The following is a 71,537-nucleotide window of genomic DNA, read 5'->3' as shown; positions in this document are numbered from 1 at the left end:
TGAGCGTTCCTAGTTCCCATCCCCAAGAATCTTGTGATGGATCATTCATCCTTCCGGAGATTTTGACAATGTATATAAAATCAATGTAAATGAATACAAAGTATATTGTTTTCTGGGGCAGGTGTTTGGCCTAGCACTTAAGGATGCTTACAGAATGCCTGGGTTCCACCTCTGGGTCTGCTCCTAATCCTAGCATCCTGCGAATGTGCCCCCTGGGCAGCAGCAGGTGCCGAAGATGTTGGGTCCCTGCCACCCATTTGGGAGACCCAGGTTGAGGTACAAGCTCCTGGTTGCAGCCTGGTCCAGCCCTGACTGTTGCAGGCAACTGCGGAGTGAACCAGCAGATGGAAGATCTTTGTCTCTCAAGTAAAGTAAATTTTTAAAAATGTAACAAAATATATTGTTTTCTCTCTTTCATAATCTAAATGCCATAATCTATTTTTTATCATTCTGTACTTGCATTTTTCACTTAATACATCTTCAGGTTTCCATATCAATTGGTAAAGAGCTTCCTTGTTTATTTTAACAGTTACAATACACTCCTTGGATTTCACAATCCCTTATCGACAAGTATCCAAGTTCTTTCCAGTCGCTCACTGTTGGTTGCACTGCTGCACTAAATGTATGGTGCATAGACCATGTTGCAAATAGATCTATTTATAGTATGCAAATAGATTTATAGTATGCAAATAGATCTCTGGGGTTAACTCCCCAAGGGGAGTGGCTGAACCTGTGAGCACACGCATTGGTGGTGTTGATGGCTATCGCTAAACTGCTCTCCATGTGAGTGTCCGATTTACACTTCCACTGCCAAGGTAGGGGAGTGCCTGTTGCCCACATCCTTGGCAGCAGGACACACTCCCAAATTTGGACTTTTGCCAATTTTATGATGAAAAATGGTATTGTAAGATAGCTTTAATTTGTATGCTTCCTATGAGTGAGTGAGAACATTTGGTAATATAAGGATATTGTTCAGAGCCTTTGAACTGTCCTTATATAATATCTGTCCATTTTTCTAATGGATTTTTGGTCTTTTTCTTATTGAGTTCTACAGCTTTTTGTATATTAGGAAGATTTTTCTTTTCTATTTATTTATTTATTTATTTATATTTTTTTGACAGGCAGAGTTAGACAGTAAGAGAGAGAGAGACAGAGAGAAAGGTCTTCCTTCCATTGGTTCCCCCCCAAATGGCCACTACGGCTGGCGTGCTGTGTTGATCTGAAGCCAGAAGCCAGGTGCTTCCTCCTGGTCTCCCATGCGGGTACAGGGCCCAAGCACTTGGGCCATCCTCCACTGCCTTCCCAGGCCACAGCAGAGAGCTGGACTGGAAGAGGAGCAACCGGGACAGAATCCAGTGCCCCAGCTGGGGCTAGAACCCAGGGTGCCGGTGCCACAGACGGAGGATTAGCCTAGTGAGCCACGGCACTGGCCAGGAAGATTTTTCTATGTCTTTGATAAGCTATAATTATGTCTCCCAGTTTGCCACTGCTCACACTCTCTCTCTTTGTCTCTCTCTCTCCCTCTGGTGAGGCTCACTTTTCACACAGAAGTTTAAAAACATTTTATTTTATACATAGTTTAATTATTTTTCATGGCTTCTGGATTTTTCAGTAGTTAAAAGGCCTGCCACACTCTGAGTTTTTGAAAAAAAAAAAAAAAACTCATTTGTTCCCTCTCTACATTTATTGATTTAATGTTTACATTGATTATTTGATCCATTTGAGTTCTATCATGGAACAAGGTGTGAGACGGAGGCCAATGTTACTAGTCCCCAGATAGCTCCCTGATTGCCTTACATTGCTCAGTAGCGTATTCTCCCCATTGGCTTGGTATTTGTAGCCTTTTCTGCACGTTGCATCCCACTGCTTCACTGGTCATGAACTAGGACTGTGTTGTTTGAATCTCTGACCTTTGTGGATGTGGAACGTTTCCACACCTGGTGATCTCCTTTCTTTGATCTTCTCAGAGCTTCCCTTACAAAGCTTGTTTGCTTATTTTTCAACATGAACTTTAGAATTCTTTTGTCTAGCTTAAAGAGAACCATCTACAGGTTTGTTGAAATTATGTTAAATTTAAAAATCCAATTAGGAAGATCAGTATGCTCTTGTTATAAAAAGGAAAACAACATTGAGACATCTTGTCAAAAATGTGGCATGTCTTCCCATTTGCTTATGTGTTCTGTTGTGTCCATCTGGAATAATTTATTTATTTTTAAAAGATTTATTTACTTACTTGAGAGGCAGAGTCACAGACAGAGGGAGAGACAGAGAGAGATCATCCATCTGCTGGTTCACTCCCCCAGTGGCCTCAATGGCCAGAGCTGAGCTGATCCAAAGCCAGGAGCCAGGAGCTTCTTCCAGGTCTCCCACACAGGTGCAGGGGCCCAAGCACTTGGGCCATCTTCTACTGCTTTCCCAGGCCATAGCAGAGAGCAGGATCAGAAGTGAAGGAGCAGCCTGGACTCGAGTCAGTGCCCATATGGGATGCCGGTGACACAGGCAGATGCTTAACCTACTACATCACTGTGCCGGCTCCTATCTGGAATAATTTTAATTTTGGTATATACATGGTCTATATTTTTAAAAGTTCATGGAACTTTTAAATTCCATGAAAAAGCTGTGCATGGATTTTAAAAAATTTTTGCACCAAAATAACATTATCTTTTAATTACATTTTCCATGAACTTTCTGAGGTACCCTTCACATCACTACATTTATTGTTAAATTTATTTCTAAGAAATTTATCTTTTCTGTTGTACTTCTTGCTAATGTAAATCAAGTCTTTTCTGTAATTCTAGCCTCTACCTATTGACTTTATGTTAACTTTCTCTCCCACAATATTCCTTTTGCTATTTTAGTAGTCTTTCAAAAATTGATTTTCTTGTTTTCTTGTAAATAGTGCCATCAGCTGCAAAAATGATTAGTTCTGTGTCTATATCTTCATTTTTAAACCTTAAATTTCTTCGCTCGTGTGTGTTTTATTAGTGTGCCAGTGAAAATTGAGAACAATAGAGAGCTGGATAATAATAATAATTCATAATCGTAGTGGGCTTTTCCACTCCCCTACCTTGGCAGTGGAAGTGTAAATCCACTGCTGGATCAAGCACACAAACAAATTAGTAGGCAGCCTGATCGGCAGACTTGACCTAATTCACGTGTGTAGAACCTGGCCCTCGACACTTCTAGAATGCACTTCTTTTCAATTGCACATTAAACATTTACCAAAATTGATGACATGCTGGGCAATAAATCAGATCTCAATAAACTGCAAAGCCCTGAAGTGATATGGAATATGTTCCCTGACCGGAGTGATACTCAGGTGGAAATAAGTAACAACAAAGTAACTGGAAAACCTCTAAATGTTTGGCAATAAATTGATACATTTCAAAGAACCCTTGGTTAAAGAAGAAATTAGCAATGGAAATAAGAAACTGTTTTTACCTTAGTGATGATTAAAGTATGACCTATTGAAACGTGAAGGAAGTAAAGCCATGTTTAGGGAGAAATTTATGGAATGAAATGTAAATATTTGGAAAGAAGAATGGCTGAGAGACTGATCATTTCTATCCACCGTAATAAGTAGGAGAGTAATGGCAAATTAAACCCAAAAATCCAAAAGGAAAGATAAAGTTAAGGGCAGAAATTAATGAGATAGGAAGCAATGCAGGTAAAGAGTATCAATAAAGCAGAAAGTTGGTTCTTTACAAAGACATAAAATGGATAAGCCTGCGGTAAGATCAATATCAAAGAGAAAAGGTACAATGTCGCAATATCGGGAATGCAAATGAGGACAAAACACATGGGTCATTAATGATGTTGTTAATCAGACAAAACATATGCACAAAAACTTGCAGCCAAGATGCACTTAGCAGCAAATACCGATGATGTTTCCTTTATGGACTGGAGATGAGGCAAATGTGCTGCTACTGCCACTCCTGCTAACCTTCCCTGACGGTTCTGGGTGAGACAATAATACATTTTTATAAATGGATTGAAACTACCGTTATTTAGAGGGAATGCAATTGTGTGTGCAGAAAACAGAAAAGTGTACAGATAAACTATTGGCACTCATAAATGAATTTAAAAAGATCAGTGACTCAAAGGTCAATTTGATAAAATAGCTTTCTTTTCCAGGGCCAAGGAATTAGAAAATTAATTAAAAATATTATTTATAATAGCATCAAAACATATTAGATATCTGGTACTCTAATAAAAGATGTGTTCAGACTTCCACAATGAAAACAAGAAAACATTGTTGAGAGAAATTAATTAAAACCTAAAAAAAATGGAGGCATAGATTACGTTTATGGACTGAAATAACTCAATTTAATAAAGGTGTCCATTCTCTGTAAATTGAGCTATAAATTCAATACAGTCACTTTCGGAATCCTAGCAGCTGGTCTGGTGGAAACTGACAAGACAGATCTAGAATTTATATGGAATTGCAAAGGGCTAAGAATAACCAATATAATCTTGAAGATGAAGAACGTTGGAGCACTTATTTTAATGGACATAAAGACTTACTGTAGTTTCAGCAGCTAAAAAAGCAATGCATTGGTGCAAGGACAATTACTCCCTATCCTCACCTCCCAGAAAGCAAACAGAATGCCATAGGAATTGGAAATAGACCTGCATGTATAGGGACACCTGATTTATGACGAAAGTGGGATTTTAGAGCAACAGAGAAAGAATGGTGTTTTGAACAATTGGTGCTGTGCTGATCAGATATCCAATTGGGAAAGAGACCTTGAACCCCTGCTTCACACTATAAATAAACCTCCAGGTGGATGGTACATTGAATGTGGAAAGTGAAACAGTCTTCTGGAAGATTACATTTGAGAGAATTCCTATGGCCTTGTACAGACCAAGATGAGCAGAACATGCGCTGACCATCAAAGACAGATGAATCAATTGGACTGTTCTTCAGAAGACTCCAGTAAGGGAAGGAAAGGCGAACCTGAGGGGGAGATGTTTGTAGCACACGTTTTCAGAATAAAGGAAGGTATCCTCCCCATCAATACAGAGAAGGCAGACGATCCGATTTCCTAGTGAATGGGAAGGACCTGAGCAGGGACTCCGCAGAAGGGGCTACGCAATGTCCACCGCACCAAGCCAGGCAGTGGTCAGGGATGTTTGAACTAAAGCCATAGTGAAACGCCACCACACGCCTGCCAGACAGACTGACACTGGAAACGCTGACAGCTCCCAGTGTGGCTGGGGAGGGCCAATGCCTGGACTTTCCTACACTACTGTTGGGAATGCAAATGGATGCTTTGGGAAAGCTTGTCAGTTTCTAGTAGAGTTACCTTGACCTGTGCCCTAAGACCTACCAGTTCCTTCCTAGTTACACATACACCCAACGGAAATGCATACAGATGCCCACCACAGCATGCAAGGGAAAGCTCATTGCTACATTGCTTATCAAAGCTGGAAAAACCCAAGTGTAAAGGCATCTCTCATGGATTAGCTCACAAACATACATATTGCACACTTCCATTTAAAGAAAGCTCACAACCAGGCACATCTAAATTTGGGTGTGAGAATAAACATTTATTGTCTCCCATGTGGGAGGCACCCTGGCTATAAAACTGAGCTCTCTCATTTTAGAAATCAGTGCAGTGTTAACTGCTGGCGGGAGGGTGGGGGCTCCAGGGAGGTTTCTGGATGCCTGATCATGTTCATTTCTGGATCCCTTTCTTATGGCTACTGGGAACTCTTTTTTTTTTTTTTTTTTTTGACAGGCAGAGTGGACAGTGAGAGAGAGAGACAGAGAGAAAGGTCTTCCTTTGCCGTTGGTTCACCCTCCAATGGCCACCAGGGCCGGCGCGCTGCGGCCGGCGCACTGCGCTGATCTGATGACAGGAGCCAGGTACTTCTCCTGGTCTCCCATGGGGTGCAGGGCCCAAGCACTTGGGCCATCCTCCACTGCACTCCCGGGCCACAGCAGAGAGTTGGCCTGGAAGAGGGGCAACTGGGACAGAATCCGGCGCCGTGACAGGGACTAGCACCCGGTGTGCCGGTGCCGCAAGGCGGAGGATTAGCCTAGTGAGCCACGGCGCTGGCCGAGAACTCTTTACTTTGCCAGAATTTACTGAGTTTGCTAAAGATGTATTTTTCTGAAAGTAGACCAAGCCGCAATGTTTCATTAAGCTCCAAATGTGTGCATGTGAGGTTGTACCTGGCACCGTGGTCTCTCTCCTTTTCTCCCCTTGGTTAACATCACTGGTGCTGGAGGGGGCTCCTTGTCACTAACTGTCTCAATGGGAAAGGACCTGAAGTCCACTCTCAGAGGGCTGAGGAGGGCCCAGCTGGGTCAGGCCAGATGTTTTTTATTTTAAATATTTATTTATTTATTTAAAAGAGTTACATAGAGAGAGGAGAGACAGAGAGAGAGAGAAAGAAAGAGAGGGGTCTCCATCCAGTGGTTCACTCCCCAATTGGCAGCAACCGCTGGAGCTGTGCAGATCCAAAGCCAGGAGCCAGGAGCCTCCTCTGGGTCTCCCATGTGGGTGCAGGGTCCCAAGCACTTGGGCCATTTTCTGCTGCTTTCCCAAGCCATAGCAGAAAGCTGGATCAGAAGCGGAGCAGCTGGGTCTCGAACCTGCGCCCATATGGGATGCTGACACCCCAGGCCAAGGCTTTAACCCGCTGCACCACAGCGCTGGCCCCAAGGCCAGATGTTTTTTGACTTTGCGTGGCATGGTCTGCTGTATCACCTCCCAGTTCATGGCAGCTTTCTGTGCCATGTTTAAACTTCCAAAGATAACTGTGCCGCTAACAGCAGGAGGCGCCTGCTGCGGAGTTTGAATGGCTCTCTGTGACGCAGGTGTTGGACCCCCTGTCACCTGGGGCACCAGCTAGGAGAGGAGGAGCTTTCTGGGATCCTGGTCTCCCGGGGTGGGGGGGGGGGAGGCAGGGGTCAAGTCCAAGCTTGTGAAGAGCCAGGCTGTGGCTGCACACAAGCAACTGCATCACTTACTTTCTCAACTGCAAGGTGGGAAGAACGGTTTCTATTTGAGGAGGCTGTGTGTGCAAAATGCAATTGTTAATGACAGTCACCTTGCCTGTTTCCAGATGGCCATTGCTGATAAATTGCTTTGATTTATAGAGATGGTGAAATCGGGAGAAAGTTTTTCTATTCTTTGAATATAGTGATTTTTAATTACATAATAATAAGAATAAAATGAAAAGCTCCTTTTATCCCAGAAAATAGAAGAATGATTTCCATTGTTTGAATATTAGGAAAAAAGGGAAAAAATCACTAAGCCATTGTTTTATACAAATTACAAGGAGGCTTTTTAAAAAAAATTATTTACTTATTTGAGAGGCAGGGAGACAAGACAGAAAGGGAGATACACAAGAAGGAGAGAGAGGGGAGGGAGAGAGAGAGAGAGAGAGAGAGAGAGGTCTTCCATCTGCTGGTTCTTTCTCCTAATGACTGCAATAGCCGAGCTGGGCCAGGCTGAAGACAGGAGCTGGAATTCCATTCTGGTCTCCCATAAGGGAGGCAGGGATCCAAGGACGTGGCCATCTTCTCCTGCCTTCCCAAGCACACGAGCAGGAAGCTGGACTGGAAGCCGAGCAGTCAGGACTTGAACCGGCACCAGCTGCGCCACAGTGCTGGCCCCATAAGGGAACATTTCTTTTTTTTTTAATATTTATGTTATTTATTTGAGAAGTAGAGTTACAGACAGTGAGGAGGAGAGACAGAGAGAAAGGTCTTCCTTCCGTTGGTTCACTCCCCAAATGGCCGAAACGGCCAGAGCTGCACTGATCCGAAGCCAGGAGCCAGGAGCTTCCTCCCAGTCTCCCACACAGGTGCAGGGGCCCAAGGACTTGGGCCATCTGCTACTGCTTTCCCAGGCCACAGCAGAGAGCTGGATCGGAAGAGGAGCAGCCAGGACTAGAACCGGCGCCCATATGGGATGCTGGCTCCGCAGGTGGAGGATTAACCTGCTGCACCACAGCGCCGGCCCCATGGAAACATTTCTTAACGAACTTGAAAATGTAACAAGGGAATTCAGTCAAATTTGAATGTGATATCTGCATATTTTCAAGTGTCAGTAACAGAAAAATAACTTCCATTTATAAATATGAAACTGAATTTAGACCAAGCTTCAGAACTCATCATCTTGACAGCCTTAGATGTGAAAAGCTGGCATTTGCTGTTGAAAATATTTCTGCAAGTTTATTTAACATATGGCCTCCAGCTAGGGAGAAGATTTTCATTGTTGTCCTAACAAAGGTGGCTTCTGAGTTGACGGGTGGATGTTTTAATCAGTCTGCACTAAACCTGGCCACTATACATACCAGAAGGTACTTGGCCCATTTCTTAATTATATATATATATGTGTATATATATATATATAACTTCATAAATATATACATACATATATATGTAATTTATTTGAAAGGCGGAGTTACAGAGGCAGAGAAAAACAGAGAGAAGTCTTCCATCCATTGGTTCACTCCCCAAATGGCTGTGATGGCTGGAGCTGGACCGATCTGAAACCGGGAACCAGGATCTTCTTCTGGGTCTCCCACATGGGTGCAGGGGCCCAAGGACTTAGGTCGTTTTCTACTGCTTTCCCAGGCCATAGCAGAGAGCTGGATCGGAAGTGGAGCAGCCGAGGCTCGAACTGGCGCCCATGTGGGATGCCAGCACTGCAGGTGGTGGCTTTTACTTGTTATGCCACAGTGCTGACCCCAAAATAATATATATCTATTTTTAAAATGCATTGTATTTATTTGAAAGGCTGAGTAACAGAGAAAGAGAGAGAGAGAGAGAGAGAGAGAGAGAGATCTTCCATTCGCTAATTCATTCCCCACACAGCTATAATAGCCAGGGTTAGGCCAGGCTAAACCTGGGAGCTGGGAGCTTCTTCCAGGTCTCCCACGTGGGTACAAGGGCCCAAACACTTGGGCCATCTTCCACTGATCTCCTAGGTACATTAGCAGGGAGCTGGACCAGAAGTGGAGCAGCTGGGGCTCAAACAAGCACCTATAAGGGATGCTGGCACCATAGGTGATGGTTTTACCCACTATGACACAGTGCCAGCCCCCATCAAATAATATATTTACATCCAAAAACTTCAGCATGTTTAAAAAAATTCCAATAAACTGATAATATTTATTGAGCTTTTGAATGGGCATTAGATACCCAAGGTATATATACAGGGAGTTACAGCTAGGTATATAGTGGGATGGAGTTGGGAACCCACTCCATTTATTTTTATTATTTTTAAAGATTCATTTATTCCTTTGAAAGTCAGAGTTCCAGAGAGGAGGAGAGACACACACAGAGAGAGGGATCTTCCATCACTCCCAGCACTTGAGCCATCTTCCACTGCTCTCCCTGGCACGTTAGCAGGGAGCTGGATCGGAAGTGGAGCAGTTGAGACTTAAATCAGTGCTCATATGGGATGCCGGCAGTGCAGGTAGCAATTTTACCTGCTATGCCATGATGCCGGCTCTACTCCCTCTTTTTTTCTTTTTTAAGATTTATTTATTTATTTGAAAGGCAGAGTTCCAGAGAGAGGGAGAGACAGAGAGAGAAAAAGGTTTTCCATCTGCTGGTTCACTCCCCAAATGGCTGAAATGGCCAGAGCTGGGCCAGCCCTAAGCCAGGAGGCCTGAACTCCATCAGAGTCTCCCAAGTGGGTGCAGGGGCCCAAGCACTTCGGCTATCCTCCACTCCCAGGTGCATTAGCAGGGAACTGGATCACAAGAGGAGCAGCCGGCACTCGAACTGGCACCCATATGGGATGCCGGCAGTGTGGGCAGCTTAGCTCTCTGCACTTCTTAGCCCTGGGAACCCATACACAATGGGAGATTTTCAGGAGAGTCCAGAAAAAGAAACTGGACTGGCTGCATACTGGGGTGTGTTCTGCTCCAAACACCAGCCCGACTCCTTGGCAATGGCAGCGGGGGCCTCCGCTAAGCAGAGGCAGGAGAGGCGAAAGAGAGGAAGAGGTGCGATAAAGGAGGAAAGATGAGAGATGGGGGACGAAACGACAGGGAAGCAGGAGCTGGGGCGGGAGGAGGAGAGAGAGCAAGAGGGTGAGACAGAAGAAAGAAGTCTCATTTTCCTTGCTCCAGTGGGGCTGTGTGCAGCCATATTTCCCAGCAGCCTCTGCTGCATTTCTGCCCCTTCCACTTCTTGAATCCAAGTCAGGCTTCCTGGTTTAAGCTCCCCATGGAAGTGCCGCAGACACACACACTCGCCCCCAGGGGGCGCTTCACAGTCCTAACTTCCCAGATCTCTTGCGTTCATCAAAGGGCAAAAACCAGGAGCTCAGGCTCTAAGCTGTGAGTGACTGATGGTCTTGCATTTTTAGATGTTTGAATTTTGAAGAGAGCAGCAGATAATAGGTAATTGCTAGAAGCAGGAGGACCATCAATACAGTGAATTGGGGCAGTGTGACTTTGGAATTAGATCTTGGGTCAGGACAGAACCCTCGAGATGAGGCCAGCCTTGCCTGTGACACTGCTTCCAATCTGCACGATCAGCTCCTGACACTGTCCTCACTCCTCAGCCCGCCCCCCCCTTTTTTTTAATCTGTGAACGCACTCGCTCTGCAAGCTCATTGGAAGAAGTGGGTGCCTGGGCACATCTGTCTTTGTGAGTGGGCTGTTGGGGGCTGGATAACGACCTGTATGTGTGTGCTACATTTCTGACCTCACCTTAACGAGGAGGAGACTGAGGCACGCTGTGGAGTGAATGTGTGCCCCCCGAAATTCACACGTTGATACCTAGTCCCCGAGGTGGTGGCACTGGGCGGTGGGGAGGCAGTTAGGTCCCGAGGTCTCTGCCCTCATCAATAGGGTTAGTGCCCTTTAAAAAGAGGCTGAGGTAGTCACCTGCCCCTTCCACCCTGTGAGGGCAGAGCCCAAGGTGCCATCCACGAGGAGCAGGCTCTGAGCAGACAGCCTCCAGAGCTGTGCGCTGTAAATTTCTGTTAATAAGTTACCACCTCTTGGGGTACAGCAGTGAGGCTGGCTGCTTGCAACACCCGCGTCCCATGTTGCAGTAACTGGGTTTGAGTCCTGCTTCTGCTTTTTCATCCCAGTTTCTTGCTAAAGAGCGTCCTGGGACACAGCAGCTGATGGCTCCAGTAACTGGGACCTTGTCACTCACGTGGGGAAGCAGATGGGGTTCCTGGCTTCCGCTTGACCCATCCTGGCTCTTTCAGGTACTTGGGGAGTGAACAATAGGATGGGAGATCTCTCCCTCTCCGCCTTTCAAATACAATACAATGCAATACAATAAATTACCAAAAAGAAATATTTATAAAAAGACTGACTCTAACGTATTTTCGCTGTCGTATTGGAATGGACACAGACCTGGCACTTAGGGACGAAAGCTACCTCCTTGCTAGCACAGGAGACAAGCATGCTGTTTTACTTAGTAAAAGCCTGTGTTGTCCAATCAGCTGCCACTTGCTGCCTGTGGCTGATGAGCATTTGAAACGGGGCTTGTGTGACTGAGGAATGGAACTTTTGATCGAATTCAATTTAAAATTATTAGTATACAACTCAGCTATTGGAACACTGTACAACAAAGATTTATTTGAAAGGCAGAGTGACAGGAGAGAGAGGTATATATGGGATGCCGGCATCACAGGTGGTAGCTCAAACTGCTGTGTCACAACGCAGGCTCCAAAACTTCCTGTTAAAAATATTTATTTATTTATTTGAAAGGCAGCGTTATAGTGAGACAGTGGGAGACAGAGGGATCTTCCGCCTGGTGATTCATTCCCCAAATGATATTGGGCTAGGGTGAAGCCAGAGCCAGGAGCTTCTTCCAGGTCTTCCATGTGGGTACAAGGGCCCAAGCACTTGGGCCATTTTCTACTGCTTTCCCAGGCCAACGGCAGGGAGCTGGATCAGAAGAGGAGCAGCTATACCACAACACCAGCCCCATGGCCCCAGCACTTTTAAATACGTTTGGAACAACATAAGTGTCTGAATCAAGGTTCCATAAAATCTAAATATACATCAGATACTTACAGTGAAAATTCGGGGTTTGAAGGCCCAGCGCCCTAGGACAGCGCTGAGAAAGCAGCTCAGCCAGGCCCTTCCAGCCCTCCCAGCGGGGCAGTGGGGTGGCTGCAGTCCTGGCTGATCCCTGCAGGGCGGCCCTCCTTCTTCTTCAGCCCACACCTGTGCCTTTCCCTTCCCTTCCCAAAGCTTTGCTTCTAAGCATTTGCCCTAATAAACCTCTCCCTACTGACAGCCATCCCAGAACAGCTTTCTTGGAAAACCCAGTCTGGTACAGTGTATTTATTTTTAAATAATACAGCACCTACCTGGGCTTCTGGGACCTCTACCCTCTAGCGTCTCAAATACCCACCTTTTCAGGACATCCTGGTCAGCCAATTGGTGACGTCATGGGTACCCGCGATGAGGGTGCTCCTAAGGGTTTGTGGGAAATGGAATTAAAAGGTAAGTCTGTTTTGGTGCACAGATGTTTTTGAAATCTGTGCATGATATGCATCTCATAATATGCATTTCCCATGAACTTACTGAAGAGTTCTCAGATGAGTGACACTTAACGGGGGGCTGTGAGTGGACTCAAAGGCAAGCATTGTGCTGGAATGGCTGGACCAGATGAACTGCAAGGTCTCTCCTTGAGCCTCCTCAAGTATGTCTGTATCTATACAAGGGCACCTGTCCTGGGTGCTCTGGGACTGGACCTGTGGCTAAAAAATGGTAGATGCCATCCTCTGGGGCTGGAGAGTGGGGAAAGACTTGGAAAAACTGGCCGAAGATCCAACAGGGTATAATTCTCTGTTATTACAAGTAGACTGGTGCAGAACCTTTAGCTGATAGGCCCTGAAGTGGGGAAGTGGCCTGGTGGGCAGACATCTGGAGAAGGCACCTATTCTGTTGGCACGGAACGAGAGTAACCTGAAGCCAGAATGTTCACCTCTTCCGGCTTGGCTCATTGGTAGGCATCAGAGTGGAGCCCAATCAGAGGACCAGAGAGCGGGAGATTGGGCAAAGTCATATGCATCGGGTCCTCGGAATGAACAGTGTGACAACACTAGAGCACGCCGAAAGTTCACGGAAATGTACATGTTGGAAAAGCTATACATTATTTAAATTATTTAATTACATTTTCCAAGAATTTTTTGAAGTATTTATATCTTTATATTCCATGAGATTGCTCACCAAAGACCCTTCGCTGCAAAGCGGGGGGGGTGTGTCTTAATAATCCCCAAAACAGACACTTCCATGCCTGCCACTTCTCAAAGCCCACTGGGAAGTGCAACCCTGGACTCCCAGCACGGCACCCACAAAGGGTGAACTGGGCACCGTGCAGCAGGTGGATTACCTCGGATCTTTTTTGTCATACAGAAGGTAGTGATTGGTCCTCACCAAAATGGATTCTTATTTCAGGATTAGATTTCTTTCCTCCCTGCGGTAGAAGTGTGTCTACTACTCTTACTAGCGGGGCGGGGGAGGGAGTTCACATGGTCTTTTGATCAGTTGCAGGAATGAAGACTGTAATATCTACCCACATTTCCTGCTTCATGGTACACAAGAGTACTGCAAAGAAGTTCATGGGAAATAGAATTAAATAAGTTTATTTTCAGTGCAAGTTTTTGAAATCCATGCATGCTTTTTCATAATATGCATTTCCATGAACTTTTGAAATATATATAGTATGTAGACAATTAATTTTTTCTTCTTTACTCTGGTTCACTTTTTATAGGCATGTCAGTCTAGAAGTTGCAAAAATCAGCGTTGGGTTGTGTTAGAACTAGAGGAAAAATGGGCATAACCTAGAAATTATTTTTTTAAAGATTTGTTTTTATTTATTTTAAAGACAGAGTTACAGAGAGGCAGAGAGGGAGAGAGAGAGAGAGAGAAAGAGAGAGAGAGAGAGGTCTTCCATCTGCTGGTTCACTACCCAGATGGCTGCAACCGCCGGAGCTGCGCCGATCCGAAGCCAGGAGCCAGGAGCTTCCTCCAGGTCTCCCACGAGAGTGCAGGGGCCCAAGGACTTGGGCTATCTTCTACTGCTTTCCCAGGCCACAGCAGAGAGCTGGACTGGAAAAGGAGCAGCTGGGTCTTGAACTGGGGCCCATATGGGATGCTAGTGCTTCAGGCCAGGGCTTTAACCCACTGCACCACAGCGCCAGCCCCAGAAATTCTTGAATTACTGCTGGATGCCCCAACCCGTGAGAGTTTGGTTTTACTAGCGGGTGAGTGTGAACGCGGGTGCGTTGGGTAGGTAAGCACATTCGAGTGCACGCTTGGGAACTCTAAGTACCTGGAGAGGGATGTATAAAGATGAGGAAGGGTCAGAGAGGCAGACTGTATTGGACGACTGTTATTTTGGTGTTGCTGACTGTTTGACATCTGGACTTCTTTGGGAACTTGAAGGCTCCACCTTGGTGTGAGTCAGTAAAAGGCAGGGCTCTCACTTCCCGGTGAAAGGCCGGAGAGTGTCTTCTACACACCAGGGCGCTGACACATGCCCCTGCTCAGACGCTCCCATCCGGGACTTTGAATCTGCAACGAGAGGTGCAAACGTGTCTTTTGCTGAGGGTGGCTGAGCGGGAAGTATTCAGGGTTCAGTGGTAGCAGAGGGGGGTGCAGGGCCCCGTCTCCGACAGCTCGGCAGGTGCCAGGTGTGCCCGGGGCGTGCCCTTCACTCCGTTCTTGTTTCTTGGCCTTGCCTTGTTTGTGCCTGTTTTCTGAGCCTCTGTCGACGGCGATTCCATCGATAGGTGGTTACTCCGTATCCTGCCAGTGCATTTCTGGTCTGTGTAAGTTGGCCATATTGAGGTGGCGGAGTTTATTTTTGCTCTCTGTGTTCTAAAATGTCACAATGATGCAATTAAACAGAAACCATTTTTAGTACTGACCCTGGAGTGAGACCTTCGTGCTGGAACACGGGAGTCCTTCCTCAGCTCTGGGTTCTCAGTTCCTTCCGTCGGGAATTCTGAGTTGACCTGCTTTATTTTTTTTTTCTTTTCTCTTTTTTTCCTCGTTTCTCTTTGTGTGTGTGTGTTGTTGTTGTCTTCATTTTCTATATTCTGGCATGTTTTCAGGAATCCAACCTTTCAACTTTTGATTTACTTTAAAAGTTCTGGTGGTCATTGTCTTCCTAAAACTCCTCCTTTACCTCTTCCAGGTCGTGTTTTGGGCTTTCCTCTAGCGCCTGCTGATCTTGGTTGTCTAAGAGTGCGCTCAGCCTGGAAGGACACATCTGGCTTCTGAGTCCTTTGCAAGCAGTGGCGGTGCAGGGGAAGGCTGGGGCATTCTTCTCCACACAGACTTTCCCACCCAGACCCTGATTCCAGCCTCAGCTCTCAGCACCGCCGGCCACCGTCTCCACCTTCTCGGCAGCTGATGCTGCTCAGTTCCTGCTGTGTGCGGTCCTGGAAGGTCCTGAAACCTTAGGCACTCGTTGGGTCTCTTGAATTCTCTGAAGGGAGATCAACCCCAGGACTGACTCTGTCACTTTGAACCAGGGTCCCTCAGTCCTTAGGGTTTTCTTTTCTTTTCTTTTTTTATTTATTTTTTATTTTTTGACAGGCAGAGTGGACAGTGAGAGAGAGGGACAGAGAGAAAGGTCTTCCTTTTGCCGTTGGTTCACCCTCCAGTGGCTGCCACGGCTGGCGCGCTGAGGCCGGTGCACCGCACTGATCCGAAGGCAGGAGCCAGGTGCTTCTCCTGGTCTCCCATGGGGTGCAGGGCCCAGGCACTTGGGCCATCCTCCACTGCCTTCCTGGGCCACAGCAGAGAGCTGGCCTGGAAGAGGGGCAACCGGGACAGAATCTGGCGCCCTGACCGGGACTAGAACCCGGTGTGCCGGCGCCGCTAGGTGGAGGATTAGCCTAGTGAGTCGCAGCGCCGGCCTCAATGACTCTTGAACGGACTCCAAGTGTAGAGTCAGCCCTGGCACTTGACCACATCCCCTGGAGTGTAGTGCACTTTCTCATTGCGTCCTCTTAGCCCTCGGTCACTGGGAGGCTGGAGGAGAAACTGGAAGGTTTCGCGGAAGAGGGAGCACTTGATCGGAATGACAAGGAGACACTTCTACCGCTGGTCACAGAGCTAATGGAGGGGCACTGCAGGCCGTGATGAGCCTCCAGTGAGGGCTTGGGAGAGGCTGCAGGTGGGGAGGGGTAACAGGCACAGCAGTGCCTACTCAGCGGATGCTAAGAGCCTGAGTGAGAGACATGCTATGCAGGCAGCCAGAGCAGGTATCCCGTTAGAAAGTCTAGAAGGTGATGTAAACCATCATTCCTACAAGAAACCTGAGCCCAGGTCCTGCTGATGAAGGCAAGCTTGAAGCCAGAAAATGGCATGGTCAGCAGTGTCACCGGCACGCACAGAGGACAGTGAGAGATGGCGCCGCCCCCTCTCACATTTCTGGGCTAATGGAAGTGACAGCAGCGTGGATGAATGAGAGCCGCAGCTTGCCCATTAGTTTCAACTTCCTTCCCTGAAGACTTTCCACTGGAACTTGCAAAACACATTTCACCTCTTTGTCCTTCCCCTCCCAGGCGCGATAGCGCCAGAGGCCAGTTCCCTGGAGAGATGGGAAGGACCTGGTGTCGCTAGCCCAGCAGGCCACAGCCAGGCTGGTTCACACAGAGCCACTCCCGATGGGGTGCAGGTGGGGGCAGGTGTGCCTCGTCGCCTCCATCCGGCTCTGGCAGGTCACACGCCCCCCCAGACCAGACCCAGGGCTGTCAGCCTCTTGGGTGGGCTTCGCCCTACAGTGGGGAGAGCTCGGGTCCGCCCCCAACTGTTCACAGGGCTCCTTCTTTGAGAGAATCATCTAGAACAGCCAGCCGCCGCGGCTGCTGCTTTTTAAACAAAACCGCTTGCTGACTCCTGGCAGCAACCAACACCCTTGCAGCTTGGCTTGGAGAATTTTCTGAGCAGGGTCGTAACGCCCTCCACTGTGCGTGAGGTTTCCGTTGTACCAGCGCCCTGTGTCTCTGTCACTTGGACTCAGGTGTGCCAGGGCTCCGGCAACCCCTGGCTCCAGGAAGGCAGCCCCAGCCATGCTTACTCCTTCCCCCAAAGCACAAAGAGCTTACCAGACCTCCCAGTACCCGAAACATCAACGCTCCGGATGTGCCTGCCTGTGATAGAACGAGCTGTTCTATCCAGAGGCCCCTCTTCCTCTAGGGCAGGCCCCAAAGCAAGCAAACAATCATTCATTTGCGAAAATGAAAGATTCATGAGGGACTCCACTGGGCAGCCAGCAGAGTTGAGGCAGCGTCTGAGCCTACTGTAATTTAATTAAGCTGCATTTATTTAATCAGCCCACAGTTATGTATCCTCAGGCAGGAATTTGCTGCCTGCCTCTGATCTGTGTTTCTGTCTGTGGGAGGAGGAAGGCTGTGACCTACCTGGTGTTTTTGAAGGGTTTGAGGCCCACGAAGCAGGCTGGCAGCTGAGCATTCGTGTAGGAGCACCTTTGCGAGTGTGTGTGCACGTGTGTGCATGCGTGTGCACATGTGGGCACGTGTGTGCCGTGTCCCATTGCTCTGTGCCCCCCGGGATCTGGTTCATAGGCAGGGCTGTCAGAGGAGCTGGACCGGCCGGCCGCCCACGATCCCAGCTGCCACAGGAGCAAAGGGTTAGAGAAACAAGGCCCGTCTGCGGCTTGAGGACCATGTTGTTCAAAGCCTGCTCACACATCTCTCGTGGGTGCCAGGGAAGCGTGCTGACGGCTGGCCGCATGCCTAGGCTTGCTGACGCACGCAGAATTGAAGAGCTGCTGTGTTCTCGGATATTCTTCACCTCACGAGGGCGCTACATTTGCAGGGTGGGCTGGGCAGAGGACAGTGATGGGAGCCCACAAGTTGGGCCTCTGCCGTCCAGTGTGATAGTCGGAGGACACACGTGTCTCGGGCCCAGGTGAACTTCAGTACTTGATCGTGCATGTAGCTAGTATGTATTTTGAACTTACCTGTGGCTGGTACGTATCTGAAACGTGGCCAGTCTGAGTCGGGATGTACTAAGCATAGAATCCACATAGGATTTCACAGACATGGTATGGAAAAAAGAATGCATTTTGTTATTTTTATACTGATTACACATGGAAATGATGTTTTTAAATGTATGTTGAATGTATTATTAAATTGAGTTTCAAGGCCGGCACTGTGGCACAATGGGTTAAAGCCCTGGCCTACAGCACCAGCATCCCAAATGGGTGCCAGTTCAAATCCTGGCTGCTCCACTTCCAATCTAGCTCCCTGTTAATGCACCTGCGAAAGCAGTAGAAGATGGCCCAGGTCCTTGGGACCCTGCACCTACATGGGAGACCTGGAAGAAGCTCCTGCCTCCTGGCTTTGGATTGGCACAGCTCTGGCCATTGTGGCCAGGTGGGGAGTGAACCCGAGGATGGGAGATCTCTATTTCTACCTCTCTATATAACTTTCAAATAAATAAAACAAAAATCTGTAAAAAAATAATAAAATAAATAAAATGAATTTCACCCATTTCTTTTTACTCCTCAAATGTGGCCTCTGTGACATCTGCAGGCATACACATGGCTTGTATTCGTGGCCCATTTTGCAATTCTGCGCGACAGCACCGTTCTCAATGAAGGCTGACATTTTCAGATGCACAGCCCCACGCACCCCAGGCCTCTGGGTGGTCTGCAGGTGACAGCCTGCCTGGGGGAGAACCCCTATTTTTCATGTTTTAATCCCGAAAGGGACGAGACAACACCACGGTGGGCACCCAGGGAGAAGCAGACACCATCCTGTTTCCACGGTGACTTTTTTGAAGCGTAATCTCACTTTCCAAAATCACTTGCCTACTAAGCACTAAGGAAGAATTCAGACTCCTGATTTAAAAGCTTCACCATCCACATTAAGCTCAGGGCTCGGGCGGGGGAGGGGGGCACGCTGCACCTCCAGCCCTGGGACCTGCCTTACAACAGGAACAGATGGGCTGCGAAAAAGGGCTGGACAGGGGCGGGACCGGGCAGAAACAGGGTACCGAGAGGATCTTTTATGGTTTCATTTATTCATTTATGTAGCAAGTTTTTACTTATTGTCTAACTATTACTTATTGTAGAATATGTCATTATCTAACCATCACCGTTCCAAGGTCTTAGAGGTACAGTGATGATCAAAGGCGAATCTTTCTGTCCTAGTGGAATTTGTTATCTAGAGGTGATAGGTGAGGGTACTGCAAAATGTTGGTGGAAAAGAGGAATTAAAAGCTAAGTCTGTGCGGTGGGCATTTGGCCTACTGATTACAGTGTTGATTGAGATGGCCCCATCCCATATTGGGTGTGTGAGTTCAAGCCCTCTCTGCTCCCTATCCTACCTTCCTGCTAATTCACACCCTGGGAGGCTCCAAGTGATGGCTCAGGTAATTGTGTTCCTATCACTCATGTGGGGAACCTGGATTGAGTTCTCACCTCCTGGCATTTGGGGAATTAGCCAACAGATGGGCACTCCCTGGCTGTTGGTCTCCCAGCCGCTCAAATAGATTAATTAATTAGAAAGGATAAATTTATTTTAATGCAAAAACCTTTTGGGGACCGGCATCTGGAGCAGAACACTACTTGCAACACCTGCATTCCACATGGAAGTGCCTGGGTTTGAGACCCAGCTCTGCTTCTGATCCCAGCTTCCTGCTAATGGGTGCCCTGGGAGGCAGTGCATGATGAATCAAATTCTTGGATCTTTGACACCATTGGGGGGGAACCTAGACTGAGATCTGGACTTCGGGCTTCAGCCTGGTCCAACCCGAGCTACTTCAGGCATTTGGAAGCAAACCAGCAGATAGAAGATTCTCGGTCTCTTCATTCTGTCACTGCCTTTCTAGGAAAATGAAGATTTACAAAATTTAAAGAAAGGTTGTAAAATCCATGCATAGCTTTTCGATAATATGTACATTTCCTGGACTTATCAAAGACCACTTGTATAATAAATAAATAAATAAATGTGATAATTTCAAGTTCTATTAGATTATAGTTTGGCTGCTATAACAGGGATCTAAACAACAGTGGCCCAAGCAAGAGGGAATTTCACTTCCTTCTCATGCACAATAGGGGGTAGAGGATAGTAAGCAGCCCAGGGCTGGATTAGCAACTGTGATATCAGAGACTGAGTTTCTTTTTATCTTGCTGACTTACCATTCATACATCTATGGTCATGCACAAGATCAGTGATGGCTCATCATCTCTGATTTAATCCAAGCAAATGGAAAGTGGAAAAAGAAAGTGGGAGGAGTGTTCTGGGGGTTGTGCACTAAACTTTCGTTTCATTGGCCAGTGCTTAGTCATATGACCACCTTAGAAGTAAAGCAGTCTGGGAAACGTAGTCTTTGTGCTGTACAGCATCTACCTAGTGTATTTTGTTTTTAAGTGAAGGAAGAGGAGAGCAACGTTGAAGGATGGCTAAGAGTCTGGGCACAGTGAGAAGCTGCACAGTCACTGTGCTCACAGTGTCAGCTGTGGACTGGCTTACTGAAAAGACCAGGCTCTGACAATTCTTGGATGAAGCAAAAAGGATTTACTTCTCTAAGCATACAGAAGTCAGCATGGACAGGACTCACAGCCAAAAACGGCATCGTTTTCTGGGCCATAAGCAAGTGAATCCTTTGGGAACACAAAACCCTATCAAAGGGAACATCCAGCCGTAGGTGATCATATCTGAGAGAGGAGGGCTCACATTCAATGTTCAGGAAGCCCATCAGACCCCCGTCAGACCCGGGACGTGGCCTACAGAAAGCAACAGGGCAGTGGGGGTGGAGAGAGCTGGGGAGGGAAAGTAGTAACTTTCCCAGGTGTGCCGAGGGGGGCATCTCTGGGGAACAAATGTGTCTGAACGGAGACTGAAGGGTTAGAGTTCGTCACAGAAATCCCACCAGGCACAGACAACAGAAGGTGCGAAGACCTTGAGATAAGACTGACCTTCTGGTGCCGTGATTGAGGAGAGCGTATGTGACAGAAGGACATGGAGAACCTGGGAAAAGGAGGCAGCTCTCGGCTCAGCACTTTCTCAGACGGGGGACTCTGCACATCTGTTCAGTTCAGGCGTTCTTGAGTGGTCACCTGTAAAAACTTTCCATCAGAACTGCCACGAACTCGGGCTGAGAAAAACAACTTGGCACCAGCTGTCCCTTAGCTCATGGCCATCTCTCTTCCACTCATGTTCGCTGCCTCTGCCCTCCTTCCAGGGGTGCCATGAGGTTCTGATGAAAGAGGAGGAGTCAGGGTGGAGGAAACCTGAAATGCTGCATCCGGGGGGAGGCAGGCGCAGCACCCGGCACCTGGTAGATTCACTACCATTGTCTACCGTGCTGTGCTTGTGGTGAGCATTAGCTTCAATTTCCAGGCCTCCAGTATGGACCTAAGGCTATGATTTTGAAAATATTTCTTTTCTCAACATAGTAATTGTCCATGAACTTAGTTTTTCTTTTTTTGTCAAAGCAGGTGCTTAGCTATTTTTAGAGGAATCCCCTTTGTCAAAAACCCTGTGGCTTCATGTGGAGTAGCCTGAGTTATGCCCAGTTTGTTAGCTGAGAACTTGTCTCTCTGCATCCCCTTAGAAAGTACGTTAGCGGGTCATGGGAAAATGGAATTAAAAGATAAATTTATTTCCATTCAAAACATTTTCAAAATCCATCCATTTTTTTTTCATAATGCACATTTTCCACCAACTCGTTAAAGAATCTTCACAAGTGTGTATATAACATCTTAAATAGCATTTTCTGAATTTGTTTTCATGCCAACCTGCACATAGCCCATTTAAATGTTTGTGACTGGTTATTAAACTCTATCTGTTTTGTGTCTTCATCTGTGCCATGGGCTTTCCCCAGATAGCTTATAGAACTCTGCCTAGCCCAGGACTTTGGAGCCATTTTGCATGGCTGTGATTTCTATCCCTGGAAGATGAGGCACTGGGGGAGGAGTGTGGAGAGATGGCTTCTTTGAATCCAGTTTCATGCATTTCAATCATCTATGTATTCCTTCATATCTGCCCAGCCAGCCAGCCCTCCCCACCCAGCCTTCCACTGAGTGTCTCTGATACATCAAGGTTCACAGCAGTATGAGAAAATGCAAGGAAAAAGCTGGAAAACACAGACTGCGTACTCTAGCCCCTCCAAGTCTGATAGAGGCCACTGCTCGTGTGGCCCTGAAGGGCAGCCTGTTAGTGATAACAGAAAAGAATGTGTGGCAAGGATAAGATCCTAGAGGACAACTTCTGCCCCCTGCTCCAGCCCCAGGGCCTGAAGGTGAGGGAAGTCTTCCTACACATCACACTTGAGCTGAATCTTGAAGGACACGGGGGCGGGGGGAGGGTGGGTGGTCAGGGGAGGCTTTCCAGGTTGAAGGCACAGGAAGTACAAAGTTACATTGGGTGGAGAAGTTGACAGACTGTGGGCACTGCAATCTGTTCCAATACAGTGGTAGAGCAGAACACAGCAGGGGCGTGGAGGGTGGAAGGAAAGATGCTGGAAAGGTAGGCAGGGGCTGGATGGTCAAGAGTCTTAGAAACCAGGCAGTGACTTTGAACCAAGAGGGGAATCCACTGCGTGGGAGAGGGACGATCAGGTTTGCAGCTTTGGAAAACCTCCTCCTGCTTCAGAGTGGGGGCTGCACTGAAGTGGCTGTAGACACAAGGAGGAGGAAGCCCTGATAGTAGGTGGTGGGCAATTAAAGACCCTGCTGAGGAGTAGAACTGCTAGGGGTCTCGGTGTCTGAGAGACAGGAACAGGGGCAGGGGTGTCATTAATTCTCATGTGTTACACTGGCAGGAAGGCTGCTCTGTGGGAGAGAGCACTGAGTTCCTGCTCACTGCCCAAATCTTGGGTGAGAGGTCTGGGCAGGCACAGATTTGAGAGATGAGTGTGAGCGTGGCTGCCCAGGCAGAGTGTGGAGGGTGAGGAGAGAAGGGTGCCTACGCTGGAACCCTGGGAACCTGGGTTTACTGAGCAGCGACAGGAGCCCAGGAGGAAGAGTTGGAGACAGCAGAGGACAAGCAGAGCCAAGCAGGCAGAATATCGAGGAGTCCCCACGTCCATGCATGTGGAAAGATGCCCACTGGATTCAGTGACAAAGAGGTTACCGATTGTCTCTCAGGGAGCATTTCTGGGGGAGTGAGGTGAGAATGGCACACGAGAAAGTTGGTACACAGTGTAGGCAGCTGTTTGAGGCTGTGACTGTAGGCGCCAGCATTGTGGCATAGCAGATTAAGCTGCTTCCTGTGGAACTGGCATCCCACGTGAACACTGGTTTGAGCCCTGGCTTCTCCACTTCCTGTCTAGCTCCCTGCTAATGTGCCTGGGAAAACAGCAGAATATGACCTAAATGCTGTGTTCCTGTACCTACATGTGAGACCCAGATAGAGTTATTGGCTCCTGGCTTTGGTCTGGCCCAGCTTTGGCTACTGGGGCCATTTGGGAAGTGAACCACAGGACTGAAGACTTCTCTCTCTCTCTCTCTCTCTCTCTCATTTTAACTCTGCCTTTCAAATAAATAAAACTTTAAAAATATGGCTGTGGAGGAGAGAAAGAGAGGATGATGGGAAGGGTAGGTGAGTTGTTTAGGGTCTCATAGTTATTTTATGAAACAAATCTGACTCTCAAAAAAAGTGCCTAAACCCACACTGGAGCAAAGAGAGCCTGTTCAAGAAGTGGGGCTGTTCAAGAGTGGGCCTGAGAAAACCAGATGTCCAGTTGCAGAAGGCTGAGTCTTGACCCCCTCGCACCCGAAACAAAAATCAACTCAAAATGCACAGAGGACCTAAATTAAGACTGAAAACTCTGAAACTACTAGAAAAAACACAGGGGAAACACCTCAAGACTTCAGTGTAGGCAAAGATTTCTTTGTGTGTAAGGCAACAGAAGCAAAGATAGATAAATAGGATTATTTCAAACTAAGAATCTTTTGCACAGCAAAGGAAACGATCAACAGGAAGAAAAGACAGTCTATAGAATGGCAGAAATATTTGTAAATTATTCATCAGATAAAGGATTAATATCTACCATATAGAAGGAATTAAAAAAGTAACAGTAAAAAAGCAATCTTATTTAAAAATGGGCAAAATGTTTGAATAGACACTTATCAACATTTCACAACATAGATTATCAAGGGCAATAGAAAAAGACACTAGCAGGAAGCCGAGTCAATTCACCTCCATGCTAAGTCTTGCCAAATAAAGATTAAAGATTGAGGTCTATATTTTCTTTTTGGAAAAGTAGTACCTACTCACTATAAACAAGTCCTAGAACAGCACAAAGAGAAAAGTACCACCACTCAGACATAACTTACAGAAATCTTTTGTTGTGGTTCAGGTCAGGGCCTTTTCCTTTTTCCCCTGGTTTTTGAGCATAGTCTGCCTGGTTTCTTTTTGTTCTTGGACATAAGCAAAACCAGAGCTGCTTTACCTGGAAGAATGGAGCAAAACCAGGGCAGGAGACAATTTGGCCCATGATGGAGAAGCCGGGGACTCATTAATGTTTATTTACCACTATGCAGAATGCTCCAGAGGCCAAGCCCAAGGCCAAGGTCTCCTTGGATGGGGCTCCCCAGGGTCCCCTTGCTCAGGATGTGCACAATGAATGCAGGCAGCCTGTGGTCCCTGGGAAAGCCTCATCTTTCCCTGGCACCTTGGAGGGTGAGGCATTCTGGGTAGGAAGGGGATGATTTATTGTCTCCTCTTGGTGGGCTTGGTGTGGATGCACGAGTAGGGAGAGGGCCCCACATACCACGCAGAGGGGCCCCTGGAAACAGCTCTCACACAGCCCTGACTGCCCACGTGCTGAGGACCTCTCCCATCTCCCATCTCTACAGAGGCCCAGGAGCAGACATGGCCAGATGAAGGTGGATACTGAGCTCATGCGGAAGCAGAGGGGAAGACCCTAACGTCCAATTCAGGATCTCCCTCTGCATCGTGCACAGGTCTTGTGACTCGCAGGCAAAGCACCTGTGTTCATCACACATTTTCCCATCCAACCAGGCTGGTAGTGCCTGCCTCTTCCATCGCAAAGCAGGAATGTTCTCAACATCTGTGTTTAAAAGAATACAAGGCTGGGGGAGCTGGGAGAGTCTGGGTGGGGTCCTAACCTATGTGGACTCTTGGTGAGTCGCTTTAGCTGTTTGAGCCTTAGTTTAGCCAGTTTAGCCTCTGAAACACAAGGGGAATAGCAATAGTGAGAGCTGGCATGATTGAACCCTCCTCACTCGGGGCCCGTTAATGTGCTCAGTGCTCCGGTTATTTAATCCTCAGAACAACTTAAGAGAGGGTCACTGTTAGCCCTATTTTATTTTTTTTTAAAGATTTATTTTTTTAAATTTATTTGAAAGAGTTACACAGAGAGAGAAGGAGAGGCAGAGAGAGAGAGAGGTCTTCCATCTGCTGGTTCACTCCCCATATGGCCACAATGGCTGGAGCTGTGCCAATCCAAAGCCAGGAGCCAGGAGCTTCTTCTGGGTCTCCCACACAGGTGCAGGGACTTGGGCCATCTTTTACTGCTATCCCATGCCATAGCAGAGAGCTGGATCAGAAGAGGAGCAGCTGGGACTAGAACTGGTGCCCATATGGGATGCCAGCACTTTAGGCCAGGGTTTTAACCTGCTTTGCCACAGTGCCAACCCCAGCCCCATTTTAGAGATGAAGAAATGCAGACTAAGAGTTTAGTTAGTTTACCCCAGGCCTTAACCCCTCAAGTTAATGGAAGAATTGTGTGAGCTCTTTATGAATGTGATTTCAACTATGAAGCACATTTGTAGATGTATATATCTACACACACACACTGGTCCATAATTTACAACATAAAAATATATTGAGGATTTTTTAGTAAATCCTGTATTTCATATCACTGTTTGATTTTTTTTCACCAAAGATTATGTGAACTGCTGAGTGTGAAGAACTGTGGCAAGGGGCCGACGTTGTGGTGTGGCAGGTAAAGCCGCTGCCTGCAACCCCGGCACCCCGAATGGGCACTGGTTGGTGTTCTGGTAGCTCTGCTTCCTGATCCAGCTCTCTACTAACGGCATGGGAAAGCAGTGGAGGATGGCCCAAGTGCTTGGGCCCCTGCTACCCATGCGGGAGACCCAGATGAAGCTCCTGCCTGCTGGCTTTGATCTGGCCCAGCTCTGGCTGTTGCAGCCCATTTGGAGACTGAACCAGCAGGTGGAAGATCTTGCTGTATCTCCCACTCTCTTTGTAACTCTGCCTTTCAAATAAATAAATAAATAAATCTTTAAAAAAAAAAGAACTGTGTGTGGGGAGCAACTCGGACTAGACTAAGTTACTGGAATTAAGACTTATTCTATGCATCTGCTCTCCCACAATATGGCGCTGGGAGAGGAGTAAACAACTTTTACACAGCTGCCTCCAGTTCGACCAATAACCTGCAGGAGCTGATCCTGCTCCTGATTGGAGGAGAGCAGCGTACTCGGCGTGTGGGTAGCAGAGTTGGGATTGGTGGAAGAGGACTATAAAGGAGGAGAGAGACAACATGCACCAGGAACATCTATCTGAAGGAACACCTGAGCAGCCCCTGAGAGAGCCGGCCGGCGGTGTGCCACTGCCCCACGGAAGTGGGGAAAGTGGCAGGGGGAGCCGCCCTCCACGGAAGTGGAGGGTCGGCAGCCAACCCGGGAAGGGCCGAGCAGACAAAAGAACAGCGCAGGGTCCTGTGTCGTTCCTCCGCGAAGAGGGGGAGCGACAACTGTGGTAAGTACTGGAAAGATGGGCATGGCCCTGGCTCTCTTGGAGGTAGATGCATGTGATACATCTATGTTCAGGAAGACACGATGGCCATGGTGTTTGCTGACTGGAATGCATACGGGCTGTGAGCTTGTGGCGGAGGTGGCCAAAGAAATAAGTTTATCCAGAAACGTGGTTCCCAAACCTGGCCTTGGCTACGGCCAACCTCGGAGATTCTTTTTTAAAAGCATTTGTTTTTATATTATTTGGATTGTACATACCAAGGGGCACAATGTGATAATTCAAAACATGTATTCAGTGTGTGGTGATCAGTTAGGCTGGTTAGCAGTGCGTCTCCCGAAACACTTCTCAGAGGTTCTGGTGTCGAGGGGGAGGGCCGGGGCGCCGGGGTGCTCGTGGTCTTGACGCCCTCTGGAATTCTCATGGGCCTGGACTAAGGGCTGCTGATCTGGACGGCTGCAGACACCTCCCTGAGGAGGGAACGCTGAAGCGAGGGGCCTCTGGAGTCTGACGATGGCTCATTCTAATGGCGGCTGGCAGCTCTGCCAGGTGGACGGCTCCCTCTTCCGACAGGGAGGGCTGGAGACGCCCTCAGAAAGGCCCCCAGGTGGGCTGCACCTGCTGAGAGCAGCTTGGCAGCCTGGCCCTCCAGGTGCCCTGCTAGGCGTCTGCTGGGAGGACTGGTTCCCTAGGGAACCTGCCTGCCCACACCTGTCCATGTTCACCTGGCTGCTCCTGCCCCAGGGCCCGGGAGGAGGAAGTTGAAGGTTGTGGAGCTGTGACTTTGAAAACAGCTTTCTCTCATCATCCACCCAGCTACATGGTCCTGCCTCGCGTCACCCGCCAAGCCTTGAGGACCAAGGTCAGCAGCGGCTCATACAATCCCTGCGCCCGACGGGACGGATGATGTGACCCAGCTGGGGCACTTCTGCCCCTGAGGAACCCCTGCCTTGTTGTAGGCAGATGGAGATGCAGGCAGCTCGCCAGGGGAGGGCGCTCACTGGGAGCAGAGCGGAGACCGACGCTTGCCGGCTGCTGGAAGATGGAGTTGAGCGTGTCCACTCATTCTCCTCATTCTGACCAATCAGTAAGTTTCCACCTCCATAGGCACGGTGTGAGGAGAAGAGAGTCCAGCAGTGTGCCTCGGGACAGCTTCCTCTGCCCAGAGACACACCACCAGCGGGAGGAAGGGTTCCAACCCTGTGTCCCCCCCCCCCCACTTGCACATTAAGCCCTGGAGTCTCAGACCTAGAAGTACTGTAGGGACATTGGTTAGGATGCCTGAGCCTCACAGCGGAGTATCTGGGTTCAATACCCAGTTCCGGTTCCTGATGCCATCTCCCTGCTAATGTTAATGCTGAGACACAGAGGTGATGGCTCAAGTGCTTGGGTCCCTGTCACCCATGGGTGAGACCTGGATTGAGTTCTTGGTTTCCAGCTTCAGCTCCAGGCCATCCCCAGCTGCTGTGGGCATTTGGGGAGTGAACCAGCAAATGGGAGCCCCCGCTCTTCCTCTCTCTGTCTGTTTGCCTAGCAAATAAATAAAATTGTCTCCATTCCCTGGAGAGATAGCAGGGCTACTCTCAGCTCATGCTTCGGGGGCACAAATACTCCTGGCCAGGCAGATCCTTAACAGGACTGCACGTGGCGGGTAGCACTCAGCCTTACTGCTCCTTGCTGCTAGCTCAGTGTTTCATGAATGAGTGTGATAAAGTGCATCCCAGATACACCTGCACTAGCTGTGATGTGTAGCTATTCATCAATGCACAGACTGTAACATGCATTGACCCAGCAAATGTCTCCTCTTTAACGAATACTTGTCTGTGTTTAATGCATAAAAGGAGCCAAACAAAAAAGAAACAGCCCAGTGCTTTCACTTTTCCACTGGATCTGACTTCTCCCCCAACCCTAATTCTGCCTCTGCAACTCAGTCTTGCCTTTGAAAATGCATTAAGGACAACAGCACCCGCACACTGACCCACCTCATGGCAACGCTACCACCTGCCCCATTCGTGCCAAGTGGGGTCCTTCTAACCATAAGATGGCAGAACTGGAAGGGATCTTGTGGATTATCTAGTTTTTAAGATCCTAACTTCCTTTCTGAAACTTTTAAAAAAGATTTTATTTATTTATTTGAAAGACAGAGTTAGGGGGCTGGCACAGTGGGACAGTAGATTAGTCCTCCACCTGTGGTGCCGGCATACCATATGGGCATTTGTTCAAGTCCTGGCTGCTCCACTTCCAATCCACTCTCTGCTATGGCCTGGGAAAGCAGTAGAAGATGGCCCAAGTGCTTGCGTCCCTGCACCCATGTGGGAGACCTGGAAGAAGCTCCTGGCTCCTGGCTGCGGATCGGCACAGCTCCAGCCGTTGCAGTCTTTTGGGGAGTGAACCAGCGGATGGAAGACCTTTCTCTGTCTCTGCCTCTCACTGTCTGTAACTCTACCTCTCAAATAAAATAAATAAAATTTTTTAAAAATATTAAAGAAAGATGAAAGAGTTAAAAAGTGAGAGCGAGAGACAGAGACTTTTACCCACTGGTTCATTCCCCAAATGGCCTAGAACTCCAGTCTCCCACATGGTGGCAGGGGCCCATGTACTTGGGCCATCTTCCACTGCTTTCCCAGGCCATTAGCAGTGAGCTGGATTGGAAGTGGAGCAGCTGGAACTTGAACAAGCACCTATATGAGAAGCTGGCAAGTGGTGGCTTAACCCACTGCTCCACAACACTGGCCCCCAGAAACTCTTCTAAGACAAGTGCTATGTGGAATTCTAACGGTGGAACTGTTTGAGTGAAGCAGGTGCCAAGGGGCCAGAGGTACTTCCCTGTTCCCTCCCTTTCTCCCAGCTACTTGAGATAAAAGGCCCATTTTATAAAGGAGCAAAGTCAACTCTAGAAAGTAAAGTAACACAGTGAGCTAACTGCTGAACCTAGATTCCAGAGTTTGTTAACAAGTTGCTTACAAAAAAAGACATTATTTTTAGCTTTTGTTGAAATTCTGATATTTTGGCATTAAATGAATGCATAAAAAGAGCCTTTCCTTTCCTTACGGAGTTAGTCTTTTAATTAGTTTGTCAAACATTTGCTGAGCACATGATCCTACCCTTGCTTAAAGAACTCATGATCTGATTCTGCAGACACAATGGAAATCACCTTCTGGTGTTAATGAGAATCAGCAAGTGCTTATAATTAAGATTAAACTCTACTGCAAGTCGCAGACATCCCAAGTAACTGTGGCTTGAACAAGGTGGAAGTGTGTTTCTCACATTGAGGTCCAGAGCTAGTGTGGTGGCTGTTGCAGCGCTCTCTGTCCTACTTGGAGGCAGGGTCTTGACTTCTTGCCCTGAGGGTGTTGCTGGAGTTCCAGCCATCGTGTCTGCCAGATAGGGGGATGGAGGGAAGGACAAAGAGGAAGGGAGGCTAAGAGCCCAGGCCAGCTGCATTTCGGTGCATTTTCCCAAACGCTGCCCAAAGAAACTTCTGTTATGAGACCTATGCCGCCCCTCATAGATTGGAGGCGGGGTCTTTGAGGCTGGTCCAGACAGCCAAGTGCCCTGCTGCAAGTTAGGGTTCTCCTGTAAGGGAAAAAGGGGAGAGGGGCTGCCGGGAGGCCCCAGCGTGGGCCTGTTGTGTGTTCTTGGCTGTTCATAACAGAGTTTGAGGGAACCGAGAGTGGTGGGGTATCCAGGAGAACGTGGAGGCAGGGACAGGAAGCTGGACTCAGGAGAGGGAGGGGCTGATGATGGCCGGATGGGCAGACCGTGAACCTAACGCTATGCTGGTGGCTCAGTGATTAGGACGTCCATGTCAAGTGCCAGCCACACTCGTGTCCCCAGGGATTCCCTAGGCAGGGTTGTCCAGGAGAACTGGTTATTAATGAGTAATAACAGTGCTGATACGTGCCATAGAGCATTCTGTGACCCTAGGTCCTATTTGGGGGGTAGAGGTGATTATAGAAAGAAATATTAAGAAAACTCAACAGAAAAACTTACAGGAACATTTAATGCTGAAAAGTCAAGGCATGCCCAAGACCCAAAATACTTCACACAAAATCAGGATAAAGCTAACGAGGAGCAAAGGAAACCAGTGTGAGGTGAGAGTGTACAAAACACCGCCACTGTTTCACTTTGGGACTAACATGGGCATCTGTGGACGGTCAGGCTGCTTTAAATAATGAATAGTGATTGTTGAATGATATAGTCAACAGTGACAACAGTCCGTTTTAAATTTAAGACCAGATTGTGAAACTCTTGGGTCTGACCTCAGTGCACAAAATACGAGCCAGTTTCCTGGCTGCTGGAGCCGTCCCGGCACCTGAGATAGAAATGCATTTAATAGACTGAATCAGTGCAGCTTTCTTTGGGGGAAATTTCAATTTCACTGCAAGCAATTTACATAGAGTCGCAGCTTGAATTCATAGCTCCTCTCTTGGTTGCTTTGGTGATAGCTGCTCTGTTGGAAAAGCAATTACGACCTGCGGGAAGAAGCCTGTCTACCATTAGTCTCCAGTTTTCAGCGTTGACAAGTGCCGACAAGGTGGGGGCAGGGGTGACTGATAAAGGGCTTTGTCTCTCCAGGCCAAGGAAAGGAAGGGATTTCAGTGTGGCAATTCCCTGACTCCAAAGATAGTCCCCCCTCCCCCACCCCGCCCCTTGAACATTTCAAACCTTTGAGCAAAATGAGAACATAGGTCTTTTGTAATTAGTGAGTTTTGTTACACTACTTATATAGGGAAAACGAAATACCAAAAGGCAATCCCTTGAAGTTTTACTAAAACATGGAAAGGAAATCTAATGAGACTGTGAAGTTCATCTTTAGGGCTTGGGTGTGGATGGCTGTGAAATCCGCAAGGTGATCTTGGTTGTACTTCCTTTGCTCATATGGAAAACAGACCGGGTCTCTTGTTGTTGATCCTGGGAGCCACTGCGCCACCAGACAGTGCTGATGGTGTTTGTCAGATGGCTTTTCCCCTTCACAGCTAAGGTGGAGCAGAGGTTGTGTCTGCAAATTAGCTGATGGTCCAGTCTGTTCTGAGTGACTTATTCTTTGCGAGGCCTCGACGCAGCCCAGAGACCTGAACCCAGGTCTGCCAGGCTTGTCGTCTAATTGACTTGGGCACCGGGACCCCTGATTGCTTCTCCTTTAATCATCACCTGATATTCAAGGCTAAAAGGCTGTAATTATTTGAAGTAGCTGAAATTTGAGTGACCCAGATAATTATCTCAGCAAGATGGGCTTAAAGTTTATTGACACAAATGCCAGCTTCATTAAAGGTTTGGCACAAAAGGCAGGGCCGCGAGACAGCTGGTTGACTGAGGTGAATTGACAATGATGACAGACACCAGAGACATGAATCGCTAGGGACTTTGTAGTAGTTACTATCATTTCCATAAGACAGCAGGGGATTATGGGAGGTCGGAAAAACCTTTCAAGTTGTCTTAGGTTTGCTCAAATCAAGGGTAAACTGCTTGGAATCAGAGGGCTTCTTCCCTCACCATTTCTCAGGGTGAACCCCATAGCACCATGGCTCAGAGGCTACCCATGCATATAGTTAATAAAATAAAATGCTGAGTAAGTCAAAGTGAATCACAAGTGTACTCTTCCTTTGACTGAGGCTAAAGCTAACACTATGAGGTCAGTAAAAATTTTCACAGGTATGGAGTTTTCCGTCTTACCTTATGGCACCTCTTACTTTTGGATGCTTAATGGTGACTACAGATTGCACAATATCTACTTGCTGTAAAGTCTAAAGAATTTTTTCAAACAGCCATCATCTGAATTTAAACTCACACAATGAAGCCCTCAACACTATATTTTAGGATTTACTTAAATAAGCTCTACTTCAATAAATATAAAGTTATTGACCATTACTTATCAAAGGGTAAGAATTCCACATGTAGAATAATCATAGGCCACTTTGGGAAACAAACCTATTCTCGTACCATTTGCCAAGTGCTACCTCGTGCAGTTGGTTGACGTGCAGTAGGCATGTCTGCTTCCCTACCAGACTGTAGGCTGTTAAGAGGCAGATCCTTTGGTATCAGTAGCATCACTAACTCAGTGGCTTCTGCCACACACATTTGTCATCTCAGTTTCCGTGGGTTGGGGATCCAGGCATGGCTTAATTGGAGAACGTGCATCAAGGTCTCCCCTGAGGCTGTAATGGATATGTCAACCAGAGTCGGGGGTCTCTCTGAGAGCTTGAATAAGAAGAACCCACTTCCAAGCTCACAAGTCTCCTGTGTTTTACGTCTCCCCCAGCACCCAGCACTATGCTTCATACAAGTAACAGACACTTGCTAAAAGCAAATGAAGATTTTTTTTGACTCCCATGTACAGAAATGTGTGGAAAGGTGGCTAAGTATGTTGAGTCACAATCCTGGGATTGAGCTACTCTTGAGGGAATTTTTAGGGACAGAGACCATCGTTTTCCAGTCTAGGTGGACTGTCCCAGATGCTGACAATGTGTCTGGGTAGGTCACGCTTTTTAGTGAAATGGTGTGAATCACATGAGAATAGTTTCAAATTATTGAGCACTTAACGTGTGCCAGGTGGTGTGCTGAGCAGATTAAAAAAGGAGGGGTCTAAGAGGCTAAGCATCTTGCCCAAGAGCTAGTAAATGGCAGGGCTGAGAAACCTTATTTTGTTAATGCCAAATTGCATGTTCTAACCACTGTGCTTTCTTGCCTCTGATAGATGGCACTTTGGGTAGGGGCATACTTTAGCTCTGTGGGGAATGAGGCATACTGTTCCCTTAATTGCAATGCCTTTTGTCCAAGAGAAGGGTTAAGAAGGGATAAAAACTCTCACAGCAAGGTACTGTTTAAATTGCTTTCCTTTTTATGCAGGCCATTTTTAACAGCAAGTGAGCAATAAATCAATGGTTAACCCCTAGCACAGGTGAGCAGCCAGGACTGAGGAGGGAAAGACAGTAATGATTCACATCAGCTGCAGTGGAAGTCTGTGGTGGGCAGTGAGGCTGGTCTTCTGGGGTGGTGGTCAGAAGGGCCAGCTGCCACAGAGCAGGGCAGGAGGCCAGTGGCACACAAGCAGGCTCAGGGTAGGCCCCTTGTCGGCTTTCCCTTTGGCCTCCAGCCAGGGTAGGACTTTCTCCCCCAGCTCAGGTTATTGTGACCTTGTGATTTGAAGACTTTGAGGCCCCAAACCATTAGCATAATACATAATCATATCACTCAGGGCATGTATCTGTCCAGTGTCCTCTGTGATTTATTGCTAGGGCAAATCAGAAACACATTTATCAGGACAGGGCAGCCACTAGCTATTTTAAGTCCTAAAAATAACTTAACTCGATATGTCTATATACCACACCCAGGCATACACTGACACACGGCCTTAAATACAGGCCCTGAAAAAATCACAATGATTATGTAAAGATTTATCCCGGGAAGGAGCAAGGCTATGGATTTTCCAAAAGTCTTCAGACTCAGCATCTACTGGGTGAAGATCATACAGGCCTAATATTGACTACATGTCCTCTTGATTGTGGCTCATACTCTGTTACTTGTTATATCTAGACTACTTAGGAATTTTGTTTAACTTCATTAACAGTGCCAGGATGTGTCAATCATAGGCCAAAAATGCTATACCTCATTTCAGATGTCCAACTTCTTGCCTCTTGACGGACACTCTCATCTTATATGTCCCCAGTTAGGCAGTATTGCGCCAAGCAGGGATTGGGGTGGGCGTTTGGGGCAGTTTGGTGCAGACCGACCTTGGGACACCTGTATCCTGTATTGGAGTACCTGATTCCAGTCCTGGATTTGCTGTTGATTCCAGCTTCCTGCTAGTATGCTACCTGGAGGTAGTAGATGATGGCTGTAGTCACTGGGTCCCTCCCATCCATGTGGAAGACCCAGATTGAGTTCCATGCTGATCAGTGTGCCAACCGGAGCTGAGGTGTCATTTGAAAACTTGAATGAGAAGTATCCACTTAAAAAAAGATTTATTTGAAAGTCAGAGTTACACAGAGAGAGAAGGAGAGGCAGAGAGAGAGAGAGAGAGGTCTTCTATCTGCTGGTTCACTCCCTAATTGGCCACAATGGCCAGAGCTGTGCTGATCTGAAGCCAGGAGCCAGGAGCTTCCTCCAGGTCTCCCACGCAGGTGCAGGGGCCCAAGCACTTGGGCCATCTTGTACTGCTTTCCCAGGCCATAGCAGAGAGCTGGATTGGAAGTGGAGCAGCCAGGACTTAAAATGATGACCATATAGGATGCCAACATTGCAGGCAGTAGCTTTACCCACTACACCGCAGTGCTGGCCCCAAGAAAAGCATCCACTTTCAATCTCATGTGTTTGTTGAAAGGACTCAGTTACTCATGGCCTGTTGGACTGAGGGCTTCATTGTCTTACTGACTGCTAACCAGGGGTTACTCTCAGTGTCTTGCCATTTGGGCCTTCAAACTGGTCACTTATTCATCAAAATGTGATAGCCAAGTAGATAAAGAAATTCTAGTAGTAAGATGCAAGTGATTAGAGAATATAATTACAAAAATGACATCCCATTACGTCTGCCATATTCTATTGATTAGAAGCAAATAATAGGTTCTGCCTTTTCTAGGAGAGGAGACAGCCAGGAAGTGGTGACGACTGTGGGCTATTTTAGAACCTGTCCAATGCAAATGCTATTTAACACAGTCTTTATCTACTAGTCTGTGCACAATGTCTGGCCGTCAATAAAAAATTACAAGACACACTAAAGAGCAAGAGAAAACCAACAGGAACAGCCTCAGAATTGATTCACATGTTGGAAAAAAAAACCTTTAAAATAGCTACAATTAATATGTTGAAGGATCAAGTGGGCAACATGTAAAAACAGATGGGGGATGTCAGTAAAGCAAGGGTGATTATAAGGAAGAGTCAAGTGGAAATACTAGAAGGAAATACTGAGATGAGGAATTCCTTTGACAGGCTGATTAGTAAAATCAACACAGTTGGGGAAAGACTTGAAGATGTGGCATGGAAACTCTCCATAGTGAAACAGAAGCAAAGGGGTGAAAAAGAATACAACATCTAAGATTTGTGGGACAACATCAAATGGATGCTGTGAGAACCTCAGATAGGATAAACACCATACACCTACATGCACACACACATGCACTCACGCTTTTTGTACCCAAACTGCTGAAAACCAAAGGTAAAGAGTGTGGTGAAGGCAGTCAGAGAGGAAACCTGTTTCACACACAGAGGAACGACAAGAAATGCAGCAGATGTCATCAGAAACAACCTGAGCCGAAAGACAAAGGAGGGATGTCCTAAATAATTAAAAACACAAAGAGCTGTTAGTCCAGAATTCTATGTCCAGAGAAAATACTTTTAATAGGTTAAGATGAAGTAAAAACATTTCCAGAAAAAGAGAAACTGAAGCTATTTATTGGCAGCAGAATTGCATTGCAGAGGTCTGCAAGCAGCAGGACTATTATACTAGACAGAAATTTAGAGTCACAGAAACACAAAACTCAGAAAGGATAAAAATAAAGATAAACCTAAAAGACTTATTATTTTTCATTGCTGTAAAATATTGACTAAAGCAAAATTTATAGCATCATGTTATAAGATTCATAGCACATATAAAAGTAAAATTATGACACAAAATAGGATGGAGAAGATTTAGAAGCATGAGAGAGTTTCACAAATTTGTGGGATAAAGTCATGAAAAGAGTGTATGTGTTTTCCATGGACTTTTTTTTTAGAAGATTTATTTATTTATTTGAAAGGCTGAATTACAGAGTGGCAGAGGCAGAAGGAGAGAGATCTCCATCCACTGATTTACTCCTCAGATGACCGCAATGGCTGGAGCTTCGCTGATCTGAAACCGGGAGCCAGAAGCTTCTTCTGGATCTCTGATGAGAAAAGGAAGAGGAGTAGCTGGGACTTGAACCGGCGCCCATATGGGATGCTGGCACTGCAGGCGGCAGCTTTCCTGCTATGAGATTGAGTGGAAACAGAAGTCTGAGAATAACTAAAGAACTCAAAAAACTCAATGATAAGAAAACAAAAACTTCAATCTTTACAAATAGGCAAGATTCATCTTAGGCCCTGGCCCGCAGGCTTTGGTCCTAAGCCCCATGGCCCAATCACTGGTGTTGGCTCTACCCCCACACTAATGGGATTTGCTGCTCCTACTTCCCTGTACCTCCTCCCCCTCCAAAGGTTTAACAGGAACTGTTCCTGAACACATGGCTCTCACTCACTCTCTCTCTTGATCTCTCTTACTCTCTCCTTTACTCTCTTTTTCCCCTCCTCATCTCTTCCCTCCAGTCTGTCAGGTTTCCCTACCAATAAACCCTTTCCCTTTAAAAAAAAAAAAAAAAAAGGCAAAATACGTGAGTATATAGTTTACCAAAGAAGAAACATGGATGGTATCATTAGTCATTAGGGAAATGAAAGTGAAAATTAGAATCACAAGAAAACAGTACTATATACCTATAAGAATGAGTGACATTTTTAAAATCTGAAAATACCAAGTGTTGACAAGGATGTGGAACAACTGGAACTCTCATACATTGCTGGTAGAAATACCACTTTGCTGGCTCAATGACTTTGGGAAACAGGTTGGCATTTTCTTGCAAAGTTAAGTATACACTTATTATACAGCTCAGCCATCCTATTCCTAGGTGTTTATCCAAAATAAATGTAGGCATATGTCCACAAAAATCTTGGACATGAATACTTTCAACAGCTTTATTTATAATTGTTCCAAACCAAAAAAAAAAAAAATCTGTAAACTGGTGAATAAAAAATCAGACTCTACTCAGCTATAAAAAGCAATGAACTATTGATTTAGGTAACATTATGGAGACAAAAATTAGGTCAATAATTGTCAGGAGCTGAGGATAGGGAGAGATTGATTACAAGGGGACATGAGGGCAGTTCTTAGGGGATGCAAACTGTTCCATGTCTCGAGTGGGGTTGTGGTTGCACAAATATCTGTACATCTTCAAGGGAAGGAATGGATTTTAGTGTATGTGAAGTATACTTCAGGACATCTGACTTTTAAAATGTCATGGCAGGAGGGAAAACAGCTTCGGATTCGGACCCTTGTCCATGAAGACACATTGAATGGAAACCCAAGGGCAGACTCGTCCAAAGTGCTCCCAGGTACCTTAATCTGCTAATGGCATAGAAGTGCAAATTCACTAGTCCAGCCCACTTGGGATTTTTGGTGTGTACCTCTGCTTCCATACTCTGACTTTAGCTTGAGTGAGCAGTGAGGGTGTGGACTTCTGTAGGTGATGTATCAAGGTCAAACCACAAAGATGATAGGAGCATTTGCAGAGTTTAAGGATCTCACCAGCATTGTTCGGGTTTCAGACAAAGCTGGGCAACCATACCAAGTAAACTAGGAGACCTTTGCGTCTGAGGTCAAGGTCAGTGGACTTGTAGAACAAAGGAGGCTTCTGGGGGCATTTCCGCCCTGCATGAGGGCCCCAGCACCAGTTTTGGTGGTCTGTCCCCTCCCTGATTTAAATGTTGGGCTCTTAGTTTAGATATTCTTGCCCCATGGTTTTGCCACATTTTTTTCTTACTCATTTAAAAAATGCTCACCAAAACCTCATGAGGATGTCTCAGCCTGCCTCTCTGGCCCGGGAAATGGTGCCTGGTAAGAACTAAAAATAAAGCCGAAAGGCTCAGGCTGGGTTTCAACGGCAGAACCCAAGAAGTTCGAAGGATTTCTAAACTTGGCCTAAGGCTTTCCTGCATTTCTATTTCAAGTTCAGTCACTTGAGAATTTTCAAAATCTGAGGATCATTCCTTCTTTTTCCTGGTATTCAAAATAGGAGAGCACTGGTTTAACTTGGGAGCACACTGAAATGTGCATTTTGGTCCTTCTGTAATGGGATGATGATGATTGCATAATGAGGCAGTTAACGGCGGAGAGATCAGTCAGACAGCCTGGGTTCAAGTCCCAGCTCCGCCACTGGTTGTCTGTGAGCCTTGGGCAAGTGGTTTGACCTCACTCAGCCTCACTTTCCTTGTCTGAAAAATCAAGGTTGATATGAGGATTAAATAAGATAATGTTTAACACAGATACTAGAGTGCAGGAATACTCTGTGAGCATAGCTCTTTTTATTATTTGAGAGAGAGGGAGAGAGAGAGAGGGAGAGTATGAGCACGCTTCCGTTCTCTGGTTCACTCCTCAAATGTTTACAACGGCCAAGCCTGGGTCATTTTGAAACTGGGAGCCTGGAACTCCATCCAGGTCTCCACTGTGGGTGGCAGAGACCCAAGCACTTGAACTACTTTCTGCTGCTTTCCCAGGTCTTTTAATATGGAGCTGGATCAGAAGTGGGGCAGCCGGGTCCAATTGGTGCCCATGTGGGATGCCAGTGTGTCCTTAGAAACCATATGATGCAAGTGCCAGAGCCCCTGCCAACCCAAGTCCTTGAGTGACCCGTGGGAAATGGGGGCAGACCCCACCCCCGGGGAAGGAAGATCGCCTTGGCAGGAGATAAACCTCTACTGTGTCTGAACCACCGTGTGCTTTGTTGTTTTTCACGGTAGCTATTTCCAGATTACGAGCAACTTCTCATCACCTCCTTCCTTAACTGATACTCCTGTCTTGCTCCCCATTTTCTATTGAAAATTCCTGGTGTAAGTAAAATTAAAAGAGAAAGACTCCTGAGGGACCAATTAACCAACATCAACATCTGGGAGCCCCTGCTGACTGTGCAGAGCATGTCTGCTTTTTGTTTCTGAAGACCCAGGAATCTCGGAAATTAAGCTTCACTGAGACAGAATGCTAAGATGTGGGGATGTGGGGAGGCAGAGATGAGCCGGGTTTTGTTGTTCTTGACGTCACACAGTCTTAGCTACAATAAGTAGGGCTCGCCCAGCCAGGAACCTCCATCTGAGGCTGAGAAAAATGAAGAAAGGCTTAGCTGAGAATAACTGAGATTACTGAGGAAAAACGGGTGCAGGTCGGAATGCACGGTTAATTGCAAGGACTGTAAAGAAAATGCAGTAGGCTTTTTCATCGGCCTGAAGTCTCAGCTCAGTACAGAACCATCAGTCACCCTTACAAACGAGGCCTAGGAGAGTCTCACCACCAGGGTAGGCTGTGTCTCCTCTGCACGTCCCCTGCTGCAATTGTCCCCAAGTCACCGGTGCCAGAATCTTTCTTTCTTCATGTACTTGTCTTGTGCTGAATCTCACTCATCAAAGTCTCCAGACTGCTCTGTTTTCCTCCACTGCACCTGGCAAAATGTTGGCAGCTGCTTTTACCTGTTATTAAAAATGGCTGGCTTGTCGTGAAAGTGACTCACTCATGGCTGTCCCCTCTCTGCCATGGTGACAGGAAGAGGTTTAAAGCTTTGTTATTTCTTGCTTGCAGTCTGAAAAGAAGCCCTTTGACACTGCTGTGTGAGTCACATCTCTAACCATTCCTCCAGCAAATTGCACGCTAGGTCTCGTTTCTCACATGGAGAGCGTGGGGTGAGCTAAGTGCTTCTCAGATTCCATTCTCGGGGCTTGTCATCGAAGGGGTCTGCGGTGGACTAGGAATGCTGGGAGGTCATTAGGTCAGGAGGGCGGGGTCCTCGTGAATGGGATTAGCGCCATTATAAGAAGAGGCCCTACAGCCAGCTCTCTCTCGTCCCACTGTGTGAGAACACAGGGAGAAGTTGCTATATGCAAGCCAGGAAGAAGCCTCTCCCTGGGCGCTGGATCTGCTGCTGCCTTCATCTTGGACTTCCTAACTCCCAGAACTGTGGGAAATAAATGTTTATTGTTTGAGCCACCCGGTCAATGGTAATTGTTATAACAGCAATAACTCACCAAGGTAGTAAATAGATTATGAAAATAGAAGGCAGGACGAATGCTATGTCATAGTAGGTTAAGCCTCCACACGCAGCAGTGACATCCCGGTTGGGTGCCGGTTTGAGTCCCGGCTACACCACTTCCAATCCAGCTCCCTGCTGGTGGACTGCGAAAGCAGTGGAAGATGGCCCAAGTGGTTTGGCCCCTGCAGCCATGTGAGAGACCCAGAAGAAGCTCCTGGCTTCTGGCTCCTGGCTTCGGATCAGCCCAGCTCTGGCTGTTGCAGCCATTTGGGGAGTGAACCACTGGATGGAAGATTTTTCTCTGTCTCTTTCTCTCTCTGTAATTTTGCCTTTCAAATACATAAATACATCCTTAAAAAAATAAGACAAGACCACATAGAAATTCCTTATTGAGTCCCCAAAGCTCCCCAGAGGGACTGAGGGTGGTTTGGGCCATCTGAAAACAAGTATTAGGAGGGGCGTTAAGGAGTTGTGGTGGCTTGGGGCTCATCACCTTCCACTAGAAGCTATGTAGCTCATAGATGGGTGTGTAGGTAGACAGGCAGTGTCCTTGATTGTCAATAGGTCAGCATTGTTAGTTTAAAAACAGAACTACAAATTAAGAATATAGTCTCCCAAGATACTTCAATATACTTCACCCTGTAGCTACAAAGATTACAATATTACTCAAAAGAGAGGAATTTGTACAAAGAAGCTTCCAAAATCCCAGATCATTTATGTTCCAAAAGAACTTTCTCATGAAGAGAATGCCAGGACACATCACAAAACAGAGGAGTTTCTGATTTGTAGTCTCTTAGTAGGAAAACTCATTCTGAGTTATGACAAAGCAACAACTGATGTGAACAGGTAATGAATAATTAATTAAAGCTAGCCTTAAATTAGAAATCCATTTAAAACAGAACCAGTCTGCCTTGTCCTGGAGCCCTTGGCTGTTTTCAGTAGTTTCGGATGATGCTAAATTGGATTGAGGTTTCTTTAAGAAGCTCCAAGGAATGCAGGGGAATGGTTAGTGTCTGGGCTTACATCTTTGTGGGCAGGACAGGAAAGAATGCAGGTTGAACAACTAATCTGCAGTAGATGCCTTACGGATCTATTGTTTTTCATTTGCTTTTCTCAGTTATTGAGGTTAGTCTTACTGCCCTCATTTGCCATATGTAGTTAAGCAAATTGAATAAGGTCATGAGCTACTCAGTGGAAGACGCGCTACTCCAGAGCAGGCCTGTAGGATTCTTGAACTCAGGTTTCCACTGTCAGATGCCCTGATGTCTATCAGAGTGTGTGCACACACTGAATTCGCTTCCTACTGAATGGGGATGATTCAAGGAGACAAACAATGCACGCATGACTTCTACAGTGCCAACAAGAAATTCTAGTCATACCCGTGAACTCCAGAACTTTCTCCCTAAATACTTCAGATACAATCTTGTTCCTTCCAAATGTTTACCTCCCTTCTTGCCCAAGGCAGAGATTCCATTGAAATTAGCTGCATTCAAATTCGCAGTGACAGGGCAGGACAGGTAAATGGGTAGGCTTTGATTTTCCAGCTCATTTCAGCTGTCAAAGCCCACTCTGCTCTCCTTTCTCCGGACTCCAGCAAAGTGGTTGTTGGGCTTTGGTTTGCATAAGAAATAGCTGATGACTTTGTTAATCAATGAATGCTTTGGCGTCTCTCCAGAGATTCAGGAGGTAGAGGGTGAGGCTAAGAATCTGCGTTTTACACAAGTAACCCAGGTGAGCAGGGAAGGTTGAGTTTGTAAGTGCCTTGCTCTTATTACTCTTATTTTCCTTTTTAATTATAATCTCCCTCCCTCGGGGGGTTGAGATTGCTTTTATAAGCCACGCTGCTTGATTCTGTACACCTCTGTAATTGCACAGCTAGGCTACGGTCTGGGTTTTATTTAAGGCTCAGGATAAAGGCAGAAAAACAAAGGTAAGATCTCACTGCCAGAGGCCCTAAGAGGGAGGATGACTTGGGTGGGGCAGAGGAGGCCTCTACCAGAAATACGAGGGTATGCTATGATTCTGTTGGCAAAAATATGGGCATGGAGCCAAAGAAAAACACAAAAGGATGACAAATCTGAAGGAATCAAGGCAGAAAGGTGAAATCCTGGGACAAGCTGAGTCTCGCAGAAAACGCTAAGGGCAAAACAAGGACTTTCCAGGAGCCACATAGCGAGCAAAAACAGTGCAGAACGCAGGGCCAGGAGCAGAGGATGTCACGCTGGCAGACACAGGGCGGAGCAGCGCCGCTCACTGCCGGTCTTCCTTCCCTTCTCCGTCAGGGAGAAAGGTCCCCAGGTGGAAGAATGAACTTGCTTGGATGGAGACAGACTGAAAGGAGGATCTGACTGCTGCATGTGAATGTGACGCCTCAGATCACGTGAATTATATCACAGGGCACTCGGCCTTGGCATTGGAACTTTAAATCTGCCACTGGTTGTCTTTCAAGTGGACAGAGAAAGGGGTTAGTGTGGTGGTGCAGAGGGGTAAGCTGCTGCCTGCGATGCCAGAATCCCACATGGGTGCCGATTGGAGTCCCGGCTGCTCTTCCAATCCAGCTGCCTGCAAATGCACCTGGAAAAGTAGCTGAGGATGGCCCATGTGTTCGTGCCCCTGCATCCAAGTGGGAGACCTGGATTGAGTTCCAGGCTCCTGGCTTTGACCTGGCCCAGCCCAGGCTGTTGTGGCTACTTGGGGAGTGAACCAGGAGGATCTCTCTTTCTCCCTCTCTCTCTCTCTCTCTGTGAATCTCTCTCAGTGTCTGTAACTCTACCTTCAAGATAAATATTAAGAAAAAATAAATATACTTTGGAAATCTAAATTTACTAAATAAAAGTTAAAAAAAAAGAATAAATAAACCCTACAGAGAAAGAGAGGCCAAAGGACTGGAGGCAGGCAGGTTTCCTGGCTTTCCATAAAGTTTATTTCTAGAACCCACAGATGTTACGTCCTTGCAAATTCCTAAAAGAGAGGACTAATCAGAGAATTCAGCAGAACTGAGAAAAGCTAGTGGTGATCACTGGAGCTGGCATAGGCGCCGTGGGAACACAGTATGTCAAAGACTCTGCTTTTTCTTTTTCTTTTCCTCTTTCTTTTTCTGTTTCTGTTTCTTTTTTTTTTTTTTTTTTTTTTTTTTTTTTTTTAGTGTTACCTGTAGCTGTACTGGGGGAAACTGAAGACGGGCCTCAGCACTGTCAGATCCTATGTGTGAAGACTGGCCCAGTTAGCCGCTTAGGGAAAGAGGACCCCGCACTCTGAAAGCAGCCTGTTCTGGAAGCCAACCGTTTGGCTGATCCTCTGGACTCAACCTGGTGGCTCCTCTTACTTCTCATTCCTCTTTTGCATCCTTGCAGACTCGCATCATTTCTGTGTGTCGTCCATGGAGCAAGTTGCCATGGCGACGAGACTCCACCTGGCTTCCCATCTGAGGCTTTTGTCCTGTCTCCTTGATTTACACAGACATTCAGCCCTCTGTCTCTCTAACTCCAGCTCCTGTTCTGACTCCACCTGCTCAAACCACACTACCCCTAGCTCTGCAGTCTGCGCCCTGTTGTCTCAGGCACCTTTCTCAGTTCAGTTCTTACCACAACACCTCTTGTACTCCTCACTCCTTGCTCCTACTACCAAGCTCTCAGCAAAGCCCTTGGGTTATTTGCATTCAAGATGTCAGCTCAGCTCACTGCTATTGCGATTAGGTGAATCCAGAGCTGCTTGGACCACCGTGCCCCAGACCTCTCTCTGGTGCACAACTCACAGACTACCACCGTCCCAGACAACCTTTTTATTAATACGTGGATGAAGACATGGAAGGCTGTATTTTCACATAGGCTGAGGAAGTAGAGGTTGGGTGAGAAGGAATATGTTGGAAGGCAAAACTGAAGTCCAAAAATATGGATAGCTAAGTAGGTAACACTGGGTGCAGCCAAATGTCAAGTCAAGTCCTTATGTTAGAAACAATCAGCTGCACACACATAGCAGAGCTGGCCATGGCCACGAGGACAGGAATTAACATGAAAGTGATCTTAAAGCTTTTGTTGATCTTTAGACCAGGGAAGGGATACCCCACTGTGAAAATTTCCCTTTGACCTCCTCCTGACCTCGTGTTTCCTACCCCTACCTCTCTCCCAGGACAAGCTATGGAACCTAGAATTCCTCTTTCCCAAAGTGGGCCATCCATACAAACCAGAACCTTTTTACCCAAATCCAGCTACAAAAGTTAAAACTACTGCTCTGACTTTCTCCCATCTTTCTAAGAGTCAGCCACAAAGAAATGAAGACCCTCATTCTGGAAAGATCTGCTCTGTACCTGGGAGAAAGAGCTGCTGCAACTGGGAGGTGGGAAGAATCTGATTGGACAGGCTCTCAGTCTGTTAGTGTTGCATCATCGCTTTTTATCCAATCTTATTTCTACATAGTTGGCCATGCTTCCTCAAACCTAAGTATAAAAACAGATAGCACACCCTGGGTCCCTGAGTCTTCCTTCTCAAGGCTCCCATGACATCTAAAACTGTGATCAAGCAAGCTCAACGTGCTCTCCTCTCATGAACCTGTCTTAACATAGGAGTGTTGACCATGACTTTCTATGATGGGCAGGAAGGGGGTCACCCCCTTTTCTGCCCTCACATTAACTGTGTGCTCATTGTGGATCATGTCGCATGGGCTTATGTCATCACTGGTTGAGTTGATAAAAACATAGTGTCAGAAACAGGCATTTGGCCAGTGGTTAAGATGATGTTTGGGATGCCTGCCACCCAAATTGGAATGCTTGGGTTTGAATCCTGACTCTGCTTCCTATCCAACTGCCTGTTGTTGTGCACCCCGAGGGGCAGCAGATGATGGCGCTGATACCTGGGTCCCTGTCACCTATGTGGGAGATGCAGATGGAGTTCCTGGCTCCTGGCTTCAGCCTGGCCCAGCCCTGGTTATCTGGGGAAGAGAACCAGCAGGCGGGAGGTATCTCTAAGTCTCTCTCTTTCTCTGCCTTTCAAATAAATACAAAAATTAATTGAAAAATGTAAAAATATGTAGTGTCATTATTAAGAGAAGTAACAGTCCCACCAGTTAAGGGACATGGGGACAACTCCCGGTGATGGCACAAACCTGCAGTAACTGTGTACGGGTAGTTATATCACAGAACAAGCTGTGGTTTGCCAAAATATCTCATCTCTAGGGTATTTAAAAGTTGCCTGCATCAGTTGCAATAGAGGGCAAAGATGAGTAATAACTTTGTGGATTTTATTCTGAATATTTCTTTTGAGAAGGACCCTGACAAAAGGCAAAGCATTCAGGGAGGGTTGGCCAGGCTGGCGCTATGTCTGCAAATCAGTCACCTGGGCTGATACTCAAAGTGAACCTGCTGGAGAGAAGGGGGAGATGGGATGAGGCATTGGATAGTCTGATGGGCTCTTACCTGGAGGGGGGGGTCGGTTCCATTCTCGGCAAGGTAGATGTGGGGCCCCAGGGCAGAGGCTGCCACAGATGGGCGCTCTTCACACAAGCATCTCTGGCCTTCCGTTGGGTTCCAGTCCCCTTCCACCACAGTGAGTGCTGGACACAGCTCCAGAGCGAGGGGTGGAGACCCAGGTTGGGAGGAGAGAGAGGGAGAGAGAGACAGAGAGGTGGTTTCATTTTGGCTTCCCCCACCCCCACTCAGGTGGGGAGAGGTCCTGGGGACACCATGTGGTGGGGGCAGCCTTAGTACCCTATGCATTGCTCCAGGTTTGTTCCCTACTGTCCTTGGATTGACAGCCAGAGAGCAGTGGGACCAGAGCATGTGGGGGTGGGGTAAGGGGTTTCTGTGAAGGAGTCAGAGCCCTCAGCAGGCGCCAGTATCTAAGAGAGCCAAAGCCTAGAACTATCCATTGTTGGTGCCTGGCTGCCCGTGCTGGGCATGGGTGGCTGGCTCACCTCCCACTCACTCAGAGGAAGGCCTGCTGGGAAGCACTGTGCCCAAGAATGCAAACAATTTCCTGGCAACAGCAGCTCCTCTGCTCTGCCAGTGTCTGAGAGAGGGAGATGGGGAGGGGTGTGGAGAGAGAGAGAAAGAGAGAGAGGAGAGAGAGCAGAGTTGAGGGAGGAGGGAAGGAGAGAAGAGGGGAGGGGAGAGAGGAAAACAGCCTGCCTCCCGTGGCTTGCTCTGACCTTGGCCACACACTGGCATCTGAGTGCCACCAACTTCCGAGTCGTTGATGAGAGTACCGGGCTCAGGAGCAGTTCAGCAAAGCAGAGGGAGTGGATTGGTTATCCCATCTGGATTCTTGCTTGGTCTTCCTGGCTGGTGGTGTGACCAGGATGAGGACAGAGACTTCTAAGGTAGGAGACACAGACCACCAACGCCTCTGTGCAGATTTGAAACTGGATCACTGCAGTATCCCCTTGTGGCAGGGCTCCTCAGTGGAGGGAGCAGAGAGGACTGGAGAGAGCAAGAGTTTCCCACTGAGGACCCTGGGCACTGTCTAGAGAGGTTTTGCAGGTCACGCTGAGGGGAGGGAGGCTAAGGCGGACAGCAGAGCCAGCACTGAAGATATGAAAAATATCAGTACTGCCAAGAAGCCACTTTTGTCTACTGACAATCTCTTGGAGCCTCAATTGTCTTTCCTGTTAAATGGGTATCATAGAAGGTCTGGTGCTGTGGCATAGAAGGCTAAGCCTCTGCCTGCGGTGCCCGTATCCCATATGGGATCTGGTTCTAGTCCCAGCTGCTTCTCTTCTGCTGCACCCCCTTGCTGATGGCCTGAGAAAAGTAATAGAAGATGGTCCAAGTGCTTGGGCCTCTGCATCCATGTGGGAGACCTGGAAGAATCTCCTGGTCTGGCCTTTGGATCGTCCCAGCTCTGGCCGTTGCGGCTGTTTGGGGAGTGAACCAGCAGATAGAAGACCTCTCGCTCTGTCTCTCTTTCTTTCTGTATGTATCTCTGCCTCTCAAATAAACAAATGCATCTTTTAAAAAAGGGTATCATAGAATAACTCCCTTGCAGCATGATTTTAGGGAGTATGTAAGATGATTCATGTGAAGTACTTATGGCAGCCCATGGTATGTAAAAAATGGCACCTCTCGTTGTAAGTAGAAGGGCTAGAGCTAAAACTTTGACCCACGTCCTCAGTTCTATTCTATTTCTATTTTAATAAGTTCTAGATGGAAAATCTGTCAATTCTGAGTGTAGTATGGTCGTTGTGAGCTCTGGCACTTGACCCAAGTAGATCTGGCATCAAAACCCATCTATGCCATTTTCAAGCTGATAAATTAATCTCCACCCAAGCCTCAGTTTCCTCATCTGTAAAATGGGATAATGCCATTATTTGCTTACTGCTTTTGGTATGATTTAAGATGAAAACCCATATTAAACACTTCAGTATAGAATATAGTCAGGACTCCATGCAGACTGGTTATAGTTAATGTTTGTGACAGGTTGCCACAAAGTCTCCCCTTATATATGATCTGCTTACAGAGTGACAGTAACTCTCCTCCCAGCAAGAGGTGAGATCTCTGTTCATCTGCAGCATGGGGTGGACATACAGCTCTGTGGGAGGTGATATGTTGTGACGTGTGGGATTCCTAAAAATGATACAGCTTCTGCTTGTTTCTTTGGGGATTCTCACTCTTGAAACCAAGCTCCCATGCTGTGAGTAAGCCCAAGCTGCCCTGCGGAGAGGTCCATGGAAGAGGAAGGGATGGGTACCAATGCCATCTTACATGTTCAAGTGATCATAGTAAGTGTATAACTGATCATATAGATAGGATTAAGTGTCAAAAGGATCAATAAATAAGACTAAGTGTCTGCTAATAACAATTGATAGAATTAAAAAGGAGCAAATGATCCAACATGGGAAGCAGGACACACAGCAGACTCATAGAATGACAAACACCCTAATAGCACTCTGATCTCAGAATCAGCCCTTAAGGCATTTGGATCTGGCTGAAAAGCCCATGAGAACATTTCAGGCATGGAGAGCCAAGACACTGTGGCAAAAAATGACCTACATGAAAGGTCTCTGTGAGTGAGACCCCAGTGGAAAGAAGGGACCATCAAAGAAGGAGGTACTTTTCTCTGAAGGGAGGAGAGAACTTCCACTTTGCTTATGGCCCTGTCTAACTACTGACAGAGTTTGGGGACTCAAAAAGCTTCCATAGCCTTTGCAGCTCATGACAAGAGCCTCAGGTGATCACTGATGTCATAATTAAAAGTGTCAATTGTTAAATCAACAACAGGAGTCATGTGCACCTACTCCCCATGTAGGATCTCTGTCCTTAATGTGTTGTACAATGCAAATTAACAGTATAACTAGTACTCAAACAGTATTCTATACTTTGTGTGTCTGTGTGGGTGCAAACTGTTGAAATCTTTACTTAGTATATACTAACTTGATATTCTGTATATAAAGATAATTAAAAATGAATCTTAAGAATGGGATGGGAGAAGGAGTAGGAGATGGGACAGGAGTGGGCATGGGAGGGCGGGTATGGGGGGAAGAACTACTATATTCCAAAAGCTGTACCTATGAAATTTATATTTATTAAATAAAAGCTTTCTAAAAGAAGAAGAAGAGGAAGGGGCGGACAGTCCTGATGTGCCAGCCACATGAGTGAGCAGGAGAAGGGGAACCTTAGGTTCCGATCAAGCTTCCCCGAGGCCCCTGGGTGGAGAGAGAGGAGCTGGCCGCACTGACCCCTGCCCACAGGGAGATTCATGGCCAAGGAAGTGACTGTTGTTGTTTTAAGCTCCTAAGTTTTGGGCTGGCTAGTTAGGCAGCAATGGTGACTGGAACAATAATATTTTTATTCATCTCAAAAATGACTTTTTTTCTGCCCTTGTCGTCTGCTCAGTCTCATCATCAGCCGTGTCTACAGAACAGATCAGACTCTGTAACAAGATGAATACAAGGCTCGGGCAGGCCCCGTGGCCTTTAGTGAGTCTTGGGAGTGTTCCAAAGTGGCCAGATTCTAGTCGGAATGTATGCATGCCGTGACAGGGGATTCTCATCCACCGTCACATCGTGGACGAGCATTGACTTGGCCCTAATGGTTGGCTTTAGTTGAGCAGGGTGGAATTTCTCACAGGCTGGTGGTGACTTTCTTTAGAACGGGATTGGTAACAAGCATTGCTCATGAAGACAAGGCCACTGGTTAAACCTAAGAAGGTCATTTCTGGGAATAGATAAGAAATGTAAAGATATTGAACAAAGGGGCTGAAATAGACTCTGTGTACACGGCACCCAAGTCCAGTTGACCTGGAGGATAAGATTAGCAGCTCTGTCTGGACACTCCTCAGATGGGTCTCGGGAGTTCCTTCTGGATGCTTTGCAGGACAGCTCGCCCTAGAGTTGAAGAAGCAAACCATACTTGGTGGGAAAGTTGCTGCTCCTGGGTATCTGGTGAGGAGGAGCTCACGGAGACTCAGGACTCAGCTGGGGGCACAATTCAGCCAGCCTCTTTTGGGACCAAATGCCAGGGCTTGGCAGGCTCCCTGGAGCTTGTGTAAGGTTTCCCAGGAGCCCCTGCTCTGGTATATTTCCTTCCCTTTCCTTCTTAGTGTCTGCCGTGGGTGCAAGAGACACGAGGAGGGGAGGAAAAATGCTTTTCTCCTTCACCTGTCGAGAGGTCTTCGCTGGGGCTCCCTGTGACAGGGACAGGGTAGCCTTCTCCATGGGGGAATAACCCAGGGCCGTGAGTAATCGCCCTCGTAAATCTCTCAAGACTGGTCCTGGACTGTGGGCTTGAATGTTCTTTCTCTGGAACAAAGGAAGAAGGATGTGGGGGAAGGATCCAGTTAAGATGAGATGGCCAGGAAAGTGATCGCAGAGTGCAGGTGAGGTTGTCGTGCAGGTGGAAGTAGGTGCCCTCCCTTGGTTCAGAGTCTCTGGTGGGACAGGCATTGTGGCACAGCGGCTAGGCCACTGCTTGGGATGCCTGCATCCCATATGGAGGGTCGGCTTCAAGTCCAGGCTAGCCCATTTCCTACCCAACTTCCTGCTAATAAGCTTAGGAAGCAGCAATGATGGCTTGAGTCCTTGGGCTCCTGCCACCCGCCTAAGAGACCTGGATGGAGTTCCTGGCTCCTAGCTTCAGCCTGGTTCAGGCTGCTGCAGGCATTTGGGGAATGAATCAGCAGATGGCAGATCGATCTCTCTCTCTCTCTCTCTTTCTCTCTCTACTCCCCCCCCCCCCCCTTTGTCACTCTGTCTTTCAAATAAATTAAAAAGAAAACACCTCTAGTGATTCAGCCATCTTTCTTGCCCTGGTACAGAGGGGGAGACAACCTCAGGAAGGGAGATAGATCTCCATTGCAGATATAAATTTCTCTTACAAACGAACATCATTTTTTTTTATCAGAGTTGTTGTTGCATCTGCAATTTCTCAAAAATGACAGCTCAGAACAATCCATATGCCAAAGAAGTCCATTTTGGGGTGGCATATTCTGGATTCCTACAGAAATATTGCAGAGTGGGCTGTTTTGAAGCCACGCCGTGAATGACTTTCTTTTTCCACTCAGGTTTGTTCAATCCTCCACACCTCATTTATGGTTTCGAAGGATGGGAGGTGAGGGTAGAGGACCAAGCCCAAGGATGAATGAAGGAACATTTGTCCTTTCTTAGGAAAGTAAACAAGCGTCCTATATGATAATCATGCAGACATGTGTATATATCTGTCGATGCTCTGTGTGTGTGATGGAGATGTGTGTTGGCGGGAGTGCTTCTGGGATTAGAAGTTAAAGAATGTCTCCACTCGGAACCCCCTCTGTTTTGCTGCTTTGAAAGGTTACTCACTGTGACCGCCCAGAGGCTCAGGACAACTAGACCTAGCGAGAAGTCCTCTCGAGGGCTAGGAAAGTCGTGGTGGGGACCAAATGAGAACTGTTTGCTCTGTGCGCCAAGGCAGACGAGCCCTTCTCGGGCTTCATCAGAGGATAGAATAGTAGTGAGCTATTTGCTCTCTCGCCTGAATGGACTGGTGAACACGACTCCGTCTCTCTTACAGCAGTGTCCAGATGTTGGATGCCAGGCTAAGGGCAGACCAGGGAGGGACTTCTTGCTTTATGAAAAGGGGACAATATGTGGGAAGGACAGCTTTCTCCTGCTTCAAGTAGGAGACAGTCCTGATCGCTTTAGAGCTGCCTTGTCCTCCACCTCCTCAACCTGTGTGTCTCCCCCGCCCCCCAAAGGAGAGCTCTGAGTTCTACTCTGGGGTGCACGCAAGAGAAACAAGTCAGAGGCAGACCTGGTACACTGTGGTACTCTCCAGTGAGTGGCAAGGCAATGCCAGAGAGGAAATGTTAGTGTGTAAGTTGTTACAACAAATCCAGTTTTGCAAACCTTAATTGGCTTTTAATTGTGATTCTGAAATCGGGTAGCAGGATGAACCAAACAATGGTTCAGAGTGGTCCACCCCAGCACATGTACAGAGCTAGCCAGAGACATACAGAAAATGGAAGTGAGGTACAGAGACAGCTGGATGGGCTCTACAGCTGGTTTGAGCAGTTGGCTGCCTGTGATTGGCTGAGATTTAGGTCTTTGTTCAAAGGTTTCCAGCTCATACGTAAAGGCTGGAACGGAGACTTCCCAGGCCGAATCTTCTAGATTCAGCAAGTGAGGGCTGCCTCTACTCTTCAAGAGAGGGTGACTATGGGCTGCTCAGTGACTTTCCAGGTCTGATTGCTAGGAAGACTCAGGCTGGCACCTTCACCTCTGCAAAGTGCTGTTTGAGAAAGTTGTCGTCAAGGTGGACATGTGATTGAAGCTTTTTTTTTTTTGAAAGATTTATTTATTTATTTGAGAGGTAGAGTTACAGAGAAAGAGACAGAAAAGAGGTCTTCCATCCAATGATTCACTCCCCAAATGACCACAACCCCCAGAACTGTGCTGATCTGAAGCCAGGAGCCAGGAGCTTCTTCCAGGTCTCCCATGCAGGTGCAGGGGCCCAAGCACTTGGGCCATCTTCTACTGCTTTCCCAGGCCATAGCAGAGAGCTAGAGCTAGATCAAAAGGGGAGCATCTGGGACTTGAACCAGTGCCCATATGGGATGCTGGCACTGCAGGTGGAGGATTAACCTACTACCACAGCGCCAATCACAGTAGAAGGCCTTTAATGGTCTCCATTTCTTAATTCTTCCTACAAAAAAATATGAAGGTTTCCTAATGATTTTATTAGGGAATAATTTCTAGCATGCTGCTGGCTGTCACATATAAATTATGAGAGCCAAAAATCTGATGCACAAAGGGCCATCCAGCAGACTGTTCCCTGCAAGTGGTACAATTCACTGCTTTGTGATTTTCATTTGAAAGCAGAGAGACAGAGATCTCTCACCAAATGCCTGCAACAGCAAGAGCTGGGCTAGGCCAAAGCCAGGGGCCAGGAGCTCAAACCGAATCTCCCGTGGAGTGGCAGGAACCCAATTGCTTGAGCCACCTCTGGGGCCTCACAGGATGTGCATTAGCCAGAGGCTGGAATTAGGAGCAGGGCTAGGACTCAAACCCAGGCACTGTGATATGGGATACAGATGTCCCAAGTGGAAGCGTCACGGCTGCGCCAATCACCCACCCTCCTGTGGGGTCTGTGAGCTGAATGGACAGGGCAGGGGGAAGCAGCGGCCCCTCCGTTATGCCCCTGGGGCACGAGGGTGACATCCAGGGAGGCGGCACGAGGAGGGGCTGGACCGTGAACCAAGCGGACCCCGGTGGGCTTGTCGTCAGAACAGGCAGACGCCTCTGTGTGCCCAGTGTTTGATGGCTTTCCCAGGGGGAGGGGGAGAGTTCAGCCCTCGGTGCTGGGACACAGTGATCTCATTTTCTTGGCGTTAATCACTGGCCATCATCAAGATAGCCTTTGACTTCCAGTGAGTCACATTGAACAAGAGAAGGAGAACAGAGAATAAAGTCATTTCTCAGCCTCCCTTTGGATTCCTGGTGAGTCTGAGGGGTGCTTAGGTGGTGCTCCACCACCAGCAACTGTCTGCTTGGTTGGCCCTGCACAGAACTGGGGGTAAAGCAAGTCCCTCTGGGGACAGTGAGATGGAAGCAAGACAAAGACCCTGGCGACCTCCCCAGCCAACCGCCAGGCTCTGCACCGCGCCCTACTGAACCAGTGCTGGAAGATGCTGTGGCAACGCCTGCAAAACCCCCTTCTTGGCCAAGTCCCACCATCCCTGGTGGCCACAGGGGCGGGGCTTTCACAGGGAGAGACTGGATTCCAGCAGGACCAGAGGCTCCTTATCTGGGCTCCACCAGGAGTGCTGGGGCAGAGCCAAGCCGCTGGCACCATGTGATAGGGGGCAGAAGCTGGGCAGGAAGGAGGAGTTGCGGTTGTCAGCCGTCGTTAAGAAAGCAAGAGGAGCCAAGAAGAAAACCGCCAGTCCCGAGAGGACTGGGGGCTTGAGGCAGGTTGCCTAGCAACAGTGACATGTGCCCCCTCCCCCCCAGCCTCTCAGGCTGCTCATCAGTTCCCACCCTCTGGTTTCTGCTTTCAAAGCCACCCTCCAGATGCCGCTTTTAGCAAATTCTACCTGCTCAGCACCATTCCTGGGAGGGGGTGTGAGATAAGGTCCGGGGCAGCCCAGGGCACACTTCGCTCCGGACTGAGAGATGTCTCTGAGAGTCCTGCTCTGCACCATGGCCTGTCTTAGAGGAATTCTGCTCTAGCCCGTGGGATAAATGCCTTAGAGAATTCTGCTCTGGACTGCGCTTTCTGAGGGGACAGTGGTGATTGGAAACAGGCTCTAGAGTGAGACCTGGGTTCAGTTCTAGGGTTAGGTTATCACATGTGCAACCAGGGGCAAGTTTCTTAATCCTGGTGCTTTATCTTCCCTGTCTGTAAAACAGAGAAAAGAATAGTACTTTCCTGTTTGGGTTACTTGAGGATTTAGTGTGGATACTTGGCTAGCTAGATAGGGGGTAGATAGCTAGATATAGACAGATAGAAGTAGACAGATAAAATCACATAAACTAGTGCCTGGCACAAAGACCGCCTTGTATGTGTCTGTTGTAAAAGGTCCCGGAAGATGGTTTGGCACAGACACTTGCTCCAAGGTATGGAAGAGCAGCTGAGGAGGGATCCCCAGAGCTCCAGGTCCAAGATGGTGTGTGGCATCGACAGATCTGCTTCCAGAACCATCGTTCTAACCATGGCTTGCCCTGGGGTATTTCCCCTTCATCTCCTCAGCTTCAAGACGAGAGGATGAACTGGAAGGGCCTGAAGTCCCTCATACTTTTCCTAGCCTTAGAGGGTCCTGGATATGATTGAGCTATGAGCCAACTCTGGTGCACAGATATGGGGAGAATTAGAAAATGTGGCGGGGAAGAGGCTTCCACTGGTCCCTAAAGGGAAGGTGCACAGCCTTCCACGGGGTGAGGTGTGTCTGCTCCAGGTCTGCAAGGGGCAGATCCATATCTCTAGTCCCTACCTATCTCTTTGTGTTCATTCCTTTTTTTTTCTTTTTTTGTAGTTGCTCTTGGGATGACACAGGCTTTTGCGACTTCTCACACTCTACTTAAGTCTGATGTTTTACCACTTTAAGTAGAATGTAGAACCCTGCCTCCTGTATGTCACCTGTATTCCATTTACAGACACTAAAAACCTCCTTCCCAACAACATGTTAGCATTGGCTTGCAGTGGCCCTAGACATTTTTATTAAGCTTAAGAGGAGAGAAGCAGTTGATTGAATGTATGCCGATGCTGGCCACTCTCATCCATCGCTCTTCCGAAGATGTGCTGGCCACGAAATCTCCAGGTTTTCTTTCATCTGGCATTGTCTACAACTATTTTGTCTTCATTCCTGAGTGGTATTTTAATGGGATCTAGAATTCTTGGTTGACAGTTCTTTCTTTTGTTTCTTGTCTCTGTGGTTGCTAATGTGAAGTTCATGGTCAAAATCAAATTGTGATTACTCTGCATCTTTTCCTCTGACTGCTCTCAATATTGCTTCATTATCTTTGGTTTTTAAGTTCACTCACATTGGGTTTATTTGGATTTACCCTCTTTGAAGTTCCCTGAATGTTTGCATCCATAAATTTATATCTTTCATTATATTTGGGAAATCTCCTGTAATGACTTCTTTTTTATTAGAGATTTATTTTATTTATGTTAAAGGCAGAGATATAGTCAGAGAGAAAGAGAGAAATCTTCCATGCACTGGTTCACTCCCCAGATGGCCACAAAGGTCTGGACTGGGCCAGACTGAAGCCTGGAGCCAAGAGCTTCATTCAGGCCTCCTATGTGGGTGCAGGGGCCCAAGGACTTGGACCATCTTCTACTGCTTCCCCAGGAGCATCAGCAGGGAGCTGGGTGGTAAGTAGAGCAGCCAGGACTCGAACTGGGGCTCATGTGGGATGCCACCAAGGCAGGCATCTGCTTAACCCACTGTGCCACAGCATCCCCCAGAGACTCATTTCTAACTTTACAGTGGGGGCCGGCGCCGCGGCTCACTAGGCTAATCCTCTTCCTGCGGCACTGGCACACCGGGTTCTAGTCCTGGTCGGGGTGCTGGATTCTGTCCCGGTTGCCCCTCTTCCAGTCCAGCTCTCTGCTGTGGCTGGGAGTGCAGTGGAGGATGGCCCAAGTCCTTGGGCCCTGCACCCGCATGGGAGACCAGGAGAAGCACCTGGCTCCTGGCTTCAGATCAGTGCAATGCGCCGGCTGCAGCGCACCGGCCGCGGCGGCCATTGGGGGGTGAACCAATGGCAAAGGAAGACCTTTCTCTCTGTCTCTCTCTCTCACTATCCACTCTGCCTGTCAAAAAAAAAAAAAAAAAAAAACAAAAAAAACAAAAAACACACACACACACACACAAAAAAAAAACTTTACAGTGGAGGAAACATGCGGTCAAGGTTGACAGCATCGGTGAAAAGTCGCATGGACACCATATGCCCATTGGTTGGATGTGATGAGAAGGGCGCTTTTCCTCTGTGGTATCTGATGATGGAGAACACATCCGACAAACCCAAAGTGAGGGGACATTCTAGAAACTCCCTGACTCCTGCTCTCAAAAAGGTCAGACCATCCGAGTCAGAGACAGACAGACAGCCTGCCATGGTGTGGTGGAGATTAAGATGACAGGGTGACTAAATGTAATGTGACATTCAGGAACAGAGAAAGGACACGAATGGAAGTGCTGGGGAAATCCACATAAAGACTGTAGTTTAGTTAATAATATTGTGTCAGGGTTAATTTCCAGTCTTGAGTAATGTGCCATGGTTAGATAAGTTGTTAGCATAAATGGCTGGCTAGGTAAGGACCAACAACAGCTCTCTCTGTTATCTCTGCAGCACTTTTGTAAATCTACTGTTATTTTTATTTTTTTAAAGATTTTTAAATTTATTTTAAAGTCAGAGTTACACACAGAGAGAGAAGGAGAGGCAGAGAGAAAGAGAGGTCATCCATCTGCTGGTTCACTCCCCAGATGGCAGCAATGGCCAGAGCTGCGCCGATCCGAAGCCAGGAACCAGGAGCTTCTTCCTGGTCTCCCACATGGGTGCAGCGGCCCAAGGACTTGGGCCATCTTCCAGTGCTTTCCCAGGACATTAGCAGAGAGCTGGATTGGAAGTGGAGCAGCCGGGACTTGAACTGGCGCTAATATGGGATGCCAACACTGCAGGCAGTGGCTTTACCTGCTATGCCACAGTGCCAGCCCTATTTACTGTTATTTCAAAATAAGGGTTTTTCTTAATGCCTGACCATGCACTTTTCTTTCCAGGCAAATTGTAGGCTGTTTTTCTTACTGATTATAATTAAAAATTCTGAACAAAATGCAAATGAAACGGCCCGGATCCATTTGGGGCCATCTGTGGAAGATCATTCATCTCTCTCTCTCCCCCCTCCATTGGTCTCTTCCTTTCTTTCTCTGTAACTCTGCCTTTCAAATAAATAAGTAAATCTTAAAGAAAACGGAAGAGAATCTCTGCATTCAGCCCACACTCGAGGGGAGGGGAGTTCTGGATGGCAGGGTATCAAAGAATTGGTGATCGCAGTTCAAAGCCACCAGCATAGCTGAACATCTTGAGAGAAATGCTTTGAAATGAAGTTTCCCCTTAAAATGTCACCCACTAATTTGATCATTTGTCAATGGCTCCTGCCTACCGCAACCACTGCTGTGCTATTTTAATGGTGATTTTCCAGTTTTGCTGGTTCCTGCTGCATATATTCATTGGAGTCATTCTGTAATTAAGATTTGTCCCTTGTCTCCCGGATTTAATTTATTTATTCAATCGTTTTTATCAGAACAGACTCATGGATATTTATTCTTTAGGTCACAATCTAATTTGATCGCTGTTATTCTGTGGGTCAAGCTGCTGCAGTTTTGCCTAGTGAGAGTTCTCCCAGGTTGCCTTCTGTAGCCCTTTGAAATGCCCCCATCCTTTTTTTCCCACCTGAGAATCAGCCGCCTCTGCAGACAGCCTTGGGTACTTTTATTGGAGACAGATTTCAAAACAAAGGCCTCTGAACACGCTTCTGGTTTCTACAGAGCTGCAGTCCTCTGATCTGTCAGTGCAGAGAGCCGGGGAATATCTGAGCACCAACCCAGAGAGAGCTGCGCCGCGGGCTCAGATCTCGCTTGTAAAGGAAGCCGCAGCCAGGAGTGCCGCCCACCTCGTTTCGTGTTTGTGCACACAGCTTACCACCTCCACCACGAGAGCAGAGTCCGTGCCTGAGGCATTTTTACACGCACCGGGATGCCGGCCCCATGGCGCAGACTCAGGGCACGTTCGCTGGTCGCCTGCATGAGCTGTGGGACTCTCGAGTCACGTGATCACCGGCCTTTTCCTTCTTTTAGGAACCACAGGTGTGACTTGAGTTAGTTCAAGTTACCAGAATCAAAAGGCTTTGCTATTATTGGAAGGGTGGCCCTAGTGGTGTAGAACAACGCGGGCCTTTGCCGTGCTAGGAGCGTCAAGGGCTCCTGCGTTGTTAGCGGCACAGCTGCTGTGTGGAGAACTCTGATTGGCTGCCTGGCGGGGGACAAGCTGTGCTTCCGTGTGAGCAGCCCATATTTAGCTCAGCCACAGACGCCCTGGGCTAGGGCTGCATCTGCCCTGCCCCCAGCAGGCCCCTGGGTGAGGAGCCAGCTCAGAGGTGGAATAGATGTGTATGCATACAGTGCTTCTACCAGGGCACGCCCTGTGCTCCCCTAGCCCGAGGACTGGGGTCTTCCTCTCACAGCACAGGAAACCTGCCCACCTGGTGGCTTGGCACACCTGTTTTTAGTTCCTGGTCGTCTCTAGGGCCTTCCAGGTGTCTCCATTTCTGGCTGTGATAGCCCCTGCTTCCTCCTGCAGCATCCCTGTCTATTCTCCCCTAATCCTGGTTCCCACGGCTTTCGATAAGCAAATGCTCAACCAGCACCCTGGGGTGAGTGTGCTGTGGGGCTGGGCTTGCAGGAGAAGGGTGTGGGAGGGGAGGCTGTCAGGGCCCAGGGCGTCCAGCCCTGGGGAAGTGGCTTTCCTTTCCTGCAGGATGCATCTAAGAGGCAAAGCAGACTTAACTTCCCACGCGCCGGGGTTGGGCACCAGAGCCTGCAGGTGCTGTGAGCGGTCGTTTGCTCTGCTGGGACCTGGCTCAGCAGCTGCTGGGAGCTGGGCAGGCAGAGTGGCTCCTTGTGGGGCTCAGAGACGCCCGCGGGTTGCTCTGAAGCACGACCTGGGATTCGCTCTGCTGTTTGCCATGGGGACGGCTGAGGAGGCGAGTGTCATCTGCCCCTCCTCCCTCTCATTATGACAAAGCTCTCAGGGCTGGGACAGGACTGGGGGAGGGCGACTTCTCCAGGGAGGCAGCGAGGGAATTCAGAGCGAGAATGGGCCTGGAGAGACAGGGGTCAGACATGACTCAGAGGTGGGGTGAGCACGAAGCTCCTCCCAGGACCGGGATCGGCTGAGCGTCACAGTATCAGCCATGACACGGCATCTCTGCGGCTCCGGTTCGCTTTCTCTCCCTCCCTTTTCTCCTCCAGCCCCGGGTCCTCCGTGCAGAGTGAGGGGGCGGCACCCTCTTCACACACTGGATGTCACCAATGGAAACAGAAGGAATTCCTCCAATTACCACCTGGCCCTTGAAGGCGCTGGCGGAACAGCCTGCCCTCCTCACCTCCCCACTCCAGGGGCTGTTTCCCAGGCGATCTCTTAGGAGCTCTGCAAGGCTCCTGCTCTCTGCTTGGTGCATGCCCTGGGCCTCCAGTCGCGCGGGCCCTGGCCCATCTGTTGGGTCTGAGCTGCGGGAGCCTGTGGGAGAAGCCTGGGCAGGGCATTCTGGTGTTGGAGCACTTCGCTCCAGCCTGTGTTTCCTTTCCTGGGACTGTGGAGGCCATTCCGCAGCGTTCATTTCCTTTGCATCATGTGTTCTCTGGGGCCCGGCTCAGACAGGCGGCTCAGATCCCAACCCAGACCTTGCAAACCCCTCAATGTCGAGTAGGGGCTGACTTTTTAAATTGGCACATTAATTTGGCAAGCCTCCAAGATACAGGGTCCACTGGGAAAAATGCCGGGTTGTCCTGGTAATAGCCAGGGTGACCCTGGATTTGGGGAAAAGAGAAGACAGCAATACTTCAACACACAGCCCTCTAAATGCATCTTCTATAAGGGAAAAATATGTTCTGCCACATGTCGGAACTTTGAAAATGGTCCTATTTTAGGTAGACAGACACATGTTTATTTTCCTTGGGTACCAGCCATCAAACCTTTTGTTTTTCCTTTGGGGAGGCCGATTGTCATGGCTGCCAACCCCTGGGCTGCACAGGGACTACAGAGATTAGTGAGCTCCACCCACCCTCACCGTCTCCGACTCTGGAGTTCTTACGTCCTTTTTCTTTTCTATCTTTTTCCTTCTTTATTGGAAGATCCGTCAGCTCCTAGGGATACCAGTGTACCTGCTTTTTGGGCTGCTCATGCGCTCAGTTTGTAGCTTCCAGTCCATTGTGAGCTACTGCAGTTCAGACTTTCTCCCTGGAGTTTTGATAATCGGAGCTGCTGAAATAAACCGGTGATAGATCAACAGGAAAAGCAGCACACAAATGTATTACTGCGCACATGTTCAGGGTGGTCACACAGAGTGGCCATGCGAAGAGGGGCCAGATGGCTGAGGCTAAGGACTTCACAGACAAGGGGGAAGTAGGGGATGTAGACAATGGCAGAGGGGAAGTAAGTGATTCTAGGGACGGGGACAGCTCTGAGAGCAGACAATGGCCCGGGACAAGTTCCTCTGGGCGCTAGATTTGGTGCTGATTCTAAAGTCTCTTCCTCTTCCCTCGAGTTTAATCTCTGGTTAGTGAAGGCTGTGTTCCTTTGGGAAGACCCAGTCTGTAGGTAGACAAGGAAATGTTAGAGAGAGGAAGGCCTCCTGCACTGTGGGAGGGGCAGACTGAGAGCCAGGGGAGCAGGCGAGACCCTAGGGCTGCTTCTTTTTCGTGCAGTGCGTGGAAGCACTACCCACTGAGCCTCACTTTCAACCAACCGGATGTATAGACCTGTATGATTGTGACTTAACCAAGACTGATAAGAATCCTAGTGAAATACACACACACACACAACCATTGAAATTTAAAGTTTCAGCAACATCACAGGATACAAAAGTCAGTTGTTCTTCTATATATGAGCAATAAACAATCCAAAAACAATGTTAAGGAAATAATTCTACTTCCAATAGCATCAAAGAGAATTGTTAAGAAAGAGAAGATCTAAACAAGTTGGGATGCATCCCATATTCATGGACTAGGAACGGACATGAATGTTGCAGAGGTGACATTTCTTCTCACGGTGATCTCCAGCCCACCCTCAAATTTTGCAGAAAGTGATAGGCTGATCCTAAAATTTATATGGAAAACCATAGATCCAGAGTAGACAATTTTGAAAAAGGAAATTTAAAAAGGAGGTTTTTCATTTACCAATTTCTTTCTTTTTTAGAAAACATTTATTTACTTAGTTGAAAGGCAGAGTTATATATAGAGAGAGGAACACACACACACACACACACACACACACACAGTGGGTGGGGGGGGGATCTTGTTTATCTACTGGTTCATTCCCCAGATGGCTCCAACAGCCAGAGCTGGGCCTGGCTGAAACCAGGATCCTGGAACTCCTTCCAGGTCTACCATGTAGGGGACAGGAATGCACATACTTGGACCATCTTCCACTGCCTTCCCAGGCATATTTGCTGGGAGCAGCTGGGACTTGAACCAGCACCCATATGGGATGTGGGTTTGCAGGTGGCAGCTTAACCCATTGTACCACAATGCTGGCTCTTCATTTCACAATTTCTAAATGTATCCTGAAGCTATAAGGATGAAGACAGTGTGGTACTGACACAGAACTAGGCACACTGACCAACAGAACAGAAGTGAGAATCCAGAAATAAACTCTTTTGATTATAGTTAAGTGATTTCCACAAAGGAGCCAAAGCATTTAAATGGGAGAGAGGCTAGTCTTTTCCACAAATAATTCTGGGATGGTTCCACACACAAAATAATGGACTTACTGCTTGCCCCATGCAGTATACAGTAACTAACTCAAAATAGACTGTAGTCCTAGATGTAGTCACTGAAAACATGACATTTTTAGAAGAAACTGCAGGAGAAAGTCTTCCAGACCTGGAGTTGGGCATATATTTCTTGGCTATGATAGCAAAAGTATGATCCATAAAAGACAAAGTTGGTGAATTGGATTTCATAAAAAAAAAAAAAAAAAAAAAAAAAAAAAAACACCTTGTGTTTTTCAAAAGACACCCATGAAGAAACCAAAAAGGCAAGCTATAGACTGGGAGGAGTGTTAGCAAATTTCAAATGGGAAAGGACTTGTGTTGAAAGTGTAAAAAGAATTACTACAACTCAACTCAGTTAAAAAATAGCAACAGGGTGGGCATTTGGCATAGCCAATGAGCCGCTGCTGGAGATGGCTGCAACCCCTAGCAGAGGTCTTGGTTTGAGTTCAGGTCTACCCCTGATTCCAGCTTCCTGCTAATGCACTTTGGGAGGTAACAGGTGATGGCTCAAGCACCATTACCCTTGCGGGAGACCTGGATTGAGTTCTAAGCTCCTAGCTTTAGCCAGGCCCAGACACAGCTGTTGTAGGAATTTGGGGAATGAACCAACAGATGGGAGATTTATGTCTCTCTTTCTCTGTCTCTCTCTGTATGTTTGCCTTTTAAATTAATTGATTAAATAAACAAATTTTTAAAAAGATTTATTTATTTATTTGAAAGGCAGAGTTACAGAGAGGCAGAGGCAGAGAGAGAGAAAGAGAGGTCTTCCATCTACTCATTTACTCCCCAAGTGGCCACTACGGCAAGAGTTGAGCTGATCAAAAGCCAGGAGCCAGGAGCTTCTTCCAGGTCTCCCACACAGGTACAGGGGCCCAAAGACTTGGGCCATCTTCCACTGCCTTCCCAGGTGCATTAGCAGGGAACTATATTGGAAGTGGAGCAACCAGGACTCAAAATTGTGCCCATATGGAATGCCGGCACTGCAGGCGGCAGCTTTACCTGCTACACCACAGCACCAGCCCCAACAATTTTTTTAAAAAAATGGGCAAAGGACTTTAATCGACATTTCACCCAAGAAGATGCCACCATTGGTCATCAGGGAAATGCAAATTTAAATCACAATGAAATATCATTTCCCACTCAGTAGAACGGCTATAGTCAAGACATGAAAGTGCATGCTGACAAGTTGTGAAGACATGGGAACCCTCCAATGTTGTTATGAGCATGTAAAATGGTATAGCCACTTTGCAACATAGGCTGGCAGTTTCTTAGAAAGTTAAATATATACCGTGAGGATCCGTCATTCTTTTCCTAGGTATCTAACCAAGAAAAATGAAAACGCATTACCACAAGAAGGCATGAGCACATATTCATGGCTCATTTACTTGAGTCAAAAGGTGCAAATGACCCAAATGTCCATCCACTGGTTGTGGGAAAAATAAAGTGTGGTAGAGCCACACAGTGAAAACTTGGCTATCCACTAGAAGGAGTGAGGTGCTGACCCACGCTAACTCAGGGATGAACAGCACAGCCAAACACAAGACAAGTGCACATGTTGATTCCACTCGTATGAAACATAAGGAAAAGTCAAATACAGAGCTGGAACAGTGGGGCGGGCCTGGAAGCAGGGATTAATAGTACGTGGACCTGCGGGATTTGCTGGGGTGATGAAAGCTTTCTGTAACTGGAATACGGTGATGGCTGCACAGGGTGATAAACAATAAAGACCGTTGACCTGTAACTGCAAGTAGACTATTTTTTAATATGTAAAATACATTTCAATGAAGTGAATTTTAAGAAAAAGTAATTAGATGCTAAATGAGAGTCCCAGATAATCTTCCTCAAGTAAATTACTTGAACTTTGCTATTTTTTAAAGAGATTGTTCATTAATTAATTTGAAAGTCAGAGTGACAGAGACAGGTAAACACACACACACACACACACACACACACACACAGATCAATCTTCCATCTACTCATTCATTCCCCAAATGGCCACAAAGGCCAGGCTGGGAAAGGCCAAACTCCACGTGTGTGCAGGGTCCAAGCACTTGAGCCATCTTCCGCTGCTTTCCCAGGAGCGTTAGCAGGGAGCTGGATCAGAAGTGCAGCAGCTGGGACTCTTGTGGGATAACAGTGTTGCTCGCCCTGTACCATTGAACTTGAGTTGTGTTTTCCTCTCCTCCTTCTTTTAAGGATGGTCTTTGGGGGAAGAATCCCATTTTATTCAACTCATTATCTTCTGGGACGCAGGAGGTCTCAGTGAGTCCTAATGGGAGAAATGCATGAACGAACCTTGCTAGTCGGGTGGTCAGAGGTAAATCTTGCTGTCTCAGCTCTCGGGGTGTTGGGGACATGGGTGCTACGGACCCTGCCTGGTGACTGTGGTCCCACAAGCTCTGGGTCAGGAGGGCAGAGATCCTGCTCTGGAACTGCCTGTGGCCTGTGTCATGCCCTCTGCGAGTCCCCTCTTTGCTCAGAGCCCTGGAGAGGGGATCCCGAGAGTCAGGACGTCCCCCGGCTCGGCAGCAGACGCACAGGAGCTCAGAGACTCGGCAGTCAGGCGTGGAGGAGAGACGTGAGCCAGGCCGACAGCAAAGCTGGGCCTTTCAGCCTCTGCAGACTCAATCTTGCTTCTCCTGCTCTTTTTTTTTATTTTAGAATATTTTATGAGAGGTGGAGTTAAAGTCAGTAGAGGGAGAGACAGAGAGAAAGGTCTTCCATCCAGTGGTTCACTCCTCAAATGGCTGCAACAGCTGGAGCTGTGTTGATCCAAAGCCAGGAACCAGGAGCTTTTTCCTGCTCTCCCACGTGGGTGCAGGGGCCCAAGGACTTGGGCCATCTTCCACTCCTTTCCCAGGCCATAGCAGAGAGCTGGATCGGAAGTGGAACAGCCGGGGCTTGAACTGGTGCCCATATGGGATGCCTGCATTGCAGGTGGAGGATTAACCTATTGTGCCACAGTGCCAGCCCCTCTCCTTCTTTCTATTTACTTTTCCCCTGCATGTTTTGCTCTACCCATTTAGCAAAGATGAAAAAATAAAAAAATATATAGTAAATGTTCTCAGACCTATGGAAATAAGATGGTGCCTTTTTATAAACAAGGAGGAGAAAAGATCAGACAGATTCCATGAAAACAGATGTACTTTGATGATAGGTACTTTGCCTCATTATAGTAACCTTTTTACCATCTCCATGCATCCAATCACATCATGTTACCTATCTTTAAAATACACAGTAATTTGGAAAAGTTGAAAAAGAAAACGGATACATTTTTGAAAACCTTTGTCCTTGCACACCATCCAGTCCAGGCTTTATGGACTTTACAGATAAGCAGATGAGATGTAGAGAGGGGAGAGATTCACACAGCTGGAAAGGGCACAGGCAGGATTCCAGCTCAGCGCAGCCACCAGGGCCACCGCCACGTGGGAAGTGCGCGCAGGAAGCCGGAGCAGGATCACTTTATCTCCACATCTGGATAAAAATAATCCCCAATTTGCAGACACCTGGAAGATCAGCGGGCTTGAGGGTAACACTAAGCTTGATTTCTGACAGCACGAATCTTGTCAGGCTCATCTGATTGTTCTCTGCCGGGGAGCTGGGCTTGGGGGGGTGGGGAACAGCTTGCCCGGCGGGGGCTTCTGCAGTACCCCACAGGGACTCTGCTGATGCAGAGAAATAGAAGGCACCAGACACCAGGAGCTGAGCCCAACAAAGGGTTTCGCTTGCTCTTTATTCCCTTTTATTCCATGCCAGGAGTTTCTTGCGTGGCTTCTGCCCTGTGCCTAAAGGGAGGATCCGTCAGCTGTGCCAGCAGCCACAGCCCCCCGCCTGCAGAGCTCGCTCTCGGTGGCAGCGATGCAGGGGCCGTCCACAGAGCAGTGGGCCCTGCAGGGGAGGAGTCTACGTCAATCATCTCTCGTCTTATTTTGGATGCTAATAGACAAGCCTGGCCCTCATCTTCCCATGCGCAGCGTGTCCCAACAGCCAGCAGCTGCGATTGCTCAACAAAAGGTTCGCGACAATCGCGTCCCAGGCGGTGCGTGCTTCCTGGGTGGCCGCTCCGTCCTGTGGGAGGACCCAGAGAGTGGTGTTCATGGAAGGACCTCCAGGAGGAAAACCCTGCACTGCAGCGCCGCGGGCGGGGGTTCCCGGGATGCCCACTATCTGCGTATGTACGGTCAGGGCTCTGCTGCCTCCCTCCAAGGTGCGGCGAGACACCCGCCGCAGGACAGCGAGCAGCGAGGTCATTGCGCCTTTGCAGGGCTGTACCTGGGAAAGCTGGGGCCCCCTCCTGAGGGTTCCCTCCTCATTTCCTCTCCTTTCCTCCTCCGGCTCCTTCACCACCTGCCTTCTCCCGAGAGACCTCGTTACTACCAGCAGCGTCCTGGGCCTCCCAGATCTGCCTCATCTCCCTGCTGCTTAGCTCATTTCCTCAAATGCTGCTTCTGTTCCAACAGTCTCGGGGGCCCCTGGAAGTCCTTGAAGACCCTTCTGCACGGCTTTCGGGCCTCCCAAGTTCCGGCCTCAGCCACACCTCGCTGGGTTTTTTTGTGCTGCTGCAATCCGAGCAAGCAGGTCTGTTCTATCCTCACAGGGACTGGGGAGCCTGCATCCCATATCAGAGTCCGCGGGTTCGAGTCCCAGCTCCGATTCTGGTCCACGTTGCTGTAGGTTAACACCCTGGGAGGCAGTGGGCCATAGCTCACCACCCTCATGGGCTACCTAAATGGAGTTGCCAGCCTTGGCTCTTGTAGGCACTTGGGGAGTGAACCAGCAGATGGAGTGCTCTGTCTTTGTCTTTCTGCCTTTCAAATTAAAATTGAAAACAAAATTTTTTTTTCCTGTGGGCGATCCCAGATAAGAGATAAAGAAGTTTCTCTGGTTCATGATTCCAGCAGGGCTGTGGCACAGCCAGGCTGAGGATCGGAAAGGGAATTGGCCACGTGCGGAAAGGCAGGTGTGTGAGTGAGGAAGAGAGAGAGTGGGGAGGGCCAGGCTCACCCTGATAACCCTGTCTGGTGAGAATAGCACTGACCCCTTCTGATCAGCTCTCGAAGCCCCTCCCACCACAGTGCTGTTGGACTGGGGAGCCAGCCCCCAGCGCCTGAAACCCGGGGGCAATGACAGGGCCTCAACCGCATCCAGTGCCTGCACTTCCTCCCTGTGTGTCCCCGCCTGCAATGTTTTCCCTTCGCTCCACTTAACAAAGCCTGCTCTGGCCTTCAGATTTATTTGCTTATTTGAAAGGTAAAATGGCATTAAGAGAGGGAGAGAGAGAAGAGAGAGCTCTCATCTAGTGGTTCACTCCCCAAATGCCTACAACAGCCAAGGCTTTTAAAACTAGAGCCAGGGGCCGGTGCTGTGGTGCAGCGGGTTAAAGCCGCTGCCTGCAGTGCCGGCATCCCATATGGGTGCCCGTTCTAGTCCCGCCTGCTCCTCTTCTGATCCAGCTCTCTGCTATGGCCTGGGAAAGCAGTAGAAGATGGCCCCCCACGTGGGAGACCCAGAGGAGGCTCCTGGCTCTTGGTTTTGGATCAGCGCAGCTCTGGCAGTCTGGGGAGTGAACCAGCGATGGAAGACCTCTCTCTCTCTCTGTCTCTACCTCTCTCTGCAACTCTGTCTTTCAAATAAATAAAATAAATCTTAAAAAAAATAATAAAGCTAGAGCCAGGAACACCATCCAGTTCTCCCAAGTTGGTGGCAGGGACCCAAGTACTCGGGCCATCTTCTGCTGCCTCTCAGGTGCATCGGCAGGAGGCTGGATTAGAAGTGGAGCAGCCAGGATGAGAACCAGCACTCCCATTTGGGATGTGGGCATCCCACGCAATGGCTCACTCCATTGCACCACAACAGCCTCCCCTGGATGCTACTCTTGATGGAGACTTCTCAAATAGTCTCAGTCACACCAGTGAAGGGGTGACAGCGAGGGTGATGGGGGCCATGGTAGGAACAATGAGAGATGATTGAGCACCTCGTGTATTAGCCAGTGTGGTGCAGGGGTTAAAACGCCTGGGTTCAGAGTCTGCTTCTGCCACTTAGCTGCTGCCGGCCTTGGACAGGTTAGTTCGGTTCCCCTCCTTATACTGGGGACGATGGGGCGTGTGCACCTTCTAGAGTTAATCTATGCAGCAGCACCGGGCATATAATAAACACTGCAGGAAGGACATATAATAAATCACTAGGGAGTAATGCCAGGGGACATCTGTGTCTGTAATCTCCCAGAGAAGTTACTCCTAGTCCCACTTACAGAGGAGTGAGGCCCAGAGAGATGGACTGTCCAAGGATGCACAGCTAACATGCAGTGGAACCGGACTAACACCTACCTGTCATTTCTATAGCACCAGGGCTATTTCCAAGCCATTACATTTTGAAAATTTATTATTATTATTATTTGAAAGGCAGAGAGAGAAAGAGAGATGGAGGGTGTTCCCATCCTCTGCTTCACTCCTCAAATGCCTGCAATGGCCAGGATGGAATCTGAGAGCTGGGAAATCCATCCAGGTCTCCCACGGGGTGACAGGAACGCAACTGCATGAACCATCATGACCTGCTGCTTCCTGGAGTTTGCATTAGCAAAAGCCGGGGTCGGGAGCTGGGAATAGAACCCAGGCGCTCCAATATGGAGCACTGGCATCTTAATCGCTCGGCCCAGTACCCACCCCGTTAATGTTAGAATCCTCTTGAGTTCTTCCCTGCTGGCCTGCCTGTTTTTCGCCCCAGATTTTCAGCCACTTGAGAACAGGATTGTTTCTTACACACTGCGCAGCTGTGAGGGGTTGGTGAGAAGGTATCAAGGACACAAGTGTGTTTCCTGTGAGCCAAGGACACAAATAATTAGCCCTGAGCAGACGGCTGTGCACAGCTGGACTCTGTAGGCTCCTCCCGTGGGAAGGGCCGAGGTCCCGCCCCTGGTTGGTGATTCCACCTGTCAGGTCCTCTGGGACTTCCTCACCCGCAGCCGCACATGGTGGACACCGGCCGGTCAGAGCGGGCATGGTGGGAGCTGGTGCAGCTCCTGACTTCTGCCCACTCTGGAGAGCCTGGCTTGCTCTGTGCTCATGAGGTGGATGGTCAGTTGTGTGCAGCCAAGGGGAGGAGACCAGGAAGACTACGGTTCATCCTACCCCCAGGCCCTAGAGAGACAGAGAGGGGCCCACCTGGGAGAGAGTGCTGAGACAGCGGTGGGGAGCCGTGCACACGGCGACCCCTGGCATGTGCCTTCAGAGAGACCAGAGGAGGACAGGAGGAAAGGTCAAGCGGCTTCCAGATGTGGGTGTCACTCGGTCATAGTCATGGGAGGGCAGGACGGGCTGCTGTGGCAGGGCAGGGGCACCCTCGTCCCACTGGGGTACTTGGCTGTCTGGGGGATGTTCCCAGCCTTCTTGTGGAGGTGTTGTAGCAGCAAGAAAATCTTTAAAGGGCTTTCAAGGTCCAGGGTGGCCTGCCCAGCAGGGGAAGGAACCAGAAGCGACATCAGCACTCTAATGCCCCTAACAGCAAGGTGGCTGATGGGAAAGTCGGTGTCTCAGCCTCAGAGTCCCACAGGAAGCCTTTTCTGAGCAGTCCCCTTTATGAGTGTCACCTCTTGGTTGCAAGAGGGCTGCTGTGCTTCCAGCCATCACATCAGAGGAAGAATTAGACCCTCTGCACAGTAGCTTTCATTTGCCCTCTGGGTCATCTATTCTTCTTTATCTTGTCCTCTGCTCAGGAGGATACATGGAGCTCACAGTCACGTTCTGATTGGGGCAGTGGGAGCCTCAGCAGGAGTCAAGGAAGGAGGAAGGCAAGGCAAGGGTCTGCATATCCCTGTCCCCTCCCCCTGAGATGCCTGGGGCTGGTGGTGGCCATGGTTCTTCTCCAGGCAGGCCTCTGCACACGGCTCTCTCTTTCTCTCTCTCTCTCTCACTTTCTCTCTCTCTCTCTAGGTCTGGGAACCTCTCTGCCCCCTGAGCCCTTGGGTGTGAGGAGAGAAGCCGCTCTGCTGTTGGTAGCCATGGGTACCGGGCAGCCCTAGTGGTCTCCCCACACCTGCTGCACTTCTGCACAGAACCCCACTACCTTCCCTGAGGCAGCCTAACTGGAGGGCACCCTCTGTTTCCTGATGGGACCTGGGTACTGACAGGCCCCACACGCTTCTTCCCTCTTCCAGAGACGTCCACTGGTGTTCATGGACCACTTCTGATCACAGGGTCTGGAAAGCAGGGGTCTCACCTTGCCCACCTCTGTAAAGGCAGACAGCCAGAGAGGAGGAGGATGGGAGTCGCTGGTGAATCCACCAACCAAATGTCAGCCACCACCAGCAAAGTTGCAGCGAGATTTCCAGGCCCCACCGTCTGTCAGTTCAAAGCTGAGCTCTCCCAACCAGGAGGATGAGCCCCCTGCACAGGCGCCAGGGCCAGAGGGAGCCTTAGTGTTCACCTGATCGGGGGTCCCCTTGGGATCACCCTGCTGTGTGTTCACCCCGTCTCCACCACTTATAGGGTCAGGAAGCTCCCTACCCAGAGCTCCATGTGCAGCCCAGACCTTCCACACCCGGTCACTCCACCCTCAGGGCAGCATAGACAGCCCCCACTCCCCACATCAACTTGCCTGCATGAGGGCCTGGCTCCCTGGTCTCGGCCTTTCTCCCCCGGATGGAGCACTGTCTGTTCCCGTGGCTTCCTCTCAGCCCCACAATGCAGAGCCCTCCACAGAGAAGCTGCAGAGAGCCCTCCCCACCCCACCCCTGCCGCCACCCACTTTAAGGGCAAATATTAATCATTTCCTCCCAGGTACATCAGAGTTCAAAGCCAGATTCCTAAATGATCCTGGGCTCAATTGGCATGTGTCTGCCCAACATTCTGGCCTCAAGGGTGCCCCATGCAGCTCGAGGCAGCGGGGCCCTCCACTGTCTGAAGCTCCCTCTTTCTACCCTTGCACTTGCTGGTGACTGAGGGGCTCTGCCACTTGCAATTCTCTTGCACGCTCTCATAAAACCTCTGGATGGGGGTCGGCACTGTGGCGCAGCAGGTTAATGCCCTGGCCTGAAGCGCCGGCATCCCATATGGGTGCTGGATTGAGACCTGGCTGCTCCACTTCTTATCCAGCTCTCTGCTATGGCCTGGGAAAGCAGTAGAAGATGGCCCAAGTCCTTGGGCCCCTGCACCCACATGGGAGACCCAAAGGAAGCTCCTGGACCCTGGTTTGGATTAGCACAGCTCCGGCCATTGTGGCCATCTGTGGAGTGAACCAGCAGATGGAAGACCTCTCCCTCTCTCTCTCTTTCTCTCTCTCTGCCTCTCCTTTCTCTGTGTAACACCGACTTGCAAATAAATAAATAAATCTTTAAAATAAAAAAACCCACAAACCTCTGGATGGAAGGGATCAATTCCAGAGAATGCACAGTACCCAGCTATGGGTGTGCATGCCGGCATGGCGTGGATAACCAAGTTCCCCTAACCCCACACCAGCCCCAGCATCCCAGGAAAGGGCAAGGTAAATAGAGAAACTCGAGTTGCTTGTGCTGGAGGTCGCGGTGGGGTCTGCGGGGCGGGGCGGGGGGGGGCGTGCTTGGAGCCCCGGAGGGGCGGGGGGATGAGGGCAGCCGCCCACAGGAGGCCAGGGAAA

General features: G+C 48.3%; 1 long non-coding RNA gene across 9 annotated transcripts; it reads left to right on the top strand.

The window, feature by feature from the left end:
• Nucleotides 1-26,421: 26,421 nt before the first annotated feature.
• LOC149122300 (uncharacterized) lies at nucleotides 26,422-64,255 on the top strand. 9 transcript variants are annotated; one of them, XR_016220064.1, is made up of 4 exons: nucleotides 26,422-26,681; nucleotides 27,492-27,762; nucleotides 37,706-37,793; nucleotides 54,456-55,487. It is a non-coding gene; the product is annotated as an uncharacterized LOC149122300 (long non-coding RNA). The 9 variants fall into 9 exon arrangements; XR_016220062.1 differs by lacking the exon at nucleotides 54,456-55,487 and adding an exon at nucleotides 44,603-45,444; XR_016220063.1 differs by lacking the exon at nucleotides 54,456-55,487 and adding an exon at nucleotides 38,955-40,187.
• The last annotated feature ends 7,282 nt before the right edge of the window (nucleotides 64,256-71,537 follow it).

This window comes from Oryctolagus cuniculus, chromosome 14 (genome assembly GCF_051225735.1).
Source record: "Oryctolagus cuniculus isolate XC-2025 breed Fujian yellow rabbit chromosome 14, ASM5122573v1, whole genome shotgun sequence".
In the NCBI taxonomy this organism is placed as follows: domain Eukaryota; kingdom Metazoa; phylum Chordata; class Mammalia; order Lagomorpha; family Leporidae; genus Oryctolagus; species Oryctolagus cuniculus.
This window is presented reverse-complemented; position numbering and strand designations above follow the sequence as displayed.